The sequence below is a fragment of the Mesoplodon bidens genome, assembly GCF_964165515.1.
Source record: "Mesoplodon bidens genome assembly, contig: HAP1_SCAFFOLD_1137, whole genome shotgun sequence".
In the NCBI taxonomy this organism is placed as follows: Eukaryota; Metazoa; Chordata; class Mammalia; order Artiodactyla; family Ziphiidae; genus Mesoplodon; species Mesoplodon bidens.
Window position 1 is genome coordinate 109 of NW_027671337.1, and position 71,386 is coordinate 71,494.

Genomic DNA, 71,386 nt, shown 5'->3' on the forward strand with positions numbered 1-71,386 from the left:
GGTGCTGTGACTGGTCCAGCTCACCTTCCTCATCTTCTTCATCCACACCATTATCTTTCTCATCCCAAGGAGCAGATCCAGTGGATCCTACCCGAGAAACACACACACACACACACAAAGGTCAAAAGTGAGGCGCTCACGTTGCACTGTCATCCCTGCAGCTGACCCACTGTTCAAGCTAGGCACTGCCAGCACAGAGGTTCCTTGGGTTCAGTGTGCACCCTCAATGCCAAAGAGTGGGAACCAAGGGTGTTCACCCCACTCCCAGCTCCTCCTACGGAGCCCCAGTGCAAGCTCTCATCCCCTCCCCTATCCAGGAGCTGCAGACCCTACTCCCCTCTCCTAGAAATCTTTTAATTCCTACTCTAAACCCCTTTCTACACATTCGCATCCCTTCTAAGGACCCAAGGAGCACAGCTTCTCTCCTTTATAAGCTTACTGTGAAGACAGACCCTTCCCTCATGGCAGAGCCTCACTAGATTCACTGGAGGTCAAGTCTAAATTATCTGGCTCTTAGTCGGAACTGGCTAAACATTGAGTAAATATAGGGATCAGATGGTATTCTCCTAGGAAAAATACCATACAAATTAAATGATCACTTACCCATCATTTATAAAGAGAACTTAATAGCCTTCATAATGTCATGGCAATTGATTCTTAGAACAGCCTTTGAAATACGCAGGAAAGATGAGAACCCAGATTTTATAGTGGAAGAAGCTGAGGCTCAAAACGTTGAATGACTTGATTCAATGTCCCACAAGTAGTGAAATGGAAAGACCGAGGTTTATAACTCAGACCTTCTAAGTTTTAAGCCCTCCTTCTTCTAAACTACCTGGCCTCTCTTCTCAGTGTTGAGTCCCAAGAGAAGTTATTTTTTATAGAACTCAATACCCCCTCTTCTTTCTAATGCTTTACTGTTCCACTGGGTGGGCAGGAAGACTGTGCTGAGTTTATATCTTTTGTTCTCTGGGTTCTTTCTAGGGACAGCATTTCTTGCTTTATTTACCAGTCTTCAACTTTGTAAGCGAGGCGACTTTCAAGTTGACTATCGCTTTAAGGGTCCAGCCCGGAACCTGGCACACTGTCCACCTTCTCCCCAGCAGCTGGGGCCTCACCTGGGTTAATGATAGAGCCCTGGGGCTGGGGGATGTCACACATTGATATATCTTCACTGGGTTCATGGGCACCTCCTTGGTGCCGTCGTACATCAGGTTGAATTCCCTGCTCTTGTTGAGCGCACAGTGGAGCTGGGCCTTCCATTTAGCTGGGTCGGGGTCGTCCACCCCTTCCTGGTACTTCCCCTGTCTCCACAGCCCAGGCCTGAGGGATAGGAAACTGCAGTGAGTGCCTGCTTGTTGCCCAGAAACACTGGAAAGTGTGCCCGCCCTCCCTCATACAGACACAGATACACACAGCCCTGCCTGACCGCCCCATCACCCCAACTCCAATTTACAGAGACTATAGCAGAAAACACCACGCTGGGGACCAGGCAAGGCAGGGCCTGAGACAAATTCAGCCAAATGCAAATACAGTATTTTAAAAAGAGGAGCCTCATCTCAAGTGCTTGTGCCAGCATCATCTGTCAAGACTACAATGGCCTTAATGAAGGGTTGAAAATAAAGAAAAATCTGGAACACGTATACACCAAAATACTAATGGCAACTTTTGGATAGCAAGATTTCAGGTAATTTTGTTATGGTTTGTTTGCCTTATTTGTTTTTCACATGAATTGCTTATATAATAAGAAGAGAAAGGGAGGTGGCGTATGATATGAAGAATTTAGGCTTGCAGTTCCCTCTCCCTTCAGTCTTTAACCTGATGCACAAATAACTGTTGAAACCAAGTACCTTTAGGAGTAGCAGCCCATAGGAGGGCAGGAAGCACGCTCTGGGGGTTCAGCTGGCCTCAGTGCGAGGCTGAGGGCCTCAAGTCCTAATAAACTCACACCACCTGCCTTTCCCTGCTTCCTCAAACTCCCACATTGGGAACATTTTGCTGGGAACACCAGTGGCTGGTGGCCTGGCCAAAACCAGTGGGGCCCCACCTCTCTGGTTTTCAATTTCCAGGTCTAACAGGCATCTATGTGTCTGTTCACGGGATATCAGCCCTCCCCCACTGTTAACGTATGTCAGATGTCTACACTTTCTTCAGGGCTGTGACGTATGTGCTGGTGCAGAAAAGGGGGATGTCTTTTGCAGAGGACTCAAGATTAAGAGAACGAGATGGACCGGCCAGACTGCTCCCACTTGATGTTAGGAAGATAAGGTGGCCATGTAGTTAGAATTCTGCAGGGGAACATAGCCTATAGAGTCTATGGGTTTGCGGATCCACAACTTTTATTTTTTCAGTAATGCCAACCAAGCTCATAAGAGACTGACATATAATCCAGAATGCCAGTCTACTCGTTTTCAAAGGGGGATAAAGCTGGTCAGTGACCAGCATGGTTAAGTCCAATAACCTGGACATAACCATGTATGATCTCAACCAGTAACTCCTGTATCTGGTTTCTAATGACAATTCCAAGAACATAAGACCCACTCACATTTAAATCCAAATTTTCAGATGACTCCAAAGCTAAATGGAAATGATTTGATATTGAACTCTAAATCTGCATTATCTAGACTATCTCTTACCCAGTTGGGTAACCCAGAAGCGACAGTAAAAGGCTCCTGCTTTCCCAAAAATCACAGGGCGTAAACATGAAAAGCACTGGAAAGGCAAGACCCCCAGTGAATTTGCAAAGCTGCTCTTGTGTCTTTTTCTTTTTCACCTTGAAGCCAGGAGAAATTCTAAAAATACAAATGTATTAATTTTTAAAACTTGACTTTACTGAATATTGTTCAGATCCCCAAGCCTACAAAAATAATTTTATTTTTTTAAAAATGCTCCCTCTTCAGACTATACTACAAAGCTACAGTAATCAAGACAGTGTGGTACTGGCACAAAAACAGAAAGATAGATCAATGGAACAGGATAGAAAGCCCAGAGATAAACCCACGCACATATGGTCAACTTATCTTTGATAAAGGAGGCAGGAATGTACAGTGGAGAAAGGAAAGCCTCTTCAATAAGTGGTGCTGGGAAAACTGGACAGGGACATGTAGAAGTATGAGATTAGATCATTCCCTAATACAATACACAAAAATAAGCTCAAAATGGATTAAAGACCTAAATATAAGGACAGAAACTATCAAACTCTTAGAGGAAAACATAGGCAGAACACTCTATGACATAAATCACAGCAAGATCCTTTTGGACCCACCTCCTAGAGAAATGGAAATAAAAACAAAGATAAACAAATGGGACCTAATGAAACTTCAAAGCTTTTGCACAGCAAAGGAAACCATAAACAAGACCAAAAGACAACCCTCAGAATGGGAGAAAATATTTGCAAATGAAGCAACTGACAAAGGATTAATCTCGAAAATTTATAAACAGCTCATGCAGCTCAATAGCAAAAAAACAAACAACCCAAACCAAAAATGGGCAGAAGATTTAAATAGGCATTTCTCCAAAGAAGATATACAGACTGCCAACAAACACATGAAAGAATGCTCAACATCATTAATCATTAGAGAAATGCAAATCAAAACTACAATGAGATATCATCTCACACCAGTCAGAATGGCCATCATCAAGAAATCTAGAAACAATAAATGCTGGAGAGGGTGTGGAGAAAAGGGAACACTCTTGCACTGCTGGTGGGAATGTGAATTGGTACAGCCACTATGGAGAACAGTATGGAGGTTCCTTAAAAAACTAAAAATAGAACTACCATATGACCGAGCAATCCCACTACTAGGCATATACCCTGAGAAAACCGTAATTCCAAAAGAGACATGTACCAAAATGTTCATTGCAGCTCTATTCACAATAGCCCGGAGATGGAAATAACCTAAGTGTCCATCATCGGATGAATGGATAAAGAAGATGTGGCACATATATACAACAGAATATTACTCAGCCATAAAAAGAAACGAAACTGAGCTATTTGTAATGAGGTGGATAGACCTAGAGTCTGTCATACAGTGTGAAGTAAGTCAGAAAGAGAAAGACGAATACCGTATGCTAACACATATATATGGAATTTTTAAAAAATGTCATGAAGAACCTAGGGGTAAAACGGGAATAAAGACACAAACCTACTTGAGAATGGACTTGAGGATATGGGGAGGGGGAAGGGTAAGCTGTGACAAAGCGAAAGAGAGGCATGGACATATATACACTACCAAATGTAAGGTAGATAGATAGTGGGAAGCAGCCGCAGAGCACAGGGAGATCAGCTCGGTGCTTTGTGACCGCCTGGAGGGGTGGGATGGGGAGGGTGGGAGGGAGGGAGATGCATGAGGGAAGGGATGTGGGAACAGATGTATATGTATAACTGATTCACTTTGTTATAAAGCAGAAACTAATAAAAAATAAATGAATAAATAAAATACAAAAAATACAAAAATAAAAATGCTCCCTGCCTCAAAGGAGTTTACAATCCCTTAAAGGAGACAGATGAGTCAATAGATCAGAAATATAGATACTATGTGAACACCAGTAAAACTGCCTAATCCATAAAGAGTCGGGGGGTAGGTATGGTTGGCCAAGTTTATCAGAATTTATGATTCTAGGGTTGAATCTTGAACATGGGTAGAAGTTAACCATGTGAGAAGCGTGGGTCACGATACTCTAAGCAGAAGAAGCTTTATGGGCAAAGGCAGAGGCTGAAAAGCACAGTGCTTAGGGGACCTACAAGCAGTTCAGCTTGCGTGGAGGCAGCATGAGTTGAAAGTCTGGGCTTGTAAGTAGGAACCATGCCAAGGAGTTTGGACCTGATTCTTAGAACACTGAGAACCACTGAGAGATCTAAGCAGGTTGTGATGGGATCAGATTTAAGTTTTAGAAAGAACCCGCTAGCTGCAGGACTGAAAAGGGTTTGGAGGGAGGCAAGGCATGAAGATAATACATAGTCTCTATATAATCCATATAATAGTGTCACTAGGGTCTGAACTAAGGAGGTGGCAGTGGGATAGAGGATACAGGTAACGAAGGAGCCGTTAAAGACGCTGACTTGACAGAGCTTGATGAGGAACTGATTCCTTGAAGAAGGTGAGAGAGAAATCAAGGATGATTCCCTGGTTTAGGGTTTGGGAGACTGGGTGGGGGGTGATGCTGGCCACTGAGATAGGAGCAGGTTTAGAAAGATGATTTCCCTTTGGAAATGTCGGATTTCAAATGCCTGTGGAAGGCCTAGGGGAGGAGGCCCAGCATGCCCAGGGCAGTTTTTTATCCCCACTCACCTCTCACATCACCTGAGGGACTCTCCCTGCCTGCCTCCAGCCTGGAAGAAGGTCCACCAGATTACGGACATCTCTGCCCTGTGGGCAAGGACCAATTTCTTTTCATTTCTGTATCCCTGCTCAGGCTTTAGCACACAGTTGGTCAATGTGTATTTGTTGAATTGCCTCAAATTTACAGATATACACTTCTTGGGGAATGAATAAGTTGCTATTACGGATGGAAGACCAGAAAAACAGCTATGAGCAGAAGGCCAAGGAGACACTGCAGAAAGTGCTGGAGGAGAAAATGCGTGCACAACAGCAACTGCAGAGCAAACAGGTGTGGGGATGCTCCATAATCCTTGGGGCTGGGAACCCTGGGGCAGTCTGGGTGGCAAGGGAGCCAGCTGCACAACCCCCTGGAACCCCCAAGGCACCACCCTCTCCTCTGATCTCCCTCAGCGGTCCCTGGCCCTGGCCGAGCACAAGTGTGAAGAGTGGAAGAGCCAGTACGAGAGTCACCCCCAGCATGCAACTGTCCCCTACCCTGCCAGCCCAGTAATCATGAATGCCGTCTTCCTTCTCTTTTTTACAATGTGGTGCATATGGATTTTTTTTGAATGAGATTTAACCAGCTTTTAAACCTTTCTTCTTTCTAACAATATCAGTACTCTCTGACTCTCCAAATGCGCCTTTTCAAGTTGATTTAATTTATGGAAAAATCACCCTTCATACTTTCCCTTTCTTTTTTAAACCTCCCCATGGTAGTGTAATGTAGTAGAAGGAGATTTGGCCTGGGAGTTTGGACACCAGGGTTCTAGCGGCAGTAACCCACAGTTACACACGTTATATTAGTAAAGAAAAAAGTAACTTACAGAAATGTATGAGGCCATTATGCACATACACACAAACATATATTCACTCATATATCCATAAAAAAGTAGTCTGGAAGGTTCTATAAAATGTTAAAGGTGTTCATCCCACGGTGGAGGAGATATACGTTAACTATATTACCCTCTTAAATTTTTACAGTAAATATATATTACTTTTATAATTTAAAAAGCCAAACTTTTCATTTTTAAAAACCTAAAACATGAAAGAAAACTGGAAAACCAACAAAATTAAAACAATCCCTAAGTCTGAGGCGACGATTTTTTTATCCGAGTCCAAGTGATGAATGAAAATACTAAGAATGGTGTGTGACACCTCAAAGTATAGAAAAAAATACAGTAAGGCATGTAGGCATTAAGATAATAGAATATAAAAAGTTACCCAGATATATTCAGACAATGGACTACTATTCCAGTAATAAAAAGAAATGAATTACTAATATGAGCTACACGGATGAGTCACAACAACATGAGGAGCCAAAGAAGCCACGTGCAAAAGGGTACTTGTTGTATGCTTCCATTCATATGAATTTCTAGAATAGGAAACACTAATACATAGTGAAAGAAAGCATGTCAGTGGTTGCCTGATGCCAGGCCTGGGAAACTGACTGCAAAAGGACAAGAAGGAACTTTTTGCAGGTATTGGAAGTGTTCTGTATCTTGACTTTGGCGACGACAATAGAGATATACACATTTGTCAAGACTTATCAAATTACATGCTTAAAACGGGTACACCTCGTTGAATGTAATTCATACTTCAATAAAGTTGATTTTAAAGTTAAATTAAAAAGTCACCTATGGGGACTTCCCTGGTGGCACAGTGGTTAAGAATTCGCCTGCTAATGCAGGGGACGTGGTTTCAAGCCCTAGTCTGGGAAGATCCCACATGCCGCCGAGCAACTAAGCCCGTGCGCCACAACTACAGAGCCTGTGCTCTAGAGCCCGTGAGCCACAACTACTGAGCCCGTGTGCCACAACTACCGAAGCCCACGTGCCTAGAGCCCATGCTCCACAACAAGAGAAGCCACCACAGTGAGAAGCCGGCGCACTGCAACAAAGACACAATGCAGCCAAAAATAAATTAATTAATAATAATTTTTTTAAAAATAGTCACCTAGACGTCTGAGTGAGACAGAGTTCCTTTCAGCTTTCAGTCCCAGCTCTTCTCTGAAGCCTCCCCTAATCTACCCTGGCAGCATGTGACCACTTTGCATCTCTTTAACACCTTATATTTATCGGTTCCATTCAGATTTGATGCTTGAAAAGTTTTGTATATTTTATGTCTATCTTCCATTCAACTTGGTTCCTCTAAGGCAGGAACAATCATCTCTTTCATAAATTGAGACCATTACAAAAACAGAATTATGTTCCCTTTCCTCTCAATCAGGGGAATTTGAAGTAGGATTGATGAAATCCTGGAAATCATAAGCAAAAATGTCATTTCTGCATTTTTATGGCCACAGGGTCCTGTTTTCATCAGATTCTTGAAGATATCACAGAGCCCAACAATGTTAAGAATCTCTGCTTTGAATCCATGTGCTTTCACCCAGCTCTGTGGTACAAGGCACCCTGCCCCTGGGGCAATCTGTCTGTGGTCCCTGCAAAGATGATAAACCCACATCAGAGACACTCACTCTTCTGCATGTCAGTGGACTCCACTGCCAGCTCTTCCTCCACAATGACGTCACTCTCGGCATCTTCAAGATTCATTTCTGTCTCATCTAGAACACTGTCTTCTTCCTCTTCCTCCTCCTCATCTTCCTTGGAGACATCCTTTAATGTGGCAAGTAGTCTGTTGTAACCAGAAACTTGTTCTGGTTCACTCTATGCTTCACTTTCAGAACTTGAAGTATCTATAAACTCTCCGACTAAAAGGAAAATGGGGATTTTAAAAACAAAAATTATACTGTTCTTGTTGCTACCCCACGACTATCATCAGGCCCACAGTGGAACCAAGTTCAGACTTTTCTAGATAAAAACTAGCTTTTCTGCAAATATCCAGTCCTATCTATTCAACCAGACCCAGCACCAAATTTGTTTCAAACAGCTAATCTAGCTATGATTCTAGAAGCGCTTCCTCTTCTTTGAACTGCTCATGTTCCACATGGGAATACAGCAAACTAAACACACGGAGCTTTAGGTTATAAGGCGATCTAACCTATGTGTCAGACATTTGGCACCTTTAAAGGAGCAACAGGAAAACTTACAACAAAAAAGTGTACTTTATTTCTGAGTCTGTGGTAATGAAATAAGACCTTTGATGATTTTGCACTCTACTTTATGTTAAGCAAACATGACATTCCCTCTTAGGATTCACCAAGAGCCCTCTGGTAAGCCTCCTTAACAGGTTCTAACAGGCTAATCTCTCAGGACAGTTTCATACTCTATACTATATTAGTTATCACAATGGCATTTTAACAGACATCTGCACTTAAAACTAAGCAATATTACTAAAGTATAGCTTACAACTAAAATCAAAGAGAGTGGAAATGTAGTCAAACTTTACTACCATATATAATCTTAAAAGTAACAGTCCAGAATCTACTATCATAAAGAAGGATAAAGCATTACCAGTTGACAAGTCTGTGGTTTTGCTTCCTTTCTGGAAACCCTGAGAAGAAACAGGCAATGTTAAACTTTAACTACTAGTATGTAGCAATTAGGAAAAGTCTAATGATACAACTTTAAATGAACATGGCAGACTATACCGTTATAACTACATTATATCTATTGTCAAGTAAAAACTCCATATGCATTTGGACAGGTTTTGGAAGGATATGCCAAATAGATAATAAGAGACGAATGAAAAAGTCTAACAAGACCACATGACAAATACTACAGTCACACAGTAACAGGCTCTCATCCAAAAGACGGGAAATTTTGGCAAATAAAAGCCCTCGGGGTTCACCTTTTCTAGCAAATTTCTTAAGTAGACTATCCCTCTAACTGTTGATAAAGCAGCCCAAAGGGGTGGGATGAGCACTAAGATCATAACTGAGAGTCTGGACACTTAGAGAGGAACCCACAACTACCCAAACATTAGTTTCCTCATGGTCATTGAATAGATAGGTGATGTCGAGGGTCCCAAGCAATTCTTTTTTTATTTTTTTTAACTTATTTATTTATTTTTGCCTGCTATGGGTCTTCGTTGCTGCGCCCGGGCTTTCTCTAGTTGCGGCGAGAGGTGGCTTCTCTTGTTGCGGAGCAGGGGCTCTAGGCTCGTGGGCATCAGTAGTTGCACCACCCTGGCTCAGTAGTTGTGGCTCGCGGGCTCTAGAGTGCAGGCTCAATAGTTGTGGCGCACGGGCTTACTTGCACCGCGGCATGTGGGATCTTCCCGGACCAGGGCTCGAACCCCTGTCCCCTCCCTTGGCAGGCGGATTCTTAACCACTGCACCACCAGGGAAGCCCCCAAGCAATTCTTTAAAAACATAGAAAACGAACACAAGCTTATAAAATCTCTGCCCAGTCGCCACACAGGAGACGTGCCGTCTAGCATAAAACTACAGGCTCAACAAAGGGTAGGAAGACCGGCGAAGAACCCCACCTCAGGCGGGAAGCCGCCAGGATCCCCGGGCGAGCTAGGCCGGCGCCGGGGCAGCGTGGCACGCGGCGGGAGCTGCCCTGTCACTACCCCCGGGGCACCGGCGGACCAAACGCGGGGACACGCGGGCTCCCACCGGGAAAGGACGCCGGCAGCGCCGGTCCCAGCCTCGCCTCTCCATACCTGTCATAGAAGGGATGCTCCTCGCCGAAATCCCTTAGATGCTTCTTCTGCCTTTTAGTTAGGGAGTTGAGCAGCTGGCTCTGGCTCCGGCTCCGGCTCCGGCTCCCGCGTTTGCCCATGGGGAAGACGTCAAGTCAGCCAACCTCCAAGAATCGCGTTTTTCACCTGGCAGTCGTCTCCTCAACCCACTCACGCGGGATTGCCAACGGCGCTTTACGGCGGAAGCAGGGTGCCATAAAGCAGACCCGCTTTACGTCGCGCTTGTACGACAGGCGTGGCTGTGAGAATCAGCCTGCATAAACGTGTAGTAACTGAGATGGTTGAATGCAGTGCCTTTCTATTATGCCATAATACAAATACCAACTAACATTTAAGGCTGCCGGTGCATCTCAATTCATCCTCACAACAGTAAACAAATAGGCCTTGTTAATAAGCCTGATATTGGAGATGAGAAAGCTGATGCTTACAAAAGCTTACACACACACTAGCAAGAGAGGAGATGGAAACCTAATTCTCTCTGATGCGACCACAGGCTTTTCCCACTAGGATCTGCCACGTGCGTGTGCTATGTGAAGAATGAGGACGCAAGGCTGAGATTCCCGCCCTTACCCTACCCCCTCATTTTCTGAAAGTATTGCAAGGGCCCTTGGTAACACATCTGTTCTGGCATTTTTCATGTTATAAAAGCAAAAACACATCCAGAGAGGTAAAGTGACTTTCCTAAATCACCCGGAGAGTCGATGTTAGAGAAAGCAGTAAAACTCAATAAAGTGTCTCAAAACTGAATTGGGGCAAATTGGGATGGAAAACTTTTAAAGGGTAAGTAACTTTTCTATATCTGGGTCGTGGTGGTGGTTACACCTGGTATACAATTACCAAAATTAATCAAACTGTACCTTTGAAATTGGTACATTTTAATGCAAGTAAATAATAATCTCAATAAACAAAGAGGTAAAAACAGCGCAACTGGACTTAATACTCTGAGACAGGCAGAGTGTGCAGGGATACTTAAAAACCACAGGATAGGGCTTCCCTGATGGCGCAGTGGTTGAGAGTCCACCTGCCGAAGCAGGGGACGCGGGTTCATGCCCCAGTCCGGGAAGATCCCACATGCCGCGAAGCGGCTGGACCCGTGAGCCATGGCCGCTGAGCCTGTGCGTCCGGAGCCTGTGCTCCGCAACGGGAGAGGCCACAACAGTGAGAGGCCCGCGTACCGAAAAAACAAAACAAAAACCAAACGATAAACACAGAGACACTTTTTTTCTAATAGTAACTTACAATGTCAATCATAAACCACAGAATTCACCTGAATATTTAAGGTAAAATAGGAGCCATCAAAGATAGTGTTCACTGCCTCTGCTATTAGAGGAGTGTCTGTGAGAGAATTGGAGCTTTGTCCAATACCATGTCACACCTATAGAAGTCGCACTACAACTATTAAAATCCTAGTTTTGTCGTCCTGGGGACCATCTACTCCTAATTAGATTCTGGGAGCTTAGGGTGGCATAGGGAGGCAAGGGGAGGGAGTATCAAGAAAATGTGCAAACAGCAGGTAGTGCCAGCAGATGGCCCAGCCAAGGAACCCAGAAACAAACAGACATGTGTCTTCTGTCTCATTTCAAGATAAAAAGTACAGTCACTTACGTAAACAAAAGGCTGCTTGCAAATGTCATCATACATACTAAGGCACTAACCACAGTATAACCTGGCTATGACAATAAAGTCATACAATGTTTTTTCTCCTCCCACCCTATTCCAAGTGCCCCAGCTTCCCTCCCCAGAGGCAACCAGTTTCTTGGTGTTCTTCCAGAGATCTGCTATAAAAAGCTATACTCTTGAGCACTTGATGTGACTCTTTACTCTCTCCTGCTTTCCATGTCATTGTAGTCCTATGGACAGCTCTAGACTGTTCCCAGGTTCAGACACAACTGTGCCCTAGCTTCACCCAAGTGCTCTCATCATTGGCTCACTGAGCCCGCTTCTGAAAATATTTATATTAGCCTTTGACAACATAAAAGGGGATGCTTTGTGAAATTTTAACCTGAGAGTTCAGAATTGAAACATATTTTTCATGCCTCCAGTGAAAGTTCTCTTAGTAAAACCCACACAAAGAAGATGCATGTGCCAACTAGTGAAGGCCCTGGGAAAATTGTAATAAAGGCAAAATTTGTTCTTCCCTTTCTTCTTCTCACGCTCAGCCCTTCCTTTTCCCTCCTGCAGGGTTTTCTTTGCCCTTTGCCCTCAGGGACTCAGTATTTTCTGGGGTAAAAACAATCCAGGAAATAATCTTTTATACTAGTTTGTAAAGAGTGGCTGATGAATTAATGTTACTTGGGTACTTTCAATTCGGGGAGACTCCCTAGGATAACGATCTCAAGGGGTGGGAGGGGGGTGGCTGTCCCTTAAGACAAGATGGTCAGAATATTCAGAAAAGTGTTAGTTTTTCTTTATTAAAAACTTTTTCTTTGGAAAATTTCAAGTATATACAAAAGTAGACAAAACAGTATAATACACTCCCATGTTCCCATCCCTCGGCTTCAATGCAAGGTATGCCCACCCACTACCCCTACCTCCCGCCCCTGTATTATTTTTGAAGCAAATCCCAGACATTGTATTATTTTATCTGTAAATATTTATTTCTAAATATCTAAAAGATAAGGGTTCTTTCTTTAACATAGCTACAATGGCACTATTTCACCTAAAAAAAGATGATAACAATTATTTAATATCATCATGTAACCAGTCAGTATTCAGATTTCTGATTGTCTCATAAATGTCGTCTTTTTTTTTTTTTTTACACTGTTAGTTGAACATGTTCTGCTGTTCTCTGTGTCTCTCGCGAATACATTGTGGGATTTAGAACTTTGATCAGATTTCATTATAGCTGATATTTTAGACTTCCATCAGGAGGCGTATACCGTCTGGTTGTCTTTCATTTTGTGATGTTACCAGTCATTGGTAGTCAATGTCTAAATTCGTTAATTCATTAGAGGTCACATTCTAATTCTATCATGAGGTGATATTCTAATTCTATCATTTCTTCTTCACTTACTTGCTGGACTATTTCTATGAAAGCAAGCTTTTCCTTCCCCTAAATTTTGCTTACCCAGTGGTACTGTTTGTATAGGAAAAGCAGAAGAAATGCTTGATTCTCTCCCTTCATTTACTAATTTTCAACACAAGGAGTCAATTCATTGGATCTTCTAATGTTGACCAATCAAGTTTTTTTTTAAATTTTTAGTATCATTATGAACTCATGGAATTATACAAATTGATGTGTTTTAATCCCTTGCAAGTATTATGGTGTACATGATTTGAAAGCGCTTATTTGACATATAGTGATGTATTTGAAAAGACAAACTATGTCCTAATACAAACCACAGAAAGGAAACAGGAGTCTATCTGAGATTCTCAACAGAGCAGGAATGGGAAGGTGGGGAAGGAGCACAATTTGAGGATACAGATCAGATGCTGGGGAAGTTTGAGTTTTGAAATTTATGTGATAATATAAGTGGTAACAAGGGCACATGTGTTCAAGATATGTTGACAGGGAGCCATAAATAATCCAAAGGTATGACTCTCTAATTATGAAAGCTCTGACACCTCAGCTACTGACTTGGGAAGATTCTGGGGAAGGTGTGTGTGCACCCACACATCTGTCTCCTCCTAGATGCCTCAAATCAGACAGTCTCCTCCACCACATGTATGCATACATGACTGTATACACCCCAAAGCCATCCAGCCTCTTCCTGAGAGTGCTGGCAGAAATCAGTCTCTCGCTACCTGTATAATGAAATGAGCTTGTTTATTCATTAAAAAAAATGTACTGAACACCACGTGCCAGGTGCTGTGCTAGTAGCTGAGGCTGGGGGAAGAATAAGATCCATTCCAGCCTCTTCAAGGAGCTCTCAGCCCATCCAGGTATGGATAAGTATGCAGACTCTGACGATACACTGTGATGAATGCTGAACTGATAGATGCTGGGTGCTAAGGAAGCAGCTCAGTCAGAGTTGTGGTGCTGATGGCGGTTGGGGGCCAGGGGGGAGGGTCATCTGCTGCCTTTGAGCGTTTGTCAGCCTGTCACGCTCATTGAACATCGGTATTGAACTTGAGATTAATCTAGATTCTAGATTTTAGGCTGTATGAGTTGTTTCAGCTGACTTCATGAACAGCATGTGTGTGTGTTCAAGACAGGGTATGAGGGATATAGGGCAACAGGAAATTAGAGAGCTGGGTAGTCATCGGATTCCACAGCGTTTATTGTGTAAGGAGCAATGAGCTTTCTAGGTGGAGCATGTTTTAGATAACGAGATTATGTCTGAAAAGAGAAAAGCTTTGTAATGCATTTCAATGCACTCTACATAACTTGAAAATGTAAAACACTATTATATATAGTGCCTATTCATATTATATATAGTGCCTATTCATTCACTTTCTATTCATCTGTACCCAGAAGAACTATCCATTGTGAAACCCAGAGACTGGCATAGAGTGACCTGTAATAATTATGTTTCCTCAAGCTTATCAGAGGTTGTTTTATATTAGGCCTAGCCTAAAACTGAAATATTTTATCAGATTATATTCACCTGGGGCTTCCCTGGTGGCGCAGTGGTTGAGAGTCCGCCTGCCGATGCAGGGGACACGGGTTTGTGCCCCGGGCCAGGAAGATCCCACATGCCGCGGAGCGGCTGGGCCTGTGAGCCATGGCCGCTGAGCCTGCACATCCGGAGCCTGTGCTCCGCAACGGGAGAGGCCACAACAGTGAGAGGTCCGCGTACCGCAAAAAAAAAAAAAAAAAAAAAAAAAAAAAAAAAAAGATTATATTCACCTGACTGAGAACAAGGCTAAAATGCTACACTAGAGGGGATAAAGTTTTACCTCCCTCTCTCTAGTGGAATGTTGGTGTAACTACATTCTGTTTTTCACATTTTTCTGGCAGAGGCTTAGCAGGCAAACCTTCATTCATTTATCAAACATTTTCTAAACAGTTACCATGTTCCTGTCATAATGTTAGGCATTAATGATTTAAAAAGCTCAGACCTCAGGCTTTCCCCTTGAAAGACCTCATAGTCTAGTTGGGGGAGACAAAGCAATGAACAAATAATTATGTTGTCATGGGCTAGATTAGAAGGGTGTCTACAAAGGGTTTTAGGAACCCAGAAGATAAAGAAGCTCCTCTTTCTGTGGAGGAGAGAGGAAAGGTCATGGGGAGTTGCACAGAGGATGCACTGAGTCAGGGTTTCCTGGGAAGGAAGGTTCCAGGGAGAGGGAATAGCATGAGCAAGGTGGAAAGATGTGTTTGGAGAACTGTCTGTGGACCCTGTTGCTGAGGTGGGTGGGTGGGAGTAGAGAGGTTGGAGAGACGGACAGGTGAGGATTCAGCCCACTAAAGGCCTTGCATGCCTTGCTGGGGCATTGAGGCCCAATCCCATGTAAGGTGAGGAACCCTTAAAGGATTTCAAGCAAGGGGGTTATGTGAACCGATTTGGACTTCAGCGAAATCACGGTGATGTCTGTATGGGTGACAAGGACATTAAATCTTCCTTTCCGACGCCTTCCTGGAGCAGCCGATTCGCTACTGATGCTGCCCACCTCCAAAAGACTTTGGAGACTTTTTCATGTTTTGTTTGTTTGTTTGTTTTCGGTACGCGGGCCTCTCACTGTTGTGGCCTCTCCCGTTGCGGAGCCCAGGCTCCGGACGCACAGGCTCAGCGGCCATGGCTCACGAGCTTAGCCGCTCCGCGGCACGGGGGACCTTCCCGACCTGGGGCACGAACCCGCGTCCCCTGCCTCGGCAGGCGGACTCTCAACCACTGCGCCATCAGGGAAGCCCTATCCTGTGGTTTTTAAGTATCCCTGCACACTCTGCCTGTCTCTAGAGTATTAAGTCCAGTTGCGCTGTTTTTACCTCTTTGTTTAGTGAGATTATTATTTACTTGCATTAAAATGTACCAATTTCAAAGGTACAGTTTGATTAATTTTGGTAATTGTATACCAGGTGTAACCACCACCACGACCCAGATATAGAAAAGTTACTTACCCTTTAAAAGTTTTCCATCCCAATTTGCCCCAATTCAGTTTTGAGACACTTTATTGAGTTTTACTGCTTTCTCTAACATCGACTCTCCGGGTGATTTAGGAAAGTCACTTTACCTCTCTGGATGTGTTTTTGCTTTTATAACATGAAAAATGCCAGAACAGATGTGTTACCAAGGGCCCTTGCAATACTTTCAGAAAATGAGGGGGTAGGGTAAGGGCGGGAATCTCAGCCTTGCGTCCTCATTCTTCACATAGCACACGCACGTGGCAGATCCTAGTGGGAAAAGCCTGTGGTCGCATCAGAGAGAATTAGGTTTCCATCTCCTCTCTTGCTAGTGTGTGTGTAAGCTTTTGTAAGCATCAGCTTTCTCATCTCCAATATCAGGCTTATTAACAAGGCCTATTTGTTTACTGTTGTGAGGATGAATTGAGATGCACCGGCAGCCTTAAATGTTAGTTGGTATTTGTATTATGGCATAATAGAAAGGCACTGCATTCAACCATCTCAGTTACTACACGTTTATGCAGGCTGATTCTCACAGCCACGCCTGTCGTACAAGCGCGACGTAAAGCGGGTCTGCTTTACGGCACCCTGCTTCCGCCGTAAAGCGCCGTTGGCAATCCCGCGTGAGTGGGTTGAGGAGACGACTTCCAGGTGAAAAACGCGATTCTTGGAGGTTGGCTGACTTGACGTCTTCCCCATGGGCAAACGCGGGAGCCGGAGCCGGAGCCGGAGCCAGAGCCAGCTGCTCAACTCCCTAACTAAAAGGCAGAAGAAGCATCTAAGGGATTTCGGCGAGGAGCATCCCTTCTATGACAGGTATGGAGAGGCGAGGCTGGGACCGGCGCTGCCGGCGTCCTTTCCCGGTGGGAGCCCGCGTGTCCCCGCGTTTGGTCCGCCGGTGCCCCGGGGGTAGTGACAGGGCAGCTCCCGCCGCGTGCCACGCTGCCCCGGCGCCGGCCTAGCTCGCCCGGGGATCCTGGCGGCTTCCCGCCTGAGATGGGGTTCTTCGCCGGTCTTCCTACCCTTTGTTGAGCCTGTAGTTTTATGCTAGACGGCACGTCTCCTGTGTGGCGACTGGGCAGAGATTTTATAAGCTTGTGTTCGTTTTCTATGTTTTTAAAGAATTGCTTGGGGGCTTCCCTGGTGGCGCAGTGGTTAAGAATCCGCCTGCCAAGGGAGGGGACAGGGGTTCGAGCCCTGGTCCGGGAAGATCCCACATGCCGCGGTGCAAGTAAGCCCGTGCGCCACAACTATTGAGCCTGCACTCTAGAGCCCGCGAGCCACAACTACTGAGCCAGGGTGGTGCAACTACTGATGCCCACGAGCCTAGAGCCCCTGCTCCGCAACAAGAGAAGCCACCTGTCGCCGCAACTAGAGAAAGCCCGGGCGCAGCAACGAAGACCCATAGCAGGCAAAAATAAATAAATAAGTTAAAAAAAATAAAAAAAGAATTGCTTGGGACCCTCGACATCACCTATCTATTCAATGACCATGAGGAAACTAATGTTTGGGTAGTTGTGGGTTCCTCTCTAAGTGTCCAGACTCTCAGTTATGATCTTAGTGCTCATCCCACCCCTTTGGGCTGCTTTATCAACAGTTAGAGGGATAGTCTACTTAAGAAATTTGCTAGAAAAGGTGAACCCCGAGGGCTTTTATTTGCCAAAATTTCCCATCTTTTGGATGAGAGCCTGTTACTGTGTGACTGTAGTATTTGTCATGTGGTCTTGTTAGACTTTTTCATTCGTCTCTTATTATCTATTTGGCATATCCTTCCAAAACCTGTCCAAATGCATATGGAGTTTTTACTTGACAATAGATATGATGTAGTTATAACGGTATAGTCTGCCATGTTCATTTAAAGTTGTATCATTAGACTTTTCCTAATTGCTACCTACCAGTAGTTAAAGTTTAACATTGCCTGTTTCTTCTCAGGGTTTCCAGAAAGGAAGCAAAACCACAGACTTGTCAACTGGTAATGCTTTATACCTTCTTTATGATAGTAGATTCTGGACTGTTACTTTTAAGATTATATATGGTAGTAAAGTTTGGCTACATTTCCACTCTCTTTGATTTTAGATGTAAGCTATACTTTAGTAATATTGCTTAGTTTTAAGTGCAGATGTCTGTTAAAATGCCATTGTGATAACTAATATAGTATAGAGTATGAAACTGTCCTGAGAGATTAGCCTGTTAGAACCTGTTAAGGAGGCTTACCAGAGGGCTCTTGGTGAATCCTAAGAGGGAATGTCATGTTTGCTTAACATAAAATAGAGTGCAAAATCATCAAAGGTCTTATTTCATTACCACAGACTCAGAAATAAAGTACACTTTTTTGTTGTAAGTTTTCCTGTTGCTCCTTTAAAGGTGCCAAATGTCTGACACATAGGTTAGATCGCCTTATAACCTAAAGCTCCGTGTGTTTAGTTTGCTGTCTTCCCATGTGGAACATGAGCAGTTCAAAGAAGAGGAAGCGCTTCTAGAATCATAGCTAGATTAGCTGTTTGAAACAAATTTGGTGCTCGGTCTGGTTGAATAGATAGGACTGGATATTTGCAGAAAAGCTAGTTTTTATCTAGAAAAGTCTGAACTTGGTTCCACTGTGGGCCTGATGATAGTCGTGGGGTAGCAACAAGAACAGTATAATTTTTGTTTTTAAAATCCCCATTTTCCTTTTAGTCGGAGAGTTTATAGATACTTCAAGTTCTGAAAGTGAAGCATAGAGTGAACCAGAACAAGTTTCTGGTTACAACAGACTACTTGCCACATTAAAGGATGTCTCCAAGGAAGATGAGGAGGAGGAAGAGGAAGAAGACAGTGTTCTAGATGAGACAGAAATGAATCTTGAAGATGGCGATAGTGACGTCATTGTGGAGGAAGAGCTGGCAGTGGAGTCCACTGACATGCAGAAGAGTGAGTGTCTCTGATGTGGGTTTATCATCTTTGCAGGGACCACAGACAGATTGCCCCAGGGGCAGGGTGCCTTGTACCACAGAGCTGGGTGAAAGCACATGGATTCAAAGCAGAGATTCTTAACATTGTTGGGCTCTGTGATATCTTCAAGAATCTGATGAAAACAGGACCCTGTGGCCATAAAAATGCAGAAATGACATTTTTGCTTATGATTTCCAGGATTTCATCAATCCTACTTCAAATTCTCCTGATTGAGAGGAAAGGGAACATAATTCTGTTTTTGTAATGGTCTCAATTTATGAAAGAGATGATTGTTCCTGCCTTAGAGGAACCAAGTTGAATGGAAGATAGACATAAAATATACAAAACTTTTCAAGCATCAAATCTGAATGGAACCGATAAATATAAGGTGTTAAAGAGATGCAAAGTGGTCACATGCTGCCAGGGTAGATTAGGGGAGGCTTCAGAGAAGAGCTGGGACTGAAAGCTTAAAGGAACTCTGTCTCACTCAGACGTCTAGGTGACTATTTTTTAAAAAATTATTATTAATTTATTTATTTTGGGCTGCATTGTGTCTTTGTTGCAGTGCGCCGGCTTCTCACTGTGGTGGCTTCTCTTGTTGTGGAGCATGGGCTCTAGGCACGTGGGCTTCGGTAGTTGTGGCACACGGGCTCAGTAGTTGTGGCTCACGGGCTCTAGAGCACAGGCTCTGTAGTTGTGGCGCACGGGCATAGTTGCTCGGCGGCATGTGGGATCTTCCCAGACTAGGGCTTGAAACCACGTCCCCTGCATTAGCAGGCGAATTCTTAACCACTGTGCCACCAGGGAAGTCCCCATAGGTGACTTTTTAATTTAACTTTAAAATCAACTTTATTGAAGTATGAATTACATTCAACGAGGTGTACCCGTTTTAAGCATGTAATTTGATAAGTCTTGACAAATGTGTATATCTCTATTGTCGTCGCCAAAGTCAAGATACAGAACACTTCCAATACCTGCAAAAAGTTCCTTCTTGTCCTTTTACAGTCAGTTTCCCAGGCCTGGCATCAGGCAACCACTGACATGCTTTCTTTCACTATGTATTAGTGTTTCCTATTCTAGAAATTCATATGAATGGAAGCATACAACAAGTACCCTTTTGCACGTGGCTTCTTTGGCTCCTCATGTTGTTGTGACTCATCCGTGTAGCTCATATTAGTAATTCATTTCTTTTTATTACTGGAATAGTAGTCCATTGTCTGAATATATCTGGGTAACTTTTTATATTCTATTATCTTAATGCCTACTTGCCTTACTGTATTTTTTTCTATACTTTGAGGTGTCACACACCATTCTTAGTATTTTCATTCATCACTTGGACTCGGATAAAAAAATCGTCGCCTCAGACTTAGGGATTGTTTTAATTTTGTTGGTTTTCCAGTTTTCTTTCATGTTTTAGGTTTTTAAAAATGAAAAGTTTGGCTTTTTAAATTATAAAAGTAATATATATTTACTGTAAAAATTTAAGAGGGTAATATAGTTAACGTATATCTCCTCCACCGTGGGATGAACACCTTTAACATTTTATAGAACCTTCCAGACTACTTTTTTATGGATATATGAGTGAATATATGTTTGTGTGTATGTGCATAATGGCCTCATACATTTCTGTAAGTTACTTTTTTCTTTAATAATATAACGTGTGTAACTGTGGGTTACTGCAGCTAGAACCCTGGTGTCCAAACTCCCAGGCCAAATCTCCTTCTACTACATTACACTACCATGGGGAGGTTTAAAAAAGAAAGGGAAAGTATGAAGGGTGATTTTTCCATAAATTAAATCAACTTGAAAAGGCGCATTTGGAGAGTCAGAGAGTACTGATACTGTTAGAAAGAAGAAAGGTTTAAAAGCTGGTTAAATCTCATTCAAAAAAAAATCCATATGTACCACATTGTAAAAAAGAGAAGGAAGACGGCATTCATGATTACTGGGCTGGCAGGGTAGGGGACAGTTGCATGCTGGGGGTGACTCTCGTACTGGCTCTTCCACTCTTCACACTTGTGCTCGGCCAGGACCAGGGACCGCTGAGGGAGATCAGAGGAGAGGGTGGTGCCTTGGGGGTTCCAGGGAGTTGTGCAGCTGGCTCCCTTGCCACCCAGACTGCCCCAGGGTTCCCAGCCCCAAGGATTATGGAGCATCCCCACACCTGTTTGCTCTGCAGTTGCTGTTCTGCAACCCATTTTCTCCTCCAGCACTTTCTGCAGTGTCTCCTTGGCCTTCTGCTCATGGCTGTTTTTCTGGTCTTGCATCTGTAATAGCAACTTATTCATTCCCCAAGAAGTGTATTTCTGTAAATTTGAGGCAATTCAACAAATACACATTGACCTACTGTGTGCTAAAGCCTGAGCAGGGATACAGAAATGAAAAGAAATTGGTCCTTGCTCACAGGGCAGAGATGTCAGTAATCTGGTGGACCTTCTTCCAGGCTGGAGGCAGGCAGGGAGGGTCCCTCAGGTGATGTGAGAGGTGAGTGGGGATAAAAAACTGCCCTGGGCATGCTGGGCCTCCTCCCCTAGGCCTTCCACAGACATTTGAACTCCGACATTTCCAAAGGGAAATCATCTTTCTAAACCTGCTCCTATCTCAGTGGCCAGCATCACCACCCACCCAGTCTCCCAAACCCTAAACCAGGGAATCATCCTTGATTTCTCTCTCACCTTCTTCAAGGAATCAGTTCCTCATCAAGCTCTGTCAAGTCAGCGTCTTTAACGGCTCCTTCGTTACCTGTATCCTCTATCCCTACCGCCACCTCCTTAGTTCAGACCCTAGTGACACTATTATATGGATTATATAGAGACTATGTGTTATCTTCATGCCTTGCCTCCCTCCAAACCCTTTTCAGTCCTGCAGCTAGAGGGTTCTTTCTAAAACTTAAATCTGATCCCATCTCAACCTGCTTAAATCTCTCAGTGGTTCTCAGTGTTCTAAGAATCAGGTCCAAACTCCTTGGCATGGTTCCTACTTACAAGCCCAGACTTTCATCTCATGCTGCCTCCACGCAAGCTGAACTGCTTGTAGGTCCCCTAAGCACTGTGCTTTTCAGCCTCTGCCTTTGCCCATAAAGCTTCTTCTGCTTAGAGTATCTTGACCCACGCTTCTCACCTGGTTAATTTCTACCCATGTTCAAGATTCAGCCCTAGAATCATAAATTCTGATAAACTTGGCCAACCATACCTACCCCCCGACTCTTTATGGATTAGGCAGTTTTACTGGTGTTCACATAGTATCTATATTTCTGATCTATTGACTCATCTGTCTCCTTTAAGGGATTGTAAACTCCTTTGAGGCAGGGAGCATTTTTATTTTTGTATTTTTTGTATTTTATTTATTTATTTATTTATTCATTTATTTTTTATTAGTTTCTGCTTTATAACAAAGTGAATCAGTTATACATATACATCTGTTCCCACATCCCTTCCCTCATGCATCTCCCTCCCTCCCACCCTCCCTATCCCACCCCTCCAGGCGGTCACAAAGCACCGAGCTGATCTCCCTGTGCTCTGCGGCTGCTTCCCACTATCTATCTACCTTACGTTTGGTAGTGTATATATGTCCATGCCTCTCTTTCGCTTTGTCACAGCTTACCCTTCCCCCTCCCCATATCCTCAAGTCCATTCTCAAGTAGGTCTGTGTCTTTATTCCCGTTTTACCCCTAGGTTCTTCATGACATTTTTATTTTTTTTTAATTCCGTATATATGTGTTAGCATACGGTATTTGTCTTTGTCTTTCTGACTTACTTCACACTGTATGACAGACTCTAGGTCTATCCACCTCATTAAAAATAGCTCAGTTTCGTTTCTTTTTATGGCTGAGTAATATTCTGTTGTATATATGTGCCACATCTTCTTTATCCATTCATCCGATGATGGACACTTAGGTTGTTTCCATCTGCGGGCTATTGTGAATAGAGCTGCAATGAACATTTTGGTACATGTCTCTTTTTGAATTATGGTTTTCTCAGGGTATATGCCTAGTAGTGGGATTGCTGGGTCATATGGTAGTTCTATTTGTAGTTTTTTTTTTTTTTTTTTTCCATTTTTTTTTTAAGTTTATTTATTTATTTTTTTAATTAGTTTCTGCTTTATAACAAAGTGAATCAGTCATACATATACATCTGTTCCCACATCCCTTCCCTCATGCATCTCCCTCCCTCCCACCCTCCCCATCCCACCCCTCCAGGCGGTCACAAAGCACCGAGCTGATCTCCCTGTGCTCTGCGGCTGCTTCCCACTATCTATCTACCTTACGTTTGGTAGTGTATACACGTCCATGCCTCTCTTTCGCCTTGTCACAGCCCACCCTTCCCCCTCCCCATATCCTCAAGTCCATTCTCAAGTAGGTCTGCGTCTTCATTCCCGTGTTGCCCCTAGGTTCTTCATGACATTTTTTTTTTAAATTCCGTATATATGTGTTAGCATACGGTATTTGTCTTTCTCTTTCTGACTAACTTCACTCTGTATGACAGACTCTAGGTCTATCCACCTCATTACAAATAGCTCAGTTTCGTTTCTTTTTATGGCTGAGTAATATTCCATTGTATATATGTGCCACATCTTCTTTATCCATTCATCCGATGATGGACACTTAGGTTGTTTCCAGCTCCGGGCTATTGTGAATAGAGCTGCAATGAACATTTTGGTACATGTCTCTTTTTGAATTATGGTTTTCTCAGGGTATATGCCCAGTAGTGGGATTGCTGGGTCATATGGTAGTTCTATTTGTAGTTTTTTAAGGAACCTCCATACCGTTCTCCATAGTGGCTGTACCAATTCACATTCCCACCAGCAGTGCAAGAGTGTTCCCTTTTCTCCACACCCTCTCCAGCATTTATTGTTTCTAGATTCCTTGATGATGGCCATTCTGACTGGTGTGAGATGATATCTCATTGTAGTTTTGATTTGCATTTCTCTAATGATTAATGATGTTGAGCATTCTTTCATGTGTTTGTTGGCAGTCTGTATATCTTCTTTGGAGAAATGCCTATTTAAGTCTTCTGCCCATTTTTGGATTGGGTTGTCTGTTTTTTTGCTATTGAGCTGCATGAGCTGTTTATAAATTTTGGAGATTAATCCTTTGTCAGTTGCTTCATTTGCAAATATTTTCTCCCATTCTGAGGGTTGTCTTTTGGTCTTCTTTATGGTTTCCTTTGCTGTGCAAAAGCTTTGAAGTTTCATTAGGTCCCATTTGTTTATCTTTGTTTTTATTTCCATTTCTCTAGGAGGTGGGTCCAAAAGGATCTTGCTGTGATTTATGTCATAGAGTGTTCTACCTATGTTTTCCTCTAAGAGTTTGATAGTTTCTGGCCTTACATTTAAGTCTTTAATCCATTTTGAGCTTATTTTTGTGTATGGTGCTAGGGAATGATCTAATCTCAAACTTTTACATGTCCCTGTCCAGTTTTCCCAGCACCACTTATTGAAGAGGCTGTCCTTTCTCCACTGTACATTCCTGCCTCCTTTATCAAAGATAAGTTGGCCATATGTGCGTGGGTTTATCTCTGGGCTTTCTATCCTGATCCACTGATCTATCTTTCTGTTTTTATGCCAGTACCAGACTGTCTTAATTACTGTAGCTTTGTAGTATAGTCTGAAGTCAGGGAGCCTGATTCCTCCAGCTCCGTTTTTCGTTCTCAAGATTGCTTTAGCTATTCGGGGCCTTTTGTTTTTCCAAACAAATTTTGAAATTTTTTGTTCTAGTTCTGTGAAAAATGCCATTGGTAGTTTGATAGGGATTGCATTGAATCTGTAGATTGCTTTCGGTAGTAGAGTCATTTTCACAATATTGATTCTTCCAATCCAGGAGCATGGTATATCTCTCCATCTATTTGTATCATCTTTAATTTCTTTCATCAGTGTCTTATAGTTTTCTGCATACAGGTCTTTTGTCTCCTTAGGTAGGTTTATTCCTAGATATTTTATTCTTTTTGTTGCAATGGTAAATGGGAGTGTTTTCTTGATTTCATTTTCAGATTTTTCATCATTAGTGTATAGGAATGCCAGAGATTTCTGTACATTAATTTTATATCCTGCTACTTTACCAAATTCATTGATTAGCTCTAGTAGTTTTTCGGTAGCATCTTTAGGATTCTCTATGTATAGTATCATGTCATCTGCAAACAGTGACAGCTTTACTTCTTCTTTTCCAATTTGGATTCCTTTTATTTCCTTTTCTTCTCTGATTGCTGTGGCTAAAACTTCCAAAACTATGTTGAATAAGAGTGGTGAGAGTGGGCATCCTTGTCTTGTTCCTGATCTTAGTGGAAATGGTTTCAGTTTTTCACCATTGAGGACAATGTTGGCTGTGGGTTTGTCATATATGGCCTTTATTATGTTGAGGAAAGATCCCTCTATACCTACTTTCTGCAGGGTTTTTATCATAAATGGGTGTTGAATTTTGTCGAAAGCTTTCTCTGCATCTATTGAGATGATCATATGGTTTTTCTCCTTCAACTTGTTAATATGGTGTATTACATTGATTGATTTGCGTATATTGAAGAATCCTTGCATTCCTGGGATAAACCCCACTTGATCATGGTGTATGATCCTTTTAATGTGCTGTTGGATTCTGTTTGCTAGTATTTTGTTGAGGATTTTTGCATCTATGTTCATCAGTGATATTGGCCTGTAGTTTTCTTTCTTTGTGACATCCTTGCCTGGTTTTGGTATCAAGGTGATGTCGGCCTCGTAGAATGAGTTTGGGAGTGTTCCTCCCTCTGCTATATTTTGGAAGAGTTTGAGAAGGATAGGTGTTAGCTCTTCTCTAAATGTTTGATAGAATTCACCTGTGAAGCCATCTGGTCCTGGGCTTTTGTTTGATGGAAGATTTTTAATCACAGTTTCAATTTCAGTGCTTGTGATTGGTCTATTCATATTTTCTATTTCTTCCTGAGTCAGTCTTGGCAGGTTGTGCATTTCTAAGAATGTGTCCATTTCTTCCAGGTTGTCCATTTTATTGGAATAGAGTTGCTTATAGTAATCTCTCATAATCTTTTGTATTTCTGCAGTGTCAGTTGTTACTTCTCCTTTTTCATTTCTAATTCTATTGATTTGAGTCTTCTCCCTTTTTTTCTTGATGAGTCTGGCTAATGGTTTGTCAATTTTGTTTATCTTCTCAAAGAACCAGCTTTTAGTTTGGTTGATCTTTGCTATCGTTTCCTTCATTTCTTTTTCATTTATTTCTGATCTGATCTTTATGATTTCTTTCCTTCTGCTAGCTTTGGGGTATTTTTGTTCTTCTTTCTCTAATTGCTTTAGGTGCAGGGTCAGGTTGTTTACTCGAAATGCTTCCTGTTTCTTAAGGTGGGATTATATTGCTATAAACTTCCCCCTTAGAACTGCTTTTGCTGCGTCCCATAGGTTTTGGGTCGTCGTGTCTCCATTGTCATTTGTTTCTAGGTATTTTTTAATTTCCTCTTTGATTTCTTCAGTGATCACTTCGTTATTGAGTAGTGTATTGTTTAGCCTCCATGTGTTTGTATTTTTTACACATCTTTTCCTGTAATTGATGTCTAGTCTCATAGCATTGTGGTCGGAGAAGATACTTGATACAATTTGAATTTTCTTAAAATTACCGAGGCTTAATTTGTGACCCAAGATATGATCTATCCTGGAGAATGTTCCATGAGCACTTGAGAAAAATGTGTATTCTGTTGTTTTTGGATGGAATGTCCTATAAATATCAACTAAGTCCATCTCGTTTAATGTATCATTTAAAGCTTGTGTTTCCTTATTTATTTTCATTTTGGATGATCTGTCCATTGGTGAAAGTGGGGTGTTAAAGTCCCCTACTATGAGTGTGTTACTGTCGATTTCCCCTTTTATGGCTGTTAGTATTTGCCTTATGTATTGAGGTGCTCCTATGTTGGGTGCATAAATATTTACAATTGTTATATCTTCTTCTTGGATCGATCCCTTTATCGTTATGTAGTGTCCTTCCTTGTCTCTTCTAATAGTCTTTATTTTAAAGTCTATTTTGTCTGATATAAGAATTGCTACTCCAGCTTTCTTTTGATTTCCATTTGCATGGAATATCTTTTTCCATCCCTTTACTTTCAATCTGTATGTGTCTCTAGGTCTGAAGTGGGTCTCTTGTAGACAGCATATATATGGGTCTTGTTTTTGTATCCATTCAGCCACTCTGTGTCTTTTGGTGGGAGCATTTAGTCCATTTACATTTAAGGTAATTATTGATATGTATGTTCCTATTCCCATTTCCTTAGTTGCTTTGGGTTCGTTATTGTAGGTATATTCCTTCTGTTGTGTTTCTTGCCTAGAGAAGTTCCTTTAGCATTTGTTGTAAAGCTGGTTTGGTGGTGCTGAACTCTCTCAGCTTTTGCTTGTCTGTAAAGGTTTTAATTTCTCCATCAAATCTGAATGAGATCCTTGCTGGGTAGAGTAATCTAGGTTGCAGGTTTCTCTCCTTCATCACTTTAATTATGTCCTGCCACTCCCTTCTGGCTTGTAGGGTTTCTGCTGAGAGATCAGCTGTTAACCTTATGGGGATTCCCTTGTGTGTTATTTGTTGTTTTTGCCTTGCTGCTTTTAATATGATTTCTTTGTGTTTAATTTTTGACAGTTTGATTAATATGTGTCTTGGTGTATTTCTCCTTGGATTTATTCTGTATGGGACTCTCTGTGCCTCCTGGACTTGATTAACTATTTCCTTTCCCAAATTAGGGAAGTTTTCAACTATAATCTCTTCAAATATTTTCTCAGTCCCTTTCTTTTTCTCTTCTTCTTCTGGAACCCCTATAATTCGAATGTTGGTGCGTTTAATGTTGTCCCAGAGATCTCTGAGACTCTCCTCTGTTCTTTTCATTCTTTTTTCTTTATTTTGCTCTGCAGCAGTTATTTCCACTATTTTATCTTCCACCTCACTTATCCGTTCTTCTGCCTCAGTTATTCTGCTATTGATCCCATCTAGAGTATTTTTCATTTCATTTATTGTGTTTTTAATCGATGCTTGATTCATCTTTAGTTCTTCTAGGTCCTTGTTAACTGTTTCTTGCATGTTGTCTATTCTATTTCCAAGATTATGGATCATGGAAATAGAATCTTGGATCAGCTTTACTATCATTATTCTGAATTCTTTTTCAGGTAGACTGCCTATTACCTCTTCATTTGTTAGGTCTGGTAGGTGTTTATCTTGCTCCTTCACCTGCTGTGTGTTTTTCTGCCTTCTCATTTTGCTTATGTTACTGTGTTTGGGGTCTCCTTTTTGCCGGCTGCAGATTCGTAGTTCCCGTTGTTTTTGGTGTCTGACCCCAGTGGCTAAGGTTGTTTCAGTAGGTTGTGTAGGCTTCCTGGTGGGGGGGACTAATTCCTGTGCTCTGGTGGTTGAGGCTCGATCTTGTCTTTCTGGTGGACAGGTCCACGTCTGGTGGTGTGTTTTGGGGTGCCTATGGCCTTATTATGTTTTTAGGTAGCCTCTCTGCTAATGGGTGGGGTTGTGTTCCTGCCTTGCTAGTTGCTTGGCATAGGGTGACCTGCACTGTAGCTTGCTGGTCGTTGACTGAAGCTGGGTGCTGGTGTTGGGATGGAGATCTCTGGGAGATTTTTGCTGCTTGATATTATGTGGAGCTGGGAGGTCTGTTGTGGACCCGTGTCCTGAAGTTGGCTCTCCCACTTCAGAGGCACAGCACTGGCTCCTGGCTGCAGCACCAAGAGCCTTTCATCCACCCGGCTCAGAGTAACAGGGAGAAAAAGTAGAAAGAAAGAATTAGTAGAAGAAAGAAAGAGAGAGGGAAAGAAAGGAAGAAGGGAAGAAAGGAAGGAAGGAAGGAAGGAAGAAAGAAAGGAGGGAGGGAGGGAGGGAGGAAGGATGGAAAGAAAGAAGGAAAGAAAGGAGGGAGGGAGGGAGAAAGGAAAGGAAGAAAGACAGGAGGGAGGGAGGAAGGAAAGAAAAAGAAAGTGGAAAGAAGAAGGGTGGGAGGGAGGAAAGAAAAAGAAAGAAGGAAAGGAGGAGCGGAGGGAGGGAGGGAGGAAGGGAGAGTAGGAAAAAAAGAAAGAGCAGGTAAAGTAAAATAGAATAAAGTATGAAATATAGTAGCGTTATTAAAATTAGAAAGTAATTATTGAAAAAAAAAAAAAAAAACGGACCGATAGAACCCTGAGACATATGGTGGAAGCAAAGCTATACAGAGAGAATCTTACACAGAAGATTACACATACACATTCACAAAAAGAGAGCAGGGGGAAAAATCAAAAATCTTGCTCTCCAAGTCCACCTCCTCAATTTGGGATAATTCGTTGTAAAAAGAGGAAAAGGGCGAGAAGTCTGAAATCTTGCTCTCTAAGTCCACCTCCTTAATTTGGAATAATTCGTTGTAAAAAGAGGAAAAGGGGGGAAAGTCTTAAATCTTGTCCTCAAAGTCCACTTCCTCAATTTGGGATGATTCGCTGTCCATTCATGCACTCCACAGACGCAGGGCACATCAAATGGACCGTGGAGCTTTAATCCGCTGCCTCCGAGGCTGCACAGAGAGATTTCCCTGCCTCTGCTCTCACAGCTCCCGGGTCTCAGCCTTGGACCTGGCCCCGCCTCTGCGCGTAGGTCGCCGGAGGGCGTCCGTTCTTCGCTCAGACAGGACGGGTTTAAAGGAGCCGCTGATTCGGGGGCTCTGGCTCACTCAGGCAGAGGGGAGGGAGGGGCGCGCAGTGTGGGGCGGGCCTGCGGCGGCAGAGGCCGGCGTGACGTTGCAGCAGCCCGTGGCGCTCCGTGCGCTTTCCCGGGAAAGCCGTCCCCGGGTCTCGGGGACCCCAGCAGTGGCGGGGTGCACAGGCCCCCCGGAAGGCGGGGCGGACAGTGACCCGCGCTCGCACACAGGCCCCGCGGCGGCGGCGGCGGCGGCGGCGGCGGGCCGCGGCGGCGGCGGCGGCGGCGGCGGGCCGCGGCGGGCGGGCGGCGGCGGCGGCGGCCCACGCCCGTCTCCGAGGTCCGTGCCTTACCCGCGGCTCGTGCCTGTCACCGGCGCTTCCCCAAGCAGCCCTCTTAATGCCCTCTCCTCGCGCACCAGGAAACAAAAGGGAAAAAAGTCTCTTGCCTCTTCAGCAGCTCCAGACCCTTTCCCCGGACTCCCTCCGGGCTAGCCGTGGTGCACTAACCCCTTCAGGCTCTCTTCCTGCCGCCAGCCCCAGTCCTCTCCCTGCGCTCCGACTGAAAGCCGATACCCGAGCCTCAGCTCCCAGCCCCGCCCGCCACGGCGGCCGAGCAGACAAGCCTCTCGGGCTGGTGTGTGCCTGAGGGCACCGGTCCTCTGTGCCAGAATCTCTCCGCTTTGCCCTCCGCACCCCTGTTGCTGTGCTCTCCTCCGCTACTCCGAAGCTTTCCCCCTCCGCCACCTGCAGTCTCCGCCCGCGAAGGGGCTTGTAGTGTGTAGAAACCTTCCCCCCTTCACGGCTCCCTCCCACTGGTGCAGGTCCCGTCCCTATCCTATTGTCTCTGTTTATTCTTTTTTTCTTTTGCCCTACCCAGGTATGTGGGGAGCTTCTTGCCTTTTGGGGGGTCTGAGGTCTTCTGTCAGCGTTCAGTAGGTGTTCTGTAGGAGTTGTTCCACGTGTAGATGAATTTCTGATGTATCTGTGGGGAGGAAGGTGATCTCCGCGTCTTACTCTTCCGCCATCTTCCTCCGGGGTCCTGAAGCATGTCCTTGCCTCCTATCACACTGGAATCCCATCAAGCCTTCAGGCTTCCTACCAGCTTACAGGATGGAATCTGCTGGCGTCTCCCCGCTTTTCCCCTCCATTAATGGCAGGGTCCCAATGTGTACTTGCGACCCATGCTTTTCTCAAACCAGTGCTTCTCCCGTTTAGCGCGCGCCAACCCCCCTCGCGGGCTCCTTGCAAAAGACCTATTTGTAGTTTTTTAAGGAACCTCCATACTGTTCTCCATAGTGGCTGTACCAATTCACATTCCCACCAGCAGTGCAAGAGTGTTCCCTTTTCTCCACACCCTCTCCAGCATTTATTGTTTCTAGATTTCTTGATGATGGCCATTCTGACTGGTGTGAGATGATATCTCATTGTAGTTTTGATTTGCATTTCTCTAATGATTAATGATGTTGAGCATTCTTTCATGTGTTCGTTGGCAGTCTGTATATCTTCTTTGGAGAAATGCCTATTTAAGTCTTCTGCCCATTTTTGGATTGGGTTGTTTGTTTTTTTGCTATTGAGCTGCATGAGCTGTTTATAAATTTTGGAGATTAATCCTTTGTCAGTTGCTTCATTTGCAAATATTTTCTCCCATTCTGAGGGTTGTCTTTTGGTCTTGTTTATGGTTTCCTTTGCTGTGCAAAAGCTTTTAAGTTTCATTAGGTCCCTTTTGTTTATCTTTGTTTTTATTTCCATTTCTCTAGGAGGTGGGTCCAAAAGGATCTTGCTCTGATTTATGTCATAGAGTGTTCTGCCTATGTTTTCCTCTAAGAGTTTGATAGTTTCTGGCCTTATATTTAGGTCTTTAATCCATTTTGAGCTTATTTTTGTGTATGGTGTTAGGGAATGATCTAATCTCATACTTCTACATGTCCCTGTCCAGTTTTCCCAGCACCACTTATTGAAGAGACTTTCCTTTCTCCACTGTACATTCCTGCCTCCTTTATCAAAAATAAGTTGAGCATATGTGCGTGGGTTTACCTCTGGGCTTTCTATCCTGTTCCATTGATCTATCTTTCTGTTTTTGTGCCAGTACCACACTGTCTTGATTACTGTAGCTTTGTAGTACAGTCTGAAGAGGGAGCATTTTTAAAAAAATACAATTATTTTTGTAGGCTTGGGGATCTGAACAATATTCAGTAAAGTCAAGTTATAAAAATTAATACATTTGTATTTTTAGAATTTCTCCTGGCTTCAAGGTCAAAAAGACAAAGACACAAGAGCAGCTTTGCAAATTCACTGGGGGTCTTGCCTTTCCAGTGCTTTTCATCTTCACGCCCTGTGATTTTTGGGAAAGCAGGAGCCTCTTACTGTCGCTTCTGGGTTACCCAACTGGGTAAGAGATAGTCTAGATAATGCAGATTTAGAGTTCAATATCAAATCATTTCCATTTAGCTTTGGAGTCATCTGAAAATTTGGATTTAAATGTTGAGTGGGTCTTATGTTCTTGGAATTGTCATTAGAAACCAGATACAGGAGTTACTGGTTGAGATCATACATGGTTATGTCCAGGTTATTGGACTTAACCATGCTGGTCACTGACCAGCTTTATCCCCCTTTGAAAACGAGTAGACTGGCATTCTGGATTATATGTCAGTCTCTTACGAGCTTGGTTGGCATTACTGAAAAAATAAAAGTTGTGGATCCACAAACCCATAGACTCTATAGGCTATGTTCCGCTGTAGAATTCTAACTACATGGCGACCTTATCTTCCTAACATCAAGTGGGAGCAGTCTGGCCGGTCCATCTCGTTCTCTTGATCTTGAGTCCTCTGCAAAAGACATCCCCCTTTTCTGCACCAGCACATACGTCACAGCCCTGAAGAAAGTGTAGACATCTGAGATAGGTTAACAGTGGGGGAGGGCTGATATCCCGTGAACAGACACATAAATGCCTGTTAGACCTGGAAATTGAAAACCAGAGAGGCGGGGCCACACTGGTTTTGGCCCAGGCCACCAGCCACTGGTGTTCCCAGCAAAATGTTCCCAATGTGGGAGTTTGAGGAAGCAGGGAAAGGCAGGTGGTATGAGTTTATTAGGACTTGAGGCCCTCAGCCTCGCACTGAGGCCAGCTGAACCCCCAGAGCGTGCTTCCTGCCCTCCTATGGGCTGCTACTCCTAAAGGTACTTGGTTTCAACAGTTATTTGTGCATCAGATTAAAGACTGAAGGGAGAGGGAACAGCAAGCCTAAATTCTTCATATCATACGCCACCTCCCTTTCTCTTCTTATTATATAAGCAATTCATGTGAAAAACAAATAAGGCAAGCAAAACAAAACAAAATTACCTGAAGTCTTGCTATCCAAAAGTTACCATTAGTATTTTGGTGTATACGTGTTCCAGATTTTTCTTTATTTTCAACCCTTCATTAAGGCCATTGTTGTCTTGACAGATGATGCTGGCACAAGCACTTGAGATGAGGCTCCTCTTTTTAAAATACTGTATTTGCATTTGGCTTAGTTTCTCTCAGGCCCTGCCTTGCCTGGTCCCCAACATGGTGTTTTCTGCTGCAGTCTCTGTAAATTGGAGTTGGGGTGATGGGGCGGTCAGGCAGGGCTGTGTGTATCTGTGTCTGTACGAGGGAGGGCGGGCACACTTTCCAGTGTTTCTGGGCAACAAGCAGGCACTCACTGCAGTTTCCTATCCCTCAGGCCTGGGCTGTGGAGACAGGGGAAGTACCAGGAAGGGGTGGACGACCCCGACCCAGCTAAATTGAAGGCCCAGCTCCGCTGTGCGCTCAACAAGAGCAGGGAATTCAACCTGATGTACGACGGCACCAAGGAGGTGCCCATGAACCCAGTGAAGATATATCAAGTGTGTGACATCTCCCAGCCCCAGGGCTCTATCATTAACCCAGGTGAGGCCCCAGCTGCTGGGGAGAAGGTGGACAGTGTGCCAAGTTCCGGGCTGGACCCTAAAAGCGATAGTCGACTTGAAAGTCGCCTCGCTTACAAAGTTGAAGACTGGTAAACAAAGCAAGAAATGCTGTCCCTAGAAAGAACCCAGAGAACAAAAGATATAAACTCAGCACAGTCTTCCTGCCCACCCAGTGGAACAGTAAAGCATTAGAAAGAAGAGGGGGTATTGAGTTCTATAAAAAATAACTTCTCTTGGGACTCAACACTGAGAAGAGAGGCCAGGTAGTTTAGAAGAAGGAGGGCTTAAAACTTAGAAGGTCTGAGTTATAAACCTCGGTCTTTCCATTTCACTACTTGCGGGACATTGAATCAAGTCATTCAACGTTTTGAGCCTCAGCTTCTTCCACTATAAAATCTGGGTTCTCATCTTTCCTGCGTATTTCAAAGGCTGTTGTAAGAATCAATTGCCATGACATTATGAAGGCTATTAAGTTCTCTTTATAAATGATGGGTAAGTGATCATTTAATTTGTATGGTATTTTTTCCTAGGAGAATACCACCTGATCCCTATATTTACTCAATGTTTAGCCAGTTCTGACTAAGAGCCAGATAATTTAGACTTGACCTCCAGTGAATCTAGTGAGGCTCTGCCATGAGGGAAGGGTCTGTCTTCACATTAAGCTTATAAAGGAGAGAAGCTGTGCTCCTTGGGTCCTTAGAAGGGATGCGAATGTGTAGAAAGGGGTTTAGAGTAGGAATTAAAAGATTTCTAGGAGAAGGGAGTAGGGTCTGCAGCTCCTGGATAGGGGAGGGGATGAGAGCTTGCACTGGGGCTCCGTAGGAGGAGCTGGGAGTGGGGTGAACACCCTTGGTTCCCACTCTTTGGCATTGAGGGTGCACACTGAACCCAAGGAACCTCTGTGCTGGCAGTGCCTAGCTTGAACAGTGGGTCAGCTGCAGGGATGACAGTGCAACGTGAGCGCCTCACTTTTGACCTTTGTGTGTGTGTGTGTGTGTGTTTCTCGGGTAGGATCCACTGGATCTGCTCCTTGGGATGAGAAAGATAATGGTGTGGATGAAGAAGATGAGGAAGATGAGCTGAACCAGTCACAGCACCACGTTCCCATCCAGGACACCTTCCCCTTCCTGAACATCAATGGTGAGTGGGGTTGGGGGTGGGACAGAGGCATGGAGAGGATGTAAGGGGCTTTGATTTTGCAACCGTTGACACCATATCCACCATTGCACTGGGAGCAGCGACCAGGCCCTGGGGCCAGGCTGCCAGTCTGTTAGCAAGTAGGAGTCATAGGCAAAGGCACTCCGTAGGCATAGTTATCCCAGTGGGGTGGCTTCTAGGCAGAGAGAGCATCTTCTAAATCTTATGTGATAATTCAGAGAAATTAAAAAATGAAATTCATTCTCAATCCCGCATACAAATACACAAGCTGTTACAAATTTTGCTGATTTCCTTCAGGCCAAGTGCAGGGATCCTTTTCGTGAATTGTAGGCAAACTCTTCTGCTATTTCCCTCAGTACAAATTTTCTGTCACTGCCTTAACAGCCTCTGCTAAGGCTGTATCGTGGGAAACTTGTGGCTCTACAGCTCTTAATACTAGGCTCTGATAAAATTTCTCTACTAGAGACTTTTATCTTTTTAAAATTAATTAATTAATTAATTAATTTTTTGTGGTACGCGGGCCGCTCACTGTTGTGGCCTCTCCCATTGCGGAGCACAGGCTCCGGACGCGCAGGCTCGGTGGCCATGGTTCACAGGCCCAGCCGCTCCGCGGCATGTGGGATCTTCCCGGACCGGGGCACGAACCCGTGTCCCTTGCATCGGCAGGCGGACTCTCAACCACTGCGCCACCAGGGAAGCCCTCTCTTTTTTTTAAATTGACTCTTTGAATTCAGTTTCCCAGGAGAGATGCGTTTAGAGGTTGGAGGGTCCCTGTGAGACAGAGCAGGTACTGCACCTCGCATTGCACGCTCTGAGGATGCTCAACCACAAGGTGAACTGCTCTTCCACAGCATCTTCCCTTGAACTTTTCACTGACATGCTCCTAGTCATATGACTTGCATTCAGTTGAGTAGCTTTTCACTACTTTTCTAAGTTCCATTTGGCTCCTAGGGTCAAATGAGATACTTTTGCCACCTAGAAACTTTAGTATATCCAGACGATTCCTGTAGGGTTTTGGAGTCCCCTTCCCTAGGTGATGCCCCTTCTTTTGAGAATCAGGAAATGACTCTTATCTGTCTACTTGCCCTCCTTCACTTACCCTGTCATTTATAACCTTGCAACCAAGTGATGAGTAAAGAAAACGATCATAGAGCTCTCTCAGGTTAATATTGCCACAGCTACATTCCCACTTGGTGCAATTTTAAGATTTGGACATTTGGAAATGTGAGATCCTTTCCCAAATCTTTGGCTCACTCATTCTGTTATTCTCACCCCTTAAAAGGATGCAACCCATTTCCAGGATCATGATTTCCCTTTTTTTTTTTTTCATGTTTTTTTAAAGCTAATATTGTGTGTCCTTACGTTATGGGCCACCTTGGATCCTTTATGGAAACATGTGAACATATATTAAAAATAAAAAAGTAAAATGTGGCCCTACAGCCACACCGGGATTTCATTGCCCTGAGAGAGGAGTTGGGGCGCATCAGTGACTTCCACGAAGCCTATACTTTCAAACAGGCTCCGGGCCAGCCAGTTTCCGGCTTCAGCAAGGAGAATGTTCCAGTGGTAACCAACAAGGAGAACCTGGCGACGCCGGTCTCGACTCCATTCTTGGAGCCGACCCTGGGGAGCGACGGCTCTGCGGTCACTTTCGGGAAAACCCAAGAGGATCCCAAACCGTTTTGCGTGGGCAGTCCCCACCGAGTGTGGACGTCACCCCCACCTACACGAAAGACGGAGCTGACGAGGCAGGATCAACCGATGGCAAAGTTCTGAACCCGAAGCCATCTAAGCTGGCAAAGAGAATCGCCAACTCCGCTGGTTACGTGGGTGACCGGTTCAAGTGTGTCGCTACCGGACTGTACGGAGACTCCAGTCAGCTCGGCCGGGAGCAGCGGGCATTGCAGGTGAGCCCCCCCAACCTGAATTTCAGGAGCCTGACCAGTTGTCAGGTTTTTTTAATGTGTGAAGAGGAGGGGGCCGGGGGTATGATAGGGCAGGACACCGGGCTGATTTGGTTAATGAAGCTTAGGGTAATTGAAATGTTTGAAATGTGTCCAGTAAGGGGACGTAAGTGGATACTTGAAGTTATTCTGTAGATTTTAAGCGAACTCCACTCGAATGCTGATAACGGAAGTTTTAATTATTGCGAAGGATGTCTAGAAGACTGCATGACATTTACCTATCAATCGCTTTGATTTCTCTGCCGTTACTGTACGTTAACAAATATACCTAAAAGCGCTGCTTAGAATGCCTTACGTGATACTTGGTGGAGGTGTGTAGCGGCCGCATGTCTGTGAGATTCGTGCAATTTTTTTTTCCACCCAAAAAACAAACAAACAAACAAAACAAAAACACAAACCTTGCTTATGGGATAGAGTATGTATTTAACTTGCTAGTGAATGATAGATGTTGTATAGGAATTTCCTTAAGATATTTTACTTTTAATTAAAACACAAAGACAAATTGTTTTGCAATGTTAAGAAAACAATTGGTTTATGCTTATAAAAATGGATGAAGTTATCTAAATGATCCATTGAGTGCCCATTTTAATTACATAGATGGAAGGATTACAAGAGGACAGTATTTTATGTCTACCCGCTGCTTACTGTGAGGTCAGTTCTTCAAATTTTTATTACTAGAATCTTCCATAAACCTTTTGAGTTAAATTTCATTTCCAAATATACAAAGGGAAGTTTGTGGGCCATGGTCATCTTTATTCACTGTGCATTTGTTTTCTTTTCTGTTGTGTTTTTGTTTCGCTTTCTTTGCGTTGTGTTTTTGTTTTGTTTTATTTACCTTCGAAAGAGAATGTCTGTCTGTATGCCACAGTGTATGTATGGCTTTACATACACACCACATATATCTCTACATACATATGGCTTTACGAAGAAAGAGTGTGTGACTGGTTACACATAGACACTCTTACGTTTTTATCGTTTAATTTTAAAATATCTCAGTTGTATCATAAATTGTGGTTGGTTTTGGGCAAACTTTTCTTTGAAGATACTTTCCTTTAAGGTAAGGGCAGTGAAATAGCTTTGGTGGTAAGGTGTGTCTTTTTTCCATCTCCGTTCTCTTTGTAGCGTGCAGTGATGCGCTTCTCAAAGTTGGAGATGAAAGAGCGAGAAGGTGGCCACCCCACGACCAAAGACTCCGAGGTGCGCAAATTCAGCCCCGCTGACTGGGAAAGGCTGAAAGGAAGTCAGCACAAAAAGCCAAAGTCGGTCGCCCTGGAGGAGGCCATTGCCGACCAGAACGACAGTGAGAGATGTAAGTGAACCCAGGCGGCTCGCGTGTGGTACCACGTCGGTGGGAACGGGGCGGTTCCGCTCCCAGTGCCGAGGGAGGTGAGAGGAAGCAGTACGCTTCCGACGGCCCAGCGTCTGGGTGCTGGCTGTTCGGAGAACGGGCTGCTCTGGCCACCCTTCCCAGCTGTGGATTGCAAGGCTGGTTGTCCTTTGGAGCGTTGCGGCATCCAGGAGTGAAGCACCTATGAAATGCTGTTCCCTGGCACGCGTCTCCTTTTTCCGGAGCAATGCTAGTCCTGTAGTTAGTCATAGTCTGATACAGTAGAGCAGAGGAATGGCAGTGCAGGACCTCCGGCGTAGCAGGTATGTGTTCTGTTCTGTAGCAGGTACGGACACGGGTTTTTGGTAGCAGTTGAATGACACTTGCAGCCAGAGCCAGACCCTCCAGAGTGACAGTCTCCTGTGGGAGGGAGTGGAGAGTACTCGGATTCTCCCTCCAGAGGCAGAGGTTTCGTTCAAGTGCGATGAGGGCTGATGAAGGCCCCAGAGAGTTGAGCATCATTGTGTTCTGTGGAGGCTCGTTTGCAGTCAGGAGGAGCTGACACCACGCTCCCAGGCCGTGGGATCAACGAGGCCGTTCTTCCCACCAGACGGGTGTGTTCTGTTCTGGAGGCCGAACTGGAGAGAAAGCTCGTGTTGGCCTCGAGTCACACTCTGCAGTCCCATCAGCTGCTCCCCCACTGGGGTTGACTTCGGGCTTGGCCCTCGAGACTTCCTGGGCGAATGAGATGCGTTGGCAGCAAGTGGAGGTCTTTCTCCCGCTTTCTTCAGTGTGCGTGCTTGTGGCCTGCAGCCTGCTCCGGACCCCAGAAACCTCACCGGTGATGGTGAGTGAGGGCACCTCGGTGAATGTCGAGGACAGGGTGGGCGTGCAATCCTCCTGAGACGGGACAGTCGGGGGTGGTGGGCACGTTTGGGAGGCCCAGGCCCTTGGACCCGGTCGTAGGGTCGGCGTTCGCCCGCACGCTTAGGTCGTGGGTGCCTGATGCAGTTCGGGAGAATTGTGGTCAGCAGCAGCGTGTGCTTCTCTGTGCTGCTTGGAGCACTGCCCTCCCCCAGCTTATGTTTGGGGTCAGAGAAAGGCCTGTGGCCAGGGTTCTGGGTAAGCCACAGCGGGACCGGTGTGTCCCACGTGGCTCCCGTAGAAGGGGATTTCTGGGGCTAGTCAGTGGCGGCCTTACCCGAGGGATGGGGCTCTTGATGTGCCTGGAGTAGACGATTCCGAGCTCCTCCCCCTCGGGATTGGAATGAAAAACGGAGGGTCCAGGCCACCCTGGAGTGAAGCAGCAAGAAGGCCTGCCTCCTTGCCTGTGCTCACAGCTGACACGCAACCCTTACCCTCCTGAGTGGCCTCATAACTCAGCTCCTGGGGAAGTTTCTCAGAGAGATGTGATAAAAGTGGGCACGGCCAAGTTCACGGGGATGCACTTTTCTGAGGAGGGGATCTGCCTGTTGTGGGTGGACGGTGAGGTAGGCTGGAGGAAGGGAGCGGGCAGGTAACCGGCCTCGAGTCTTTTTGCCCTTTTCTCCAGCAACGTGGCCAAACCCAGGGTGGCCGCTGCCCTTCACGTCTCAGTGGCCTCACCCGCCCTTCTTCCCAGAGACGTTTGTGTGCATCCTTCCCAGTCTTTCCTGCTGAGCGTGGAGACGAGAACTCGGTGTGGCTGATGGGGAGCAGGGCCTGAGCCCCAGATGATTCCGAAAGCCCCCTCCCCCCACCGCCTGCCTCCAATCTCAGACCGACCGACGGGTCTCTTCCTGGAGCACCCGGGACGTGGCCCAGTGAGCCATGAATGGCCACCATGGGAGGTCAGGAGAAGGGTTGGGGAAGGTGAGGGGCTCCGTTTGAAAGGTTGGGGCAACGAAGGTGGGTTCCCCACCCACCCTCTGTCTTGTAGAGACGTGGGGTTTGTAAATAGCTGGTCAAGAAAGGTCACCTGAAGGGGCCACTGTTCTTACTGCGGCCTCCACGTCCAAGGCCCAGCAGGTGTTCATTCCATTCAGCTGGATATGAATGGGCCTTCTTGTTCTTGGGCCATCATGTCTTGAGCTGATATGGGCTCAGGTCCTTCTCATGGGTGTCGGTGTGGCCGAGAGCCGAGCTGTGAGCACATGGGAGCTGGGGCGGGGATTTGGGGCGGGCAGGGGTCACAGAGAGGGTCCAGGATGCCTTCAAGATGCCTTCCCCCTTCTGAGGCAGCCCCTACCCATGGAGGGCCCAGGAGCTTCTAAGGTGGTGGGTGCTGTTTGCACGGCCCTGGTTGTCCTGGTGCGGGTGCATCTTGTTGCTAGGGGCTTGTTTAAAAAAGAAATTAACTTGAAAACACAGTGGCTGAGATACTCATTTGTTCTTTATGATCACATGGGTGGCTGAGTGAAATTTTTATTTTGGAAGTTCACCAAATGAGTTTGGAGGTTCCTCAGACTTGGAAGTTCATCACTAGGAACGCTCAGTGGCATTTGAAGATGGGGCGGGGCAAGGAGGCATTGGTCCCTTCCTTCTCAAACTTGGAGTAACCATCTCCCTTGCCAGCCACTTGGCTGGGACAGGCCTAGGACCTGCTCAGTGGCAGTGCCTGGCCAGGAGCTGGAGGAAGCCTCAGTTGAGGGGCTTCATGAAACTTCTTTGCTCAGGGAACTTCTCTTCCAGCTGAGCACCTGCATGTTTGTAAACTACTTTGGAACAGAGATCCCCTGCACTCCTTGTGTAGCGGGTTTAACTTTGAACAAGGTTAGCCCTGACTGGAGGTGCTATTATAGTTAAGCTACAGAGAAGGGGATTTTAATCCTGGGGAGCCTTACAGCGACTCAGAACCCTCTCACCTTGTTTAGGCCTCACTGGGCATGGCTCAACAGTGGTGAGGGTGCTTTGCTGCCACAGTGACTTGTAAATGTTGCTGTGGTGATGCTTCTGTGAGGTGATGCTATGGTACAACCATAATGAATTTGGGATATATGTGCTGTGAGTCATAGGACCATGCTGCAGGGACCACGTTCACATCTTGCTTAGACTGGGTGACCAAGGGCACATGGCTTCCCACTTTTAGAAGGGCCAAAAGTAGCAATGATGGCAAAGCCTGATGGTTAGGATCCCCGTGTATCTATTTATCTCCCCAACTCCTTTGCCCTCAAGGGTCATCCTCCTGTGGGTCGTGGTTAGAACAGTCTTTGAGAAGCTCCAAGTGACACGGAGCCTCTACCCCATAGCTGGTGGCCATGGGCATCTTGGGCAGTCGGGGTGGGTGTCCTTCAGGGTTATTACTGGCCTGGGTAAGGTCACACTAGCGTAAGGTCTTGGGGGGCCTTAGCTGAGGGGAATTGAGGTCTTTGCCCTAAAAGGCTCCGGGGTTGGGGGATGGGTGGATGGACCTAGTTTGGAAAAAGAAACTTTCAAATTGGACATGGGGGTTCTTAAGGTAGCCCTTCCATTCCTCCATGGATCCCCTCCCACGGAGCTTTTAGGGAAGGCTGATTGGACCAGAGAAGTCCAATGGTGTAACCAGCAGGGCTCACCTCTTAAAATTTCCTACGTTTCAGGCCTGAGATTCAGGCTGGTCTGAAAGTCTTGGCATCTTTTGGTTAAAGGGATTTTTCCAGCCTTTCTCTGTGCTGAGCCCGGCCCGTGATTATGAAGCCCACCCTGGAGGGAGGCTAGCAATAACATTCGCACTTTACAAGTGAAGGGGGCCGAGTTGTAAAGTGGCGCCATTCCTGCGCAAGTGTTTAAGAGGGTCACAGAGCAGCCGGAGTGAGAGTTGCAGCACGCCGTCTTCACCGGGCCTGTGGTAGCCTGGGCTGCATCACCTGTAAGCACAGGCCAGGAGTTTGGGGTTTCTCCTGCTGCCATGACAGGAGACCCTCGCGGTTGGGGTGATTCCACCATTCTGGCAAGAGTAGATGGGGATCTCTCCCACCTTGGGATACCCTTGGAGAAAAGCTAAGTGTGTTCCACCATTGAGAACACAGGTCAGGCTAGCCCAGGCCAGGGTTAGGTTCATCCCCACAACTGGCTGCCATTAAATGCTGGGAATGCCCCCCAAGAGAGGCTGATCAGGGGACCAGCCGGCTGGGCAGAAGTGGGAGTGATACTTGAAGTGGTCTAGGGAGAGGAGGAGGAATGCGAGCAGCATGTGAGGGGTGTGTCCATGATTTCATCTAGAAAAACGGGCTGTGGGAGCTTAGCTCAGGTGTTAATGAAATACCAAACTCATACACCCACCCCCACCCCCGGCCGGTGATGGACACAGGGTCATCTTCGGGGAACTCTTTAACAGCACAGTGATCATTATGGAATTATTTGTGTGTTAGAAACAATGTGACTAGCAAAGCAGTTGAACTGTTTCTTTGGCTAGAGCAAAAGTGAGGAGTGATGTTAGGCTGGGGTGATTGGAGGAAAAGCCCCAAGTGGATGCTAGATTGAGCAGGGGGGCAGGAGCAACACAGGCGGAGCTGGGGTGTGAGCAGTTCAGCCCTGCCCGCCACCCCCCCACCCCCCACCCCCCATGAAGGGGGTTGGAGTCTTGTCTTTGAAATGTCCTTAGATGCTTGTTGCCTGGGAAGGAAGGCGTGGAGACGTGCCAGGTGGGTGACTGGTGTCACTGAGGGCCTTCTTCCTAGACAGGAACTAGGAGCAGCCCCTTGATGGCAGTGAAATGCTTTTCCCCCCACGGGTGTGGAAAGAGGACAGACGGACTTGTAGCAATCTGGTTGAGTTCTTTGAAATTGCCCTTGACCCTTGTGTGTGCACCAGGAAGCCTTTCCTTTCCCTTTGCCAGGCTCCTCTTGCCTTGGTCTCCCCAGCTTCCCAGCCTCCCACCATTCTTTCCCTACCCTTTTTCTTCACCCTCGCCCCTGCTGACCCAAGTGAACATTGGTGGTATGTCTGTGTAGATGGCAGTTGGGGGCTATTTGGTCTCTTGATGACATCAGCCTTTTTTGTTGACTAGCAGCTGTTTCCATAGTCATTTGTAGCTCCGCTCTGATTGGTTGGATCTTACTGTGAGGTCACTCACCCCCCCTTTAAAAGTAAGCCACCTTGGAGAGTTAAGCAGTTAGGGAGTGATCTCACATGCCTATAGACGGATGGTGTAGATGCCTCACCTTGACCCTTGAAGGATGGATTGTGAGTGGGCTACGCGCCTCATTTTCTGCTTTCTTTGCTGGTTGTGTTCAGCTGTCCTTCCTTTGGGACGTCTTTCTGAGGGTTTTGTGCTTCCGGCGTGTGAGGCCCCTGGTCTCCAAAGGGGGGTGGTCTGTTGGTAGCAGATTGCCTTGGGCGTGGGGGTCCTGCCTGCTCCTGGTGACCTTTGTTCCCTCCTTTCCGGGTTGTCTCCCCTCCCCTAGGGGAGTGTTATGATGGAAGCAAACCTGACCGCTTTGAAGCCCCAGAAGACAGTGATCTTCCTGAGGACATGGACACGGAGCCCCCCAGAGAGTCCCCCGCCGACCAGGCGGCCCCGGACGCGTCACGCAGCCCCACCCTCCGGCTGAACAGAAAGCGCAAGGTGTCTGGCAATAGGAACCACACTGAGACCACTGTGCTCCCGGAGGACTCTCTGCTGAAAGCCAAGCGGAGACGGGTCTCCAAAGGTGAGCTCGGTTTGGCTTCGGGCCCGCAGGGCACCCTACGGAAGTCCTGGAGCGGAGCAGTGGAAAGTTCCAGTCCCACCCTGGATCCCTGGGGGGAGCCACTCACACCTCCCCACCCCCCAACCCCATCCCACTCCCCACCCCCACAAAGCCAGGTGGCGGGGCTGGAGCCCAAAGGTGGCCAAAGGCAAATAGGCCCCCTCCCGAGACTTGGTGACAAGTTCCAGCCAACACAGTGACCACACCCCTCCCCTCCCCCACCCCTGTTAGTGATGTGTAAGACAGTTTGTTCGGCCCACCCCCCCGCCCTGGGGGGCTTCTTCTTTAATTTGTAGTTATTTGTCCATAAGCTGACTGGCCTGAGAGGGAAATGACAAACAGTTCCTCTAACCACTTAGAAGAGCCACATTATAGTGAGCTGACCAACCTGAGGTGTGCATTGAATTAACAGGGCTCCATCCCAGAAAGCAGCGCCGCTTGCTGCACCTTAGAGAACGTCGGGAGCAGAGAGCAAACCTGGCCGGCAGGGCAGGAAGGAAGTGACCCAGGCGGTTCAGCCTGCGGTCACCCCCCAGGGCAATAGCATCTCCGAAGAGAAACCTGGCAGGAAAAGGGCAGAGGCCAAAAGCAACAGCAGCTGGTTGGAGGAGTCCCTTAAATGCAGTGACAATGAACAAGGTACGCACGGGGCGGGGGGCGCTCCTGGAGGTTGGATCACCCGCCCTCTGTGGGAAACGGCCCTGGAGGGGACCTGAGCGCCATCCAAGTTGACAAGAGTAGCGTGTGGCGAGCGGGGAGTTTTCTTCCTGAGGTCCTTTCAGCCTGCACACTTCCTTATGGAATGGACAGTGAGGTGGGAGCTTGACTTCCTGGGCTGCTCCTCATCACCCAGCCCGGCTGGGCAGGAAGGGAAGTCTTGGGTGACCCCGGGCGCTTGTCAGTGCCCTCATTCCAGCCTCAGGCTGTCCGCAGTCGCCCTGTCCCGAGCACCCAGGCCCCCCACGGGTGGGGACGGGAGCGCACGAAGGGCTGGCTTCTGCCCTGTCTTGCGGCCCTTTGAAGCGACTTGCCATTTGGCGTTTCGTGGGTTAGCCTATTTGCCGGTTGAATGTGGGATAATTAAAATATTAGTGCTTTGAAAACATAATTGGTATATCTTTAAAAACTGAAGCTGCTCCAACGATCAGTGCTAACAATGGGCTTTTCTCTCCTCACCGGCTACAACTGTGTAACGCCCGCTGCTTCTCCCCCTGACAGATGTGCTGTGCATGGACGAAGAAATGGATCGGCAGCCTTCGCCCCTGCCGCAGAAATACACCGACAACAGCGAGAAACCATCCGCGAAGCAACCGTGCAAAACCAAGCCTTTGATCCCTCAGGAGCCCAGGCGGGGCTTGCCGCTGCCAGGGGACTCCTAGGTGGACAATGCGGATGGCAAGGTACCTCTTGGCCCTGGTTCTCCCCCGCCCCCCGGGCCCGTGCAGGCACATCCCGCCTGCCTGCTTCTCTGCTTCTGGGGACAAAGCTTTCCTTTTCCTGAACCCCTCCCCCCAAAACGTCCCTGCCCCTTCCTAGGGGACGTGTCTCCTGGGTGGCGGTGAAGTTTCCAGCGAGTAAAAATGCAACCCCTTCCTCGCGCCCCGCCTCCCCCAGACAGAGAGGAGGAAAAGTGCTTTCCTCCACTCAGGTTTGTAACTCAGGGAGGAGGCGAACCAGGCGGGTGGTGGAAGGACAGCCTGAAATGTGTGCGCTGCCTGGTTTCGTGATAGGTGACCGTCCGGAGATTTTGAAAGCGGCCTGAGCCCAGTTCCGACTATGATCTTTCGCCGGCCAAGCAGGACCAGAAGCCCTTGGACTGTTTGCAGCAATTGTTACCAGCTTCCCAGGCCTCGCAGCTGACATGCTCAAGCTCCCCTCCAGAGACCACCCAGTCCCGCCCGATGCCACCGGAAGCGCGGAGACTTATTGTCAATAAGAACGCGGGCGAGACCCTCCTACAGCAGGCCTCCCGGCTTGGCTACGAGGTGAGCATCCTTGTGGGTGCCCTGGATCAGGATCCGCTGGCTTCTGCTCCTTGGGTGGGGGACACACTGGCTGTGGATGGGGGGCGTGTCTCAGAGCCCAGCCCCCTCCACGTGGCGGGCTGGGCTGGGTGTTCCAGCAGGGTGTTTGCGTTGGCTCCCGCTCACACTGCAGGCTCTTTGGTGGCTTGTTCAGTCGTGGGGTGAAAAGAAAGGCAGGCCTCTCTGATGTTCCGTTCCCGTTCAGGCAGGTAGGCTGCTTCGGCCAGTCTGGCTCACTTATCTCTGATATAAAATCTGACCTAACCCAGGGCTTGGCGACCAGGGGAATTTTAATGAGCCCTTTTGGAATCTGAATAGCAAGAAAGAGAGTAGGAGAGTAGTTATTAGCTCTACTAACTTGTGCTGTTTGGGGCAGAGTGATGCCCCTGTGGGGTAGCGGGTGGGTAGTGTCTGTGCAGAGTAGGGATGCGAGTGGGGCAGACCTGAGCAGTCTCTTTCTGAGAGGGCACGGGAGCCGAGGGCTGATGGGCGGGGAGCAGGGCTTGAGCCTTGCACAAAACTCCCTGTCCACACTGCTGTATCCCAACCCAGCACGGCTGATGACAGTGATGGCCTCTATTGCTAGAGCAACATAGAAAGATAGCTGATATCTGCCTAAGCCCGTGTGATCTGTAGTAACTCCTTTCACCCTGTTAACATCTTCACTTGGGAGTAACGCGTACTAGCCCACTCTCGGATGAGGAAACTGAGCCTCAGAGGGGTTAGCTGATACCCGTACAGGTAGCAATCCAGCAGTGCTCCACAGCCCACCACGCTCCTCAGCAAGACTGGCTCACACTGGAATTGCCCTTTTGACAGTTCAAAACCTCTGTAAGACAGATGACTCTCTCTGCCCTGTGCAGTTCCCCCACCATACTTGTCAGTAGCAATTGTGATGTAATAGCCCACAGGGCAAAGGCATTTTTCTGTGCTGGCATCAGCCCTCTGGGAGTTGAATGGTGACAGTAAAACGCGGTTCAGCAGGCGAGCGTGGAGGTGTGGCTGAGCACTGGGGTGGCAGGACCCAGGCTGGCCCGGAGCCCTGGCGCCCACACCCTCAGCCAGCTCTGTGCCCCTGTCCCCCGTCTCCCGTCGTGTCCCCCCACCCCGGTCCATAGTGCCGTGAGCCCTTGGAAGTGTGCCTGCCTTGGCCCTAAGGCATGACTGTGGGTGGGAAGTTGGAAGCACTAGGGCTATGCTTAGTTTGGGGGTGTTTTTTGTTGTTGTTGTGGGTTGAATGTGCTGTTGTTTATATCTGCACGTCTCTTGGAGACCTCTCCATTAGCTAGAGAGCACTTTCTGGTAGTTAGCGCAGTTACTTGCAGGTGAAGTCCAAGGAGCACCCAGTTGGTTTCCCAAGAGCTGAGAGCGGGCGCCTAGGAGGACAGAGCAGATGTTGCACATAGTGTTGAGCTAGAGACCCCCGTGGTTGAGAAAATAGTCTCCTTGCTTCCAGCAAACGCTGGAGTTGGGGGGGAGACTCCCAACCCCAACTTTTGGGTTAGGGTTGAGAAAGTAGACTCCCGCTTCCAGCAAATGCTGGAGATGGGGGGGCGGGGTGCTGCTGCACCCGCCGTGGAGGGCGGGGCTCCGAGCCCCACCTGTGAACTTGGCATCATTTCCAGCAGTCTCCCTTTGGGACCAGAGACGTCAAAAGACCCTCGTTGGTCCTCTAAGACAGTTTCCATTTTGGTTTGGTGGCTCTGAGGCCTGGACCAAGGGGCACTTGATCCATCCTTTTTTAGGCTACCTGGCCTTTGATTGCACAGGAAGCCTTGGGAATGTTTACGGTCGGATTTGTTTTTTTCTTCAAATGTAAATTTCAATATGTAGATTCCACAGATCACCAGTGTTGATGCTGAACATTGTGACAAGTAGACGAACGCTTTCAACTTTGAATCCAACTTTCTGGGATTTCTCTGGGCAGAATTTTAAATGTTGGGATGAAGGCCCAGTTGGGAGATGTGGCAGCTTCAACCTTTTCAAATTGAAGGACAGTTTGCTTAAGCAGATAAGGGTGTGGTTTGGGAGGGTTTTCCTGAAGTTTTGTCTTCAGCATTCTTGGTTATTTTCTTCTGCTTAGCCAAAGATACCATGTGCAGTATAAAGGCTGTCTGAGCTTTATGTCATGATAATGTGGTTCTGGAAGTTTAGAAACACACTCTGGCTTCAGATCCGCGTTAAATAGATCACTTGTGTGGCCAAAGACCTCAAACCTTTCCCTCCTGGGAAAAAGGCTTCTATTTCTTAGGCTGAAACGCCAGTGTGCAACCACATGCTTGTGCCTTTAGCGGTGATGGTTAAATTTTCTATGAATTGAATAAGTCATGTTTTTAAAAAAGTTAATGAGGCATTTAATTAACTAACAACGTCGGGCTTATGGCCTTTATGGTTACATTTTGCGGGTAATGGCATTCGGTTTATAGCCGCTGAACAGAGAGCTGTCCGACAAAAGCAGTTTGACTTTGCTTGGGAATGGCTGGGCTGCCCTTCAGACACTCCCGTTTATTTCTAGCGGAGAAAATAAACCAAGGAATGTGTTGCATCGACAGACTCGCCCCGCCTCTTCACCTTTCAGTTAGAGAAAGTGCTGGTGGCGACGGTTGCCATCCATTTAGAGGCCATCACCCTCCTAGCTAGGAGAGTGTAGTTAGCCCACTTGACCCCCAACAGAGAAGGCCTGTGGGATGCTCGTCACAGCTGGATTGCATCCCTCTAACTGGGGCCCTCTTGGGCCTTTTGAATCTTCCCAGCTGACCAGGTACCAAAGACCTGAGTTATAGGTCTAGTACTTCATGTTGAACTTGGGGTTTAATATCTCTGGGCCTCAGTTTCCAAGTGTTGAATGAGGATAGTACTACCTTCCTTTCCTGCTATCTCCTGGGTTCCTGTGGGTGACAGAAGATGTCCTCATCTGGGGAAATGAGAAGCACTGTGTAAATAGTGGTATCAACGTGGTTGAGTTAGGACAGCCCGTGGCAAAAAGTCTGACCTGGCCGTGGGGCTACTGCTGCCTTTGCTGCCATCTTCCAGGAGAAGAGAGTTGACTTACCCATCAGCTTGGACGGCCTTTCAGTTCTAGGTACCCTTGAATCTGCCCTAGTAGTGATGAAGGTTTCCAGGTGAAGGCCATGATTGTCACAGCAAATAAACCCTGGGTTGAGTAAATTGATGTGTGCACAGCAGTTGGTGGCGTTCAGACCTGATCCCAGAGCCACGTGACAGGGCCTCTCCGTGGCTGGCGCACACAACTCATTAGCTTGCAGCCGTCCACTCAAGTCTGGCTAGTGAGGGCCTGCTAAAAGAGCAGCAGCTTCATGCGGTATCCTGGATACCAGGGCTCGGGGCAGGTGGCCTGGGAGCCCAGAGGATTGTGGGCTTTCTGGCAGGTTGGGATGTAAACGGAGAAACGCATTCGTGGGCGTGCCTTTTCTCTTCCTCCTCTTGTTTTGGAAGGGAGCTGCTGCAGTGACCTGAAGTAACAGGGCACCAATGGCCAGGTTTACCAGCATGCCCCATTGGGTTCACGTGGTAAGCAAATGGAACATTCTAGTTCGCTCCCAAGTGAGTGGTCACCTTTGATTGGCGTATCCTCCAAAGGGCATAAAAGGTTTTACAGAACCCATCTCGCACTTATGGGCGGCTAGAATGACCCCCGTTTTAGGTTTAACAGATGAGTTACCTGAGAGATGTCACAAGGAGGCCTGTTCTGACCCCATCCCATCCCCCCTTACCCTGCAGACCATGTGTTGGGCCACATGCATGTTCTGCCTACTCCCAGCTCTCAGAACCTGACGGCTCTCTGCTGGGCACGACTTACCCAGTATAAACAGTGTAACGTGTTTTCTGGTGGCATATGCTTTCGATGTGTCTGAAAACTTTCTTAAGGTAATAAAACATTGAATAAGTTCCTGCTCTGCTTACTGGGAGTGGTTCATATTAATATTTTAACAAGACAAAAAATAAGGTTAGTAACAGTGATGCTAATGCACAGTGTTGACACAGAACATCTCCGGGGTGGGGGGTGGGGCGGTGAACGTTTTATTTGATTCTTGAAATGTGGAGGTTGCAGCCTGTGGTGTATCAGGTTCCTGTCATTAACTTGAGTAAATATGAAAATTTTAGACTGATTCTGCCCCGAGAGGGTGGAGTGAGGCAAAATAGAGGGTGGGGTTATTGGAGGCATTTTGTGTCATTCCTCGAGGATGGAGGGAGAGAGCTTCTCTTTAACTCTTCTTAACATACAGACAAGAGCATCTGAGGCCCAGGTTCTGATTGGGGATCTTAACAGGGGGCGCGAGGATGTAGCTGACCTGGGTGTCCCTGCTTCTCTAAGCTGGGGAATGTTCTCTGGCTGATTTAAGCTCTCTTTTTTTTGGGGGGGGTTTTTTTGTTTGTTTGTTTTTGTTTTGTTTTGTTTTTTTGCCTTTTTTTTTTTTGCACCCTTTAGGTGCAAGGTTAGGTTGTTTATTCGAGATGTTTCCTGTTTCTTAAGGTGGGATTGTATTGCTATAAACTTCCCTCTTAGAACTGCTTTTGCTGCATCCCATAGGTTTTGGGTCATCGTGTCTCCATTGTCATTTGTTTCTAGGTATTTTTTAATTTCCTCTTTGATTTCTTCGGTTATCACTTCGTTATTAAGTAGTGTATTGTTTAGCCTCCATGTGTTTGTATTTTTTACAGCTCTTTTCCTGTAATTGATATCTAGTCTCATAGCATTGTGGTCAGAAAAGATACTTGATACAATTTCAATTTTCTTAAATTTACCAAGGCTTGATTTGTGACCGAAGATATGATCTATCCTGGAGAATGTTCCATGAGCACTTGAGAAAAATGTGTATTCTGTTGTTTTTGGATGGAATGTCCTATAAATATCAATTAAGTCCATCTTGTTTAATGTATCATTTAAAGCTTGTGTTTCCTTATTTATTTTCATTTTGGATGATCTGTCCATTTGTGAAAGTGGGGTGTTAAAGTCCCCTACTATGATTGTGTTACTGTCGATTTCTCCTTTTATGGCTGTTAGTATTTGCCTTATGTATTGAGGTGCTCCTATGTTGGGTGCATAAATATTTACAATTGTTATATCTTCTTCTTGGATCGATCCCTTGATCATTATGTAGTGTCCTTCTTTGTCTCTTCTAGTAGTCTTTATTTTAAAGTCTATTTTGTCTGATATGAGACTTGCTACTCCAGCTTTCTTCTGGTTTCCATTTGCATGGAATATCTGTTTCCATCCCCTTACTTTCAGTCTGTATGTGTCTCTAGGTCTGAAGTGGGTCTCTTGTAGACAGCATATATATGGGTCTTGTTTTTGTATCCATTCAGCCAATCTGTGTCTTTTGGTGGGAGCATTTAGTCCATTTACATTTAAGGTAATTATCGATATGTATGTTCCTATTCCCATTTCCTTAATTGTTTTGGGTTCGTTATTGTAGGTCTTTTCCTTCTGTTGTGTTTCTTGCCTAGAGAAGTTCCTTTAGCATTTGTTGTAAAGCTGGTTTGGTGGTGGTGAACTCTCTCAGCTTTTGCTTGTCTGTAAACGTTTTAATTTCTCCATCAAATCTGAATGAGATCCTTGCTGGGTAGAGTAATCTTGGTTGCAGGTTTTTCTCCTTCATCACTTTAATTATGTCCTGCCACTCCCTTCTGGCTTGTAGGGTTTCTGCTGAGAGATCAGCTGTTATCCTGACGGGGATTCCCTTGTGTGTTATTTGTTGTTTTTGCCTTGCTGCTTTTAATATGATTTCTTTGTGTTTAATTTTTGACAGTTTGATTAATATGTGTCTTGGCGTATTTCTCCTTGGATTTATTCTGTATGGGACTCTCTGTGCCTCCTGGACTTGATTAACTATTTCCTTTCCCATATTAGGGAAGTTTTCAACTATAATCTCTTCAAATATTTTCTCAGTCCCTTTCTTTTTCTCTTCTTCTTCTGGAACCCCTATAATTCGAATGTTGGTGCGTTTAATGTTGTCCCAGAGGTCTCTGAGACTGTCCTCTGTTCTTTTCATTCTTTTTTCTTTATTTTGCTCTGCAGCAGTTATTTCCACTATTTTATCTTCCACCTCACTTATCCGTTCTTCTGCCTCAGTTATTCTGCTATTGATCCCATCTAGAGTATTTTTTATTTCATGTATTGTGTTTTTAATCGATGCTTGATTCATCTTTAGTTCTTCTAGGTCCTTGTTAACTGTTTCTTGCATTTTGTCTATTCTATTTCCAAGATTTTGGATCTGGGAAATAGAATCTTGGATCATCTTTACCATCATTATTCTGAATTCTTTTTCAGGTAGACTGCCTATTACCTTTTCATTTGTTAGGTCTGGTGGGTTTTTATCTTGCTCCTTCTCCTGCTGTGTGTTTTTCTGTCTTCTCATTTTGCTTATGTTACTGTGTTTGGGGTCTCCTTTTTGCAGGCTGCAGGTTCGTAGTTCCCGTTGTTTTTGGTGTCTGTCCCCAGTGGCTAAGGTTGGTTTAGTGGGTTGTGTAGGCTTCCTGGTGGAGGGGACTAGTGCCTGTGTTCTGGTGGATGAGGCTGGATCTTGTCTTTCTGGTGGGCAGGTCCACGTCTGGTGGTGTGTTTTGGGGTGTCTGCGGACTTTTTATGATTTTAGGCCACCTCTCTGCTAATGGGTGGCGTTGTGTTCCTGTCTTGCTAGCTGTTTGGCATAGGGTGTCCAGCACTGTAGCTTGCTGGTCGTTGAGTGAAGCTGGGTGCTGGTGTTGAGATGGAGATCTCTGGAAGATTTTCGCCGTTTGATATTATGTGGAGCTGGGAGGTCTCTTGTGGACCAGTGTCCTGAAGTTGGCTCTCCCACCTCAGAGGCACAGCACTGACTCCTGGCTCCTCAATTTGGGATGATGTGTTGTCTATTCATGTATTCCACAGATGCAGGGTACATCAAGTTGATTGTGGAGCTTTAATCCGCTGCTTCTGAGGCTGCTGGGAGAGGTTTCCCTTTCTCTTCTTTGTTCTCACAGCTCCTGGGTCTCAGCTTTGGATTTGGCCCCGCCTCTGCGTGTAGGTCGCCGGAGGGCGTCTGTTCTTCGCTTAGACAGGACAGGGTTAAAGGAGCAGCCTCTTTGGGGACTCTGGCTCACTCAGGCCGGGCGGGAGAGAGGGGCACAGAGTGCGGGGCGAGCCTGCAGCGGCAGAGTTCGGCGTGACGTTGCACCAGCCCGAGGCGCGCCGTGCGTTCTCCTAGGGAAGCCGTCTCTGGATCCCGGGACCCCGGCAGTGGCGGGCTGCACAGGCTCCCGGAAGGGCGGCGTGGACAGTGTCCTGCGCTCGCACACAGGCTTCTTGGTGGCGGCAGCAGCAGCCCCAGCGTCCCACGCCCGTCACTGGGCTCCGCGCTTTCAGTCGTGACTCGCGCCCGTCTGTGGAGCCCCTTTAAGCAGCGCTCTTAATCCCCTCTCCTCGCGCACCAGGAAACCAAGAGGGAAGAAAAAGTCTCTTGCCTCTTCGGCAGCTCCAGAGTTTTCCCGGACTCCCTGCCGGCTAGCTGTGGCACATTAGCCCCCTTCAGGCTGAGTTCTCACCGCCAGCCCCAGTCCTCTCTCTGCGCTCTGACCGAAGCCCGAGCCTCAGCTTCCAGCGCCGCCTGCCCTGGCGGGCGAGCAGACAAGCCTCTCGGGCTGGTGAGTGCCGCTCGGCACCGATCCTCTGTGCGGGAATCTCTCCGCTTTGCCCTACCCAGGTATGTGGGGAGTTTCTTGCCTTTTGGGAGGTCTGGGGTCTTCTGCCAGCATTCAGTAGGTGTTCTGTAGGAGTTGTTCCACGTGTAGCTGTATTTCTGGTGTATCCGTGGGGAGGAAGGTGATCTCCGCGTCTTACTCTTCCGCCATCTTCCTCCGGGTCCAAAAGATAGGTTTTTTAAACGTGGTATTGAGATAAGTGGATAGCATTACATCTCCAGCATCTAGTCTAGTAGGTGTTCAATAATTCTGTGATGAATGACTGAAGAAACATATGGTAAGTCCAGAGCCCAGACTTCTGGTTCCACTGGTGCTGCCTTGTGTGACCTTGGACAGAGAATTACATTTCCACTGAGTCTCAGATACCACGTAGGAAGAGGGTCTCCAACAAGATGGTCACTAAGTGTTCATCCACTTTAGACTTCTAATCCCTCAGGCAGGGAGGGCCCGTGCCTTCCTCCTGGGTACTTGGGCGGTGCCGCCAGTTGTTTTGTTTTTAATCTCAGAGGTTTTCAGGTAGTGCCAACAAATGCTAGGGCTAAGAGAGGCTCATGGCAAGCATTAAAAGCCACTTTATTTTTTAAGGAGGCTTACTATGGTTATTTGTAGTCGTTCAGATCAGGTCCCCTATTCAGTCTGGTGGCCTTTCCATGCAGTCAGTTGGGCTTCCAGCAGCCAGCTGGCTGGTTGGGGTCTTAGGGAGATGCAGCTGCAAACACTATCTGCATTGTCTCTGGAAAGGGTCTGAAGTGATGCCCACCCACCAGGTTCCAGAGCTAGGAGAAGGTTGGGCCAAATTTTGTGAGGGTATGGTTTCTGCTGCACAGAAAAGAGATTCCTTTAATAAAAAGGAGGGAGGCTATTTTCCACTTAACCTTCATTCGTTCATTCAACAAACATGCCCACTATGCACCACTCGTTGCCAGGTGCCATGCTAGGCACAAGGAGGGAGATAGTGAGCAAAAGCCGCATGGTGCCCATTTTTCTGGAGCTTGTCTTCTCAACATCAGCGGTACTGATTTTTTGAGCCAGGTAACTCTTTGTTTGGGAGACTGCCCTATGCATCGTGGGGTGTTTAGCAGCATCCTTGTCCTCCACCCACTAGACGCCAGCAGCAATTATGACAACCACAAATGTGTCCAGGCATTGCTAAATGTCCTGGAGGGGGTAGGGTGGCCAGAGTCACCCCCGGTTGAGAACCACTGGCCTAAAGGGAAGACAGACGAGACGGTGGCCAAAGAACGGCACAAGTGATGCATCATTTCAAAGGCAGTCGTGCGCTGAAGGGGTAGGAGCACAGTCATAAAGAAAGCAGTTCACAGAGTCAGACTGGATTTAAAACCAACTCTCTTGGCATGGACATATATACACACACATGCTACCAAAGGTAAAATAGATAGCTAGTGGGAAGCAGCTGCATCGCACAGGGAGAGCAGGTCGTTGCTGTGTGTCTACCTAGAGGGGTGAGATAGGGAGGGTGGGAGGGAGACGCAAGAGGCAGGGGATATGGGGATATATGGATACGTATAGCTGATTCACTTTTTTTTTTTTTTTTTTTTGCAGTATGCGGGCCTCTCACTGTTGTGGCCTCTCCCGCTGCAGAGCACAGGCTGTGGACGCGCAGGCTCAGCAGCCATGGCTCACGGGCCCAGCCGCTCCGCAGCATGTGGGATCCTCCCGGACCGGGGCACGAACCCGTGTCCCCTGCATCGGCAGGCGGACTCTCAACCACTGCGCCACCAGGGAAGCCCTGATTCACTTTTTGATACAGCAGAAACTAACACACCATTGTAAAGCAATTATACTCCAATAAAGATGTTAAAAAAATTAACTCTCTCAAATTATTCTTTAGTAACTTTCCAGTTCTTCCATTATTGTTCGGGTTATTCTTCTGGATGTAGAAAATCATAATGGAATGCCAAGAGACTTTTTTCTTTTTTTTTATTTCAGCCTCAAAATGGCCTTTCCAGCCCAGGGTCCATCATGGCCACTGAGAAGTTATGGAAAACAGATGTGGCTGAGGCTTTAGATCTTAATGAAAAGCTGGTAGGTATACCCAGCATCAGTCCCCTCCTGTCCAAACCTGCGTGCCCTGCAGATAGTTTACACATCAACCTCACATACATGTTTAGTTGTTACAGTAGCTCCACGAGACCCATCTCCTATCCCAGCATGGGCTGGAAATTGCAGAGCCCAATTCCTTGGAAGACTGGGTAGTAAGAATGAATGTTTATATCTGTTGTCATTCCCCGCCCCCCACCAGTTCTCAAAATGGCATAGTGTAAATGGATGCGGGGGAAAATGAAAGTCATACTAAAAGCCCCAAATGCACTCATTTGCAAAGCATGTGTTTCTTCTCTGCAACTGCAGAAAATGAATGAAACAGAATTAGATGTTTGCCTCCTCAAAGTGGCCACCAGCGGTCTTGGGCCAGGCCTCTTACCTGTGAAACGCTTTCTCGTAGTACTTGGATATGAGCAAAACCCTCGAGACTATGATGAACATCAAAGGTATGTCAGGTCACGTGTCCATGAAACACCTCTCCCCAAAAGAGAGGGAGAGAGTCCACCAGCTTCGACAAAGAGACCTCTACCTGGTGTTTGATAAGATCACCCTACTCAAGAACCAGCTGCAGAGAAAAGAAGAGCTTTTGAGACGATACGAGAAGGACATTGAACAGCTCAAGTATGGCCCGTGTCCCTGGCAAAAGGCCCAGGCCTCCATTCTCCAGGCTAAACCTCGGGGCAGCTGCAGACCCGTAGGGACCAGGACAAGAGGACAGAGGCCTGGGTGTGGAGGGGGGAGGCGGGATGGTGACTCAGGGCCTGATGGACCCAAGTCTCTGGGCAAGAAAGCAGCAGTTAAAGTACCCTACTGTTAAGGAATAAGGTGCACCTTTTATAAATGTGTCTGGTGTTTCACCATGTGTGTGCTTTTCATAATTCCATCCTATTTTCAGTGGTATCCGTTCCCCCACCCTCTCTGGGAAATTGGGAGGGGCTGGTAGCATAACCGTTGCCCCCTTCATGCTGCACGTCCACAGCCAATGGGCTATTTATTCTGCCCTCTAGTCCCCACATCTTCAGCCTTCCCCCCACTTGTAAGGAAACCGCGAAGCCAGGCATATATGGAAGTGTTCTGAGGATCTCCCAGGTCGGGAGCATTGGTGGTGAGTGAGAAAGCTGAGGAGAAAAGAGACTTTGTCTCTCCCGTGTGCTCAGGCAGAGCAAAGTGTCGGTTCAGATGTACCAGTCACAGGTGGCAAAGCTGAAGGACGACACCTCCAAAGAGGCCGAAGAAAAGGCGCTGCTGAAGGAGGCCCTGGCGCACATGGAAGAGCGGCTGCACCAGGAGAAGAGGGTCACCAGGGCGATCAGGCAGCAGAAGGTGAGAGGTCCCTGCTCGGAGCAGAGCCTCTGAGGCTGCCCCTCAGCTCCCTTTAGAAACAGCCAACTGAGGTCCCAGTGGGATCCAGGCAGCACAGAATGCCTTCGCTCATTGCAAAGGAAGGTGGCAGAATAGCTTTAGCGTTAGGCAGACATAGGTTTAGACTCTTGTTCTGCCACTTACTGTGTGACTTCAGGCAGCTTTTTTTTTTTTTAACATCTTTATTGGAGTATAATTGCTTTACAGTGTGGTGTTCGTTTCTGCTGTATAACAAAGTGAATCAGCTATATGCATACGTATATCCTCACATCCCTCCCTCTTGTGTCTCCCTCCCACCCTCCTTATCCCACCCTTCTAGATGGTCGCAAAGCATTGAGCTGATCTCCCTGTTCCATGCGGCTGCTTCCCACTAGCTATCTGTTTTACATTTGGTAGTGTATATATGTCCATGCCACTCTCTCACTTCGTCCCAGCTTACCCTTCCCCCTCCCCATGTCCTCAAGTCCATTCTCTACATCTGTGTCTTTATTCCTGGCATGCCCCTAGGTTCATCAGAACATTTTTTTTTTTAGATTCCATATATATGTGTCAGCTTAACCTCTCTGAGACTCATAGTCTAGCTTGCCTCTATGTTTTTTTTTTTTTTTTTTTTTTTTTAATTTATTTATTTATTTATTTTGGGCTGTGTTGGGTCTTCATTTCTGTGCAAGGGCTTTCTCTAGTTGTGGCAAGCGGGGGCCACTCTTCATCGCAGTGTGTGGGCCTCTCACTATCGCGGCCTCTCTTGTTGCAGAGCACAGGCTCCAGATGCGCAGGCTCAGTAGCTGTGGCTCATGGGCTTAGTTGCTCCACGGCATGTGGGATCCTCCCAGACCAGGGCTCGAACCCGTGTCCCCTGCATTAGCAGGCAGATTCTCAACCACTGCGCCACCAGGGAAGCCCCGCCTCTATGTTTTTAAACTTTCTTTTTTTTTTAAGTTAATTTTTATTTTATATTGGAGTATAGTTGATTTACAGTGTTGTGTTAGTTTCAGGTGTACAGCAAAGTGATTCAGTTATACATACACATATATCTATTCTTTTTCAGATTCTTTTCCCATATAAGTTATTACAGAATATTGAGTAGAGTTCCCTGTGCTATACAGTAGGTCCTTGTTGATTACATATTTTATATATAATAGTGTGTATATGTTAATCCCAAACTCCTCTAATTTATCCCTCCCCACCACATTTCCACTTTGGTAACCATAACTTTCTTTTCAAAGCCTGTGAGTCTGTTTCTGTTTTATAAATAAGCACATTTGTATCATGTTTTTTAGATTGCACATATAAGTGATATCATATGATACTTGTCTTTGTCTGACTTACTTCACATAGTATGATAGTCTCTGGGTCCATCCATGTTGCTGCAAATGGCATTACTTCATTCTTTTTTACGGCTGAGTAGTATTCCACTGTATATTTGTACCACATCTTCTTTATCCACTCCTCCATCAACATTTAGGCTGCTTCCATGTCCTGGCTGTTGTGAACAGTGCTTTCTGAGACTCATAGTCTAGCTCGTCTGTATTTTTTTAACTTTTGATAATTCGTGTATTTTATCTTGTTCTTTCTATCCAGATAACTCTTTTTTCTACCAGTTGTATTGAGACATAATTGACACACAGCACTGTACTGAGCTTAAGGGTGTCCAGCATCATGATCTGACTTCCCTGCCTCCTGCAATGATGACCACAATCAGTTGAGTGAACAGCCCGAGTGTTTTTAAAGGCAGCGATTCTGATTTTCATTGCTCTGCCAGGTGCCAGGGATACACCGAGGAAGAAGCTCTCTGAGAATAAAGATTTGGGTTTGCTCTTCTGAGTAGCCAGAATAGTACTCCAGTCTTTCTGACTTGGGGATGTGTATTTGTACACGCATCCTTGCATGTATGTGTGTACATGTGAGTATGTGCTGTGGGTTGGCATGTGTGTGTATTTGTATGTGTGTGTTTGTTGCCTGCATGAGCTCTAAGGAGGCCAAGGTCATAGAAGGGTGCCCTTCTCCTCAACCAGGAGGTGATGGTTAGATAGTTCCTTGCAGAAGCCTGCCCTCCATCCTGCGAACCTTCCAGGCAATAAGTTTCCAGACAGCAGGCTTTCTGGCTTAGAGCCCCAGAAATGAAAAGTGGCTGTCCTGCTCTGAGGGAGCCTGGGTGCGGTGTTTCCAGTGCTCACTGCTGTGAATTAAACATCACAGGCCTTAGTCTCTGTGTGACATGGGGCTGCCTCAGGCAGAGGACAGTTTCCTTTCACACCAAGCAATGCCAGGGAGAGCTGGGCCAGTGACAGAGTTGTGACTTTCCCTTTGATGTGCCCTCTGGAGAGCTTACCCCTCCCCGAAGTGCCCACCCCCGCCCCCAGGGCTTGGCAGACTAGGTCCCAAAGCAGAGACACCAGACCACAGAATGGGACAGAGAAGGGCCCAAAAAAAAGCCATTGTCATGTACTGAAAACCTGAGGATTTACATAATGAGGTTTCACATGCTTTATTCCTGGGCTGCCTCATTCACACAAAACGCAAGGGACGTGCCAGCCTGTTTGGCGCTGGACATCCCTCAGCCGAGAAGGGTCTGAAATGGCCAAGTTGAACCTGTGTCAGGGTCCCCAGAAGAGCTACAGCTAGTAGCTTTCAAATTCGTGGAATTCACAACTGGGGGAAAGACTTACCAAGGGGCAGGCACCTGCTCCACACCACACATGCTTCATCTCTCCCATCAACCCGCAAGGGATTCTGGCAAGTGTCGGCCCCTTAGAGAGAGGGGAAAGCTGATTTGACAGAGGGTACCGTTCCCTGGCTACTAAGTGGCAGAAACAGGATTTCCTCCCCACCTGCTGCCCTCCCCCGCCCAGGTTCACTTTTCCACACCCCTTCCTTCTGTGTCTCCCTTACCAGGGTGGCCCCCTTGGATACCTCGCACCATTGCTCCTGGGGGTTTCACTCCAGGACTCAGGTTTGCATTTCAGGCTTGTTGTTAATATGTTGTCAGAAATCCCTGTTTGTCAGGAAGAAAACAATAATACATTTTAAGTTTTGCTGGATCCTAAAGGGCACTTGTGTACATCTGTCTTGGTATCCGTTCCTTCCAGGGAGTATATCTTCGTTGTCTTTAAGCAGAAATTAACAGAAAGTAGAATTCCTCTTTTCTAAGTTTTACACTTAGTATTTTCACAAGGAGCCTTAGTTTTTTAGCCTCCTGTATAAAACTTTGAAACTCTTCACCCATTCACAGAGGTTGCACGGTTGAAGCACTGAGATGAAATTACACATCTTATGCTTCAGAATTGCCCCCCCCCAAAAATGGAGTTTGTAGTTTTAATGTTTGACCATCTCTTCACCAAGCAGACCTTTCAAGAATCAAAAGTCCTATTTCCACATTAATATCTCTGGCTGTGAGAATGAGACTTGGTATAAGATGCTGGGCCTTCACAGCGAACTGGGCCTGTGGCTCTGTCCATGTGGCAGAGGGACGGGAACCGCGGCCCAGGCCGTGCTCACTCGAATCCACATCCCACATCACTCGAGAAGCCGGCAGTGTCTCTCAGAGTTCAGAGGCCAGATTTGGAGTCAAACAAATAGGGGTCAAGCCCCACCGCTGCCCCGAATGACCCTGAGTAAGTGGCTTGACCTCTGTATCGCAGGTTCCTCTACAAAAGCAACCAAAACTGTTAGCAAGGGGCCTCCTCCGTGGGGCAGTGTGAGGGTTAAATGGCAAAATGCCTGCAGTTCCTGACACATCGCAAGCCCCGTTTCTAAGGGGGAAGAATAGGCAGCTCATGGATGGGTGGGGATTCCTCTATTTCTTTCAGGGAGCTTCCTGCCAGCTGACGCCTTCCCCGGTCCTCCCAAAGCCGCCAGCTCTTATGGGACACGCTCTTCTCTTTGGTGAATACGACTAGGGCCACGGCCAAGAAAGGACCCAGATACCTTTTGTGAATGGGCTAAGGCTGGGATTTTCAAGAGGAAATTTTTAAATGCACAGAAGTTGCCACTTGGGAAGCACGCAAGCCCTTTCTTAGGGCTTGAAGTGTAAGAAAGGCTGAAGGGCACAGGCTGCTGCTGGCAGGAGAAGCCGCTCAGCTCTCCTGCCAATCAAATCTCCAGCCAATGAAGTCCTGTCTAGGGGGCATGACCACCGCTTTGTCTTGTGGTCTCAGCCAGGAAAACCCCCTAACCTTCCCTCTGCTTAATTAGCTCACATCCCTCTTCTTTAAGATGAGAATAAAAATGGCACCTAGCTCGTAGCCTTCCCAATGGGAGCTTGTATACAAAACCCTTAGTACATAGGACCACAAAGCATACACGCTCTCCTACCATCGTCATTATCCTCACTATTCTATTTAACTCACTGTCTTCCAAGATTTCCTTGGGCCCAGGTATTGTCAAGATTCTGGCTTCCTCCTTGCACTTGTGTGTTTTGTTTGTTTGTTTGTTTGTTTTTGCGGTACGCAGGCCTCTCACTGTTGTGGCCTCTCCCGCTGCGGAGCACAGGCTCCGGACGCGCAGGCTCAGCGGCCATGGCTCACGGGCCCAGCCGCTCTGTGGTATGTGGCATCTTCCCGGACCGGGGCATGAACCCGGGTCCCCTGCATCGGCAGGTGGACTCTCAACCACTGCGCCACCAGGGAAGACCGAACTGTATACTTTCAAATGGTTAAGATGGTAAATGTTATGTTATGTATATTTTACCATAATTAAAAATTAAAAATGTTAATTATTTGGGGAAAAAATGCCGTTGGGGACTTTATAATGGATGGCTCAGTCTGTTAGCACTGGACTTACCATTCAATCTCAATATCGTTAAAAACAGGATGACCAGATATTATGTGCTCACTGTGTGATGCAGGATGGATCACACAGTACCGCCTGTGAAGGCGACTGGACAACAAAAAGACTTTGATCTCCTCAGACCTCTAGATCTAACTATTTGTTTACAGGAAACATGGGGAAAAGAGGAACAAGTTAACTGAAACCAAGAAGAAGTGATCAGCCAAATCCAGTATGTGAATGTTCTACAGGACAAAAGACCCAGTTTCTACAACAAATCAGTGGCTGGGGGATAAAAAAGGTCAGGGGCGGGGTGTTGCTGTTACAGAATTAAAGACATTTCAGAGACATAACAACCAAGTGTAATGTGTGGACATTGTCTGGATCCTGATTCTAACAAACCAACAGTAAAAAAGATATCTCTGAGAGAATCAAGGAAATGTGAGCATGGACTGAATAATAGATGATATTCAGGAATGATAATAAGTATTTTTAGCTGTGATCATGTCAAGGCGGGGATAATGTAAAGGAAAAAAAGTCCTTTCAGTTAGGATGTCTTTATGGGTGAAATGACACAACTTGCTTTAAATTAACCTAGAAAAAAACTCAAAAAGGAAGAAAAAAGAATGAGAGAACACTGGGAAAATGTTGAAGCTGGATGATGAATACATGGAGTTAATCGCAGGCTTCTCTAGTTTTGTGTGTGTTTCCAAAATCCCAGAATAAAAAACAATTTTTATGTAGGCAATCTCAAAGGAACATACAGACACACACACAAACAGAGTGAGCTACAACCAAAGCATAAGCAAATGAGGAAGCCATTTGCCTTTAGTAAGTGCAGGAAAAGGGAGATTAAGCCTTGGGCCTTGAAAAATGAGCTCACCAAGTCTAAGATGCCTGTATTAAGCTGGCACCCTCAAAGATGCTCCACACCCTGGCAAGAGGAGGGCTTAAAAACTTTTTTTTTCTGGACTTTCAGAAAGGGGAGCCTATGAAAACCTGTAGTTTTCAATGTGGCTCTGGAGGGGAAAACTAATAATGGCCACAATACTGATGATGATGATGATCACCCTGAAGGTTTGTAACCACGTGGGTCTGGGGCTCAAGTTTATACTCCATGTATTCAGTGGGAAAACTCCCAAGTTGAGGAAATAAATGTCAGTGTTCAGAGGTTATTAGCATCCCTGGCATCCAGCTGAAACAAACAAAAAAGACTTCCGAGAGCAAAGCAGCCAGGGATCAGACCCCTCAGGATTCCCACAGATTAAGTTCAATCAAGAATGAGATCACAGTCAAATTACTAAACATCCAAGCAATAAGTCAGTATGAGCCAGAGTAAGCAGACACAACAAACAAGACATTGAGACACCACCCCACTGCCACTCCCACCCAAAGATTTCAGATGTTAGAATTATCAGATAACAGATTCTAAAATCACTATGTGTTCAATATTTGTTTAAAGAAGGCTTTTAAAATGAGCAAGGAATGAGACTATCAAAAATGGCCAGGCATTTGTCCTCAGGAGTTTGTGGGAGCACAGGAGAGCTATTTGACCCCTGTACATTTGGCTCTTCCATTCTGGTGGGAAAAACAGATTTCTTTACAGAATCAAATTATGCTGGCAATAAAAATTCAAGTGCTTCCAGGAGCCCGAGAGGAAATATGATCAGTGCATTGGGCAGGCAGAACATAGGCTGTATCTAAAGAGGGAGCCTCTTCTCAGCCCCAGCAGATTGTTGATCTATATACAAGAAGAGAGTCCAGGTATTGCCAGATATTCCCATTTTCCCAAAAAAAGGCATAAATCCAGATGTCAATGATCTGTACATGTTGGCTACTGTGGTAGACATCTGGTTTTTGTCACCTAATAGCAATTGACCACTCTTCTAAAATATTATGGTGTTATGATCCCCCTTTGGGGACAACACCTTTCTCCTAGTCTCAGTCCAGTTTCTCAGAGATGGTGTTGATTCCACCTCTGGCTGCAGGGCTGGGCATGTGGCTCAAGCTCAGCCAATCAGAGCAGTCTCCTGGGCCACAATAATTGGCTCAGGAATGGGCTTTTGACCCACCCAGAGAAAATGAGAAGCAGTGAGGCCATTGGGGGAAGCTTAAGAAAAAGACTCTTATCCTTCCCTATGGAATTCAAAGCTGAGAAGATGTAAGGGCTGGAGCTTCGGCTGCCTTTTTGTGACCATTATAGAGAGATTCTGTCTAAGGTTGGATCCACATGGTTCAAAGAATCCCTGAGAGCTGGAGAGAGGTCAAGGCCTCATGATATCATCTGAGCCTGAACCCAGAGGTTCCCTCTAGACTTTTCATTTTTGGTAACCAGTGAATTTGCATTCATGCTGAGGACAATTTGAATAGGTTTCTCTGTCACTCCACAGAAAGAGGCCTCTCCCTTCAGCAATTAATTAAAAGTCTTTTAACACGCTGGGAAAGCCAGACAAACATATCTGAGGGCTGACCATGGACCTTCAGTCTGCGGTCTCAGCACCTGGCCCCCCCTCTCCTTCTGTACTCTTGTCCCTAGCTTCTCTGATGACTCATGTTCTGGCCTCCATTCCCACTGCTCCTGCCTTGGACCATCCTCTTCTCTCCCTGCTCTGCCTCCGGAAATCCTACTCATCCTTCAGAACTCAAGTCAAATGGGTCCTTTTTTCTTAGCGCTTTTCCTGACAACCCCACCCTAAGCCCTACCCGAGGCAGAAGAAGATACCTCTCCCTCCATCCCCAGGCCCCTCTGACCCCCCCACTGATGAACACTCAGCCCTTCTGCTGAGGATCCTAATTACCCATCCACGTTCCTGTCTCCCCTGCTTCTTGACCGTGATCCAAATTCAGACCCAGATTAGAAGGGATGATATTTGAGGCTTAAGTTTCAAAAAACAATCAGTTCTTAGGAGAAGTCAGAAAACATGGTGAAAGATGAGAATTTGGGTCAGGGATTCGAAAGAAAAGAACAGTTGTTCCGGGGAAAAGAGAGGGTCTATGTGGAGTGCAGTGAGGAAGGAGGAAACACTGGACATATTTAGACCAAACGAAATGATTCAGAGGAAACCTGAGAAGAAATGTCTAGAGAGGCATGAGGTTGATCTGACTGGAAAGGAATATAAAAATTGTGTGACGGGAATGACCCAAAACAACAACGACAAAATGCCCAAAATAGGTGCACTGTTCACATGAGAAAAGAATACGGACAGCAGCAAGACGCTGAGAAACCTCCAGAAAACAAGAGAGAAGGTGACAAAGGATGAGGTCATTTCAAACCAGATAAACTGGGAGGCTTTCTATGAATTGAAAGGGGTTTTTCAAAAGCTAGGGCTCATGTTGGCTTGCCCCTGATGGAAACTCAGGGCACCGAGGCCTCCTGGAATTTTCTGTTCAACAGACAGACACAGGGAGGGTCCCAGGAGGCCAGGCAGTGGCTAGATGTACCAAAAGAACTACCATGGGTCAAAGGACAAAACAAGCAAGGTGTCAGTTTATGAGCCACCCCAGGGAAGCACTGTCTCGCTTTTTACTTCTAAGGACCATGGGACCTTGTCCACAGTTCCCATGCCACCTACCCTGGGACCAAGTCTTTCTTCATGTGATAAAATACCTAAGCCGGAGAGTATCCAATCACAGCGGTCTTTAACCTTTGTTGGGGACATACCTGGTTGAGGCTCTGAGCCCTCTTCCCAGAAAAATACACACAGCCTCAGACACAACAAAGTTTCCTTCCCGTTTAAGCAGCTTATACCCGCCCTGGGGCCCATCTCTTGAACAATATTTCCTAAACTCATTCACTTAATCAAAAAAACATTCATTGCGTGCCAGCTACCTGGTACCTGCCAGGAACTGCTGCCAGGTACTGCTCCGGGCACCAAGGATACAGGGATCCTCGCCTCATGGAGTGGACCTTCCAGTTTGTATCTGAGCCCTCAAATGATCAGAATGTCTGGCGAAGCGGCCCGGGAATTCAGTGATTCTGACATGGGGCCAGAATTAGGACCTGTCGTCCCAAAGAGCCCCAGCTCAAACACCCCTTCTGTAAGGAGAGAGGGGAGGAGTGTATTGAAAGCATGTGCTCTAACTGGGAAGCTCATAGCCTGCTGAGGGAGTGTAGAGGGTGCCTGCACTTTGGAAAAATGTTTGGCAGAATCTCATAAAGCCGGATGTATGTGTGACCCAGAAATTCTACTCCTAGATATATACCCAAGAGATATGTGCACATGTGCATACCAAAAGGCATACACAACGGCCCCCAAATATCCCTGGTGTTCACACCTCTGTGTCCCCTCCCCTTGAGAGTAGGCAGGACTGTACCTTATTTCTAATCAGTAGATGCTGCAAAGGTGATGGGCATGTCATTTCTGTGATTATGTTACAGAAGATTGTAACTTCCATCTTGCCTGGAGACTCTCTCTATGGACTCTCACTGGCTTTGATGAAGCAAGCCACCTTATGGAGAGGCCCACATGGCAAGAAACAGTGCAAGATCTCTGGCTAACAGCCAGCAAGGCGGTGAGGCCCTCAGACTAACAACCCTCAGGGAACTGTATCCTGCCAACCACCACATGAACTGGAAAGAGGATCCTTCCCCAGCTGAGCCTCAGATGAGACCCCAGCCCTGGCCACCTCCCTCATTGCAGCCTGGGAGAGACCCTGAGCAGAGAACCCAGCTAAGCAGTGCCCGGATTCGTGACCCACAGAAACTGTGACATAAGTGTGTGTTTTTGGGATCCGTTAAGTTTGCCGTAATTTGTTCTGCAGGAATAGATAACAGAGTGTAATGCAATGCAGCAGTGAGAATGAATGAACCACAGCTACATCAGACAACGTGGTCGAACCTCACATAGTTGAGTGAAAGAAACCAGGCAGCAAATGGAATCTGTAAGATTCCATTTCCATGAAGTTCAAAACCAAGCAGAATTAATCTATGATTGGAAGTCAGACAAGCGGGAGGGGGTAACAAGAATGAGCACAGGGAGTCTTCTCGGAGGGGCGGGGGTGGGTGGTGATGTTCTGCTTCTTGTTCTGGGTTCTGGTTAGGGTGGGTGCATACACTTTGTGAAAATTCTTCAAGTGTACACTTATCAGTTGTGCTCTTTTCGAGATGTATATTATGTTTTGAAAACAAAACTTTACAAAAAAGAAAATATGCTGGAGTCCAACAGCTAGGGTTCGAATCTTGGACCTATCACTTACAAGATTTGTAACTGGGCAAGTTACTTGACTTTTCTGAGCCCGCTTCTGTGAAATGGGTTGGGCCAAGAATTAAATAAAACAGTGCATGGCATAGCGGCTGGTACCTAACAAGCCTCAGTAAATATTAGCTAGTTTGGTTAACCTCATTCATAGTGGTTCATTGTTAATCCCCCCAAAAAAAGTAGTGGAGGTTGATTTGCCTGGATGCCTGGAAGTCGAATATATGGAGTTGTCTTGCACATGCCACGCCACAGAGACCAGCTGGATTCTCAGAATCCCTCTAGCAGCGATCAGGGGAGCTCAGCCTGCCTCTGACACCCACACCCAGAAATGTCCCTGGGCAACAAGCAAGATGATATGCGAGTGTTCTGAGGTCAAGTTTGCTCTGGGTTGGGACTGAGACGATGCAAATCAAAGCTCTCCCCAGGATGGCTGTGATCGGGTTGAGATGGTGCTGTCCTCCCACATCATCAAGAAAGCAACAAAAACAAGCAAACAGACAGACAGCAACGCGGACATTCACAGAAGGAGTCTGTGGTACCGGGCACAGTTTACTACTTCACACATTTAACCCATTTTGTCTTTACAGTCAATGCTGTTATTACCTCCATTTTACAGGTGAGAGAAGTGAGGTACAGACAGAATAAAACAAACAAACAAACGAAACCAGGCCGATCAGAGGTGGGATCAGCAGCCTTCATCTGCAGCTTTCAAACAGAACATACAGACTGACCTCCCTGGCAAAGCTTTTTTTCTGGTTTTTTTTTTTTTTTTTTTTTTTTTAGAGACAGTGGTTTTTTGTTTTTGTTTTAATTTTTTTTAATTAATTAATTTATTTATTTTTGGCTGTGTTGGGTCTTCGTTTCTGTGCGAGGCCTTTCTCCAGTTGTGGCAAGCAGTGGTCACTGTTCATCGCGGTGCACAGGCCTCTCACTATCGCGGACTCTTGTTGCAGAGCACAAGCTCCAGACGCACAGGCTCAGTAGTTGTGGCTCACGGGCGTAGTTGCTCCGCGGCATGTGGGATCCTCCCAGACAAGGGCTCGAACCCACGTTCCCTGCATTGGCAGGCAGACTCCCAACCACTGCGCCACCAGGGAAGCCCCCTGGCAGATCTATGATTTGCAAGAGATGAATGTCCCAACCAGCCTTGTCTGTATCTGAGAAAACACCTGGGTGACTTCTCATTTTCTGACAGGGGAAAGGGGTGAGCACGGCCGCAGAAGGCCTCAGTGACCAGCTGTGATTTTGTGGTTTGAATTTATTTTTGTGAACCTGTGTGTGTGTGTGTGTGTGTGTGTGTATAAAAACCTGCATTTCCTTAGCCCATAGCGTCAGGTTAGTAATGGACTGTGGAGCCTCCAGTGGCCCTTTGCTCTCCCATCTGACACCTACTCAACAGCTTAGCTACTTCCTGATCTTCGAGCGCTCTCTCTCTCTTTTACACTCCCTTTCTCCTGTTCCAGCTCTTTCCCTGGCTCTCTCTTACCCCTTAAAGGCTGGGCAAGCTCCCTACCTGTTCCAGGCAGGAGGCCAGCATTCATTTCTTGTTGGAATGCAGGGGACAACAAGCAGATCTGGGGAGGGGGCACAGTGGATGGGCTCTCCCGGTCAAGGACAGCCCAGGGAAGGTAACTGCGGCCCAATGAGATTTTATGGGGCAGAGGTCCTGCAGGAAAGAAGCCCAGTGGGTGGCAGGAGAGGTCCCTGGCAAGCCCCAGCTACCCCCTCCTGGCCTCAGCTCCCTCCCCCTCTTGCTGCAGGCACTGCCCAAACTTCAGGACAGCCAGAAGCCCAGATTGTTCAGGGCTGAGGGAAAGCAGGTGGTGAGCATGGGTGTCTCGTGGCTGTGACACCTGTCACCTGTGGTCCCCGGGGAAAATACCGTCCCATCACAGTCATCTAGATTCAAATCCTGTTCTGGCTGTGTCACCTTGGTCACACACCTCCATGGCTCTTGAGCCCTATTTTCCTGTTCCAGTGGGAGTGACGTGATAGAAATAACACCCGTCACGACACTTTTGGGCGCTTCTCTGCAGAGCTCCGAGGTCCAGGTGTTTCACACACACCTACTGCCCCAGGTTATGCTGAGGATTAAATGAGATGATCCACAGGAAGGACTGGGACAGAGCCCTGCGGGTGGAAAGCCCGGAGTTAACATCACTCGCTCCAGTATTAGGAGGACAGCTGGGAATGACAAAGCTGGGACCTGGACCCAGGCCTTTCAGACACCAGCATCCTGATGTTGATGGAGATACAGTACAGCCTTGGTAGCCACCCAGAGCTCAAGAAGATTGATTGATTACAGGCATCACCAAGGAGCCCATATAAGCTAGAAATCTTTTTTTTTTTGGCCATGCCTTGTGGCTTGCGGGATCTTAATTTCCCCACCAGGGATTGAACCCGGGCCAGGGCAGTGAAAGCACCAAGTCCGAACCAGTGGACCGCCAGGGAATTCCCCAGGTGCAGTATTTTGAACACCCCATCATCGCAAAGTACAACTCTCACTCAGCCCAGGACATGCTATGATAAAGCCATGAGTTATTGGGGTATTTTAGTTTCTGTTTTTGAAATTTAAGTGGATGACATGGAACTGGGTTTTAAGACTTTCACACACCCTTTGAGATGACTGTGGCATCCTGTGGGGAGCGGCAGGGTCCAATCAAGATTTGGCAATTTCTGCTCCAGTGAGCCTGAATGTCAGCTTTGTTCTCCGTTTAGTATTTCCTCATCGAGAGATGGACTAATGGCAACATAGGCTCTCCCAAGCCTATCGGGGGGCCAAGGGCGGCACCGGCTCCAGGCTGGCCTGGATGGGCTCTGTAGGGTCTGGCTGGCAATGAGCAGGGTTGCATTCTGTGCTCATGTTGATGACACTGAAGACAAGCATGGAGATGGGCATGGGGCTGGCGAGGGCCAAGGCTACAGAAGCCTAGGTCCTGGGGTAAGGACAGTTCAGCTCAGCAGCTCAAGAGTAGGAGGCAAGGCTGTGGGCGGGTGGCAAGGGCTGCCCCTGTTCATTCACTCATTCGTTCATTCAGGCACTGTTCTATGTACTGGTGATACAGCAGTGAACAAAAGAGAAAAAAAAACCCCTGCCCTCATGGAGCTTAAGTTGGGGGGCAGGGGGGAGTTGGGAGTGGGGAGACTGACAACAAATAAGAGAAGGAAACTAAATAAATAGCATGTTAGAGGAGTGGTAAGATGAAGGGAAGAGCAATAGAGTGAGGTGTTTGTTTTGTTATTCATGTTTTTTTTGGGGGGTGTCTTTTGTTTTGTTTTGTTTTTTTGGGTGGCATCATGGGGCTTGCAGGATCGACCAGGGATCGAACCGGGCAGTGAAAGCACCGAGTCCTAAACATTGGACCGCCAGGGAATTCCAAGACCCTTTTAAATAGGGTGACATTTGAGTAAAAATCTGAAGGAGCTGAAGGAGATCCCTGGGGGAAGTGCCTGGTAGGGAGAAGAAACAGTAACTGCAAAGGCCCTGAGGCAGAAATGTGCCTGGAGAGTTGAGCCTGACCCTCTCTGTTCCTCTGAAGTTACCACTCAGGGCCCCGGCCTCTGTGGTCACTCCTCATACATTCCTAAGGTCTTTCTGGTCGAATGGAACTAACCCAGGCAGAACCTTCCAGGCTGACTGAGGGCCTGGAAGAGATTTCTAGGGACAAGTGCTGGGAGGGCTCTGCGATTCAACTGCAGGGTTGAAAAAGTCCTGAGGTTTTGCCAAGCTTTTAACAAATGCACAAGGAATTTGAAAGAATGCAACACATTCATTCCTGGACCATGCTCCAGAGCTGCCTAATCAGAATCTCTGAGGTCTGTGCCAGGGAATGTGCATTTCTAAGAGCCTCTAGGCATGTGGGAGCATCTTTACCATATATTCCATCCCATATCGATTTCCATGATTTTTCTCTCTTATATCTTCTTCTAATTGACTAGAGTGGAGTCTGCCATCTTTCATCTTTCTCAGATGAATATTTTGAGTTTGTCTTGGGGCACCTTGTCCGTCATTTCCTGCCAGGGAAATGAGGCATTCTGTAGGTAGTCAGCAGGTCTGTTCTGCTCCCAGACAGAAGGGGCTGATTTGAAAAAGGTGACATGGGGTGAGGGGAGATAGTTGGCATTTGCATGTCTTCTCCACACGCTCCATCCCCCAGCCCCGTGCCCATGGGGAGTGCGGGGGGGTTTCTTAAGGATCTGATCCAGGTCAACACTGGGGCCACCGTCTGACCTTATAGGGACTCAGGTGATGTTTGTAGAAGTAAAGAACACATGAATGAATAAACGCGAGTTTTGACAGGGAAGGACAGGAACAGTAAGGCTGTGGGCTTGTTAATACCCTTTCCCTAGCACGGGGGAGAATCTTCCATTCTTTCAGAAGTGTTCCTTCCACCCCATCCATCTCCCATCTCCACCCCCACCCCCAGAAGTGATGGTCCCCCCAGCTTACTCTGTTTTCTCCTCCACAACAGAGAGAACTAGAGATTCGGGTGGGACGGGGGGTACTAACCTCCAAGCTTCTCGTGGTTCAGCTCCATTACCCTCCCACGCCTGACCACCCCCTCCTCAACGCACCGAGCCTAGAGCTAAGGTCAGTAGGGAGGATTCTCGAGTCTGCTCCTTCCCCGCTGTAAGACTTGGAGCTACTTCTGTGAACACTGAGCCTGTTTCTCCATCCTTGAAACGGGGCTGGGGACCTCTAGGGGGCAGGTCGGAGAGGGCTCGCAGCGCTGCAGCGGGCTGTAATTGGCCGGGTGCTGCCAGCGCACCT

At 46.6% G+C, this 71,386-nt stretch overlaps 1 protein-coding gene and 1 long non-coding RNA gene across 2 annotated transcripts; one reads left to right on the top strand and one right to left on the bottom strand.

Moving 5' to 3' along the window:
- Positions 1-1,171: 1,171 nt before the first annotated feature.
- Positions 1,172-9,569, bottom strand: LOC308611548. Its single transcript, XR_014014962.1, has 3 exons — positions 8,729-9,569; positions 7,792-8,025; positions 1,172-1,320 (listed from the first exon to the last, which is right to left on the bottom strand). It is a non-coding gene; the product is annotated as an uncharacterized lncRNA (long non-coding RNA).
- An 8,193-nt stretch (positions 9,570-17,762) lies between these two features.
- On the top strand, positions 17,763-47,034 carry LOC308611549 (BCL-6 corepressor-like; the record flags this gene model as incomplete). The annotated part of the gene is made up of 9 exons (XM_081260275.1): positions 17,763-17,899; positions 18,604-18,837; positions 33,177-33,382; positions 34,414-34,542; positions 36,079-36,467; positions 37,122-37,175; positions 37,647-37,833; positions 43,215-43,375; positions 47,029-47,034. The coding sequence occupies exons 3-9, from the start codon at positions 33,289-33,291 to the stop codon at positions 47,032-47,034; spliced, it is 1,020 nt and encodes a 339-aa protein (XP_081116401.1). The 5' UTR covers positions 17,763-17,899; positions 18,604-18,837; positions 33,177-33,288.
- Positions 47,035-71,386: the final 24,352 nt, after the last annotated feature.